General features: G+C 40.2%; 7 protein-coding genes across 9 annotated transcripts; 4 read left to right on the top strand and 3 right to left on the bottom strand.

The window, feature by feature from the left end:
- Window positions 1-177: 177 nt before the first annotated feature.
- cyth2 (cytohesin 2) lies at window positions 178-12,428 on the top strand. The gene is made up of 12 exons (XM_038711294.1): window positions 178-361; window positions 2,474-2,624; window positions 4,074-4,140; window positions 4,226-4,344; window positions 4,431-4,511; window positions 4,748-4,860; window positions 5,326-5,474; window positions 5,588-5,699; window positions 6,659-6,735; window positions 9,043-9,114; window positions 9,217-9,371; window positions 9,555-12,428. Exons 1-12 carry the CDS (start codon window positions 295-297, stop codon window positions 9,640-9,642), a joined length of 1,251 nt encoding a protein of 416 aa, XP_038567222.1. The 5' UTR covers window positions 178-294; the 3' UTR covers window positions 9,643-12,428.
- Window positions 12,429-14,471: 2,043 nt separating this feature from the next.
- On the bottom strand, window positions 14,472-19,950 carry LOC119897528 (neuronal pentraxin-1). The gene is made up of 5 exons (XM_038711292.1): window positions 19,018-19,950; window positions 17,558-18,032; window positions 16,677-16,930; window positions 15,432-15,611; window positions 14,472-14,996 (listed from the first exon to the last, which is right to left on the bottom strand). Exons 1-5 carry the CDS (start codon window positions 19,702-19,704, stop codon window positions 14,787-14,789), a joined length of 1,806 nt encoding a protein of 601 aa, XP_038567220.1. The 5' UTR covers window positions 19,705-19,950; the 3' UTR covers window positions 14,472-14,786.
- Window positions 19,951-26,967: 7,017 nt separating this feature from the next.
- Window positions 26,968-41,129, top strand: zgc:158689 (uncharacterized protein LOC791177 homolog). Its single transcript, XM_038711291.1, has 15 exons — window positions 26,968-27,547; window positions 29,625-29,769; window positions 29,896-29,971; window positions 30,094-30,180; window positions 31,390-31,451; window positions 31,710-31,781; window positions 32,081-32,218; window positions 32,753-32,905; window positions 34,053-34,229; window positions 34,949-35,591; window positions 36,232-36,433; window positions 36,891-36,953; window positions 37,360-37,528; window positions 37,660-37,700; window positions 38,513-41,129. Exons 2-15 carry the CDS (start codon window positions 29,722-29,724, stop codon window positions 38,583-38,585), a joined length of 2,004 nt encoding a protein of 667 aa, XP_038567219.1. The 5' UTR covers window positions 26,968-27,547; window positions 29,625-29,721; the 3' UTR covers window positions 38,586-41,129.
- A 779-nt stretch (window positions 41,130-41,908) lies between these two features.
- On the bottom strand, window positions 41,909-43,616 carry ndufa3 (NADH:ubiquinone oxidoreductase subunit A3). Its single transcript, XM_038711290.1, has 4 exons — window positions 43,492-43,616; window positions 43,149-43,223; window positions 42,258-42,335; window positions 41,909-42,108 (listed from the first exon to the last, which is right to left on the bottom strand). The coding sequence occupies exons 1-4, from the start codon at window positions 43,532-43,534 to the stop codon at window positions 42,017-42,019; spliced, it is 288 nt and encodes a 95-aa protein (XP_038567218.1). The 5' UTR covers window positions 43,535-43,616; the 3' UTR covers window positions 41,909-42,016.
- Window positions 43,617-43,618: 2 nt separating this feature from the next.
- Window positions 43,619-47,123, top strand: tfpt (TCF3 (E2A) fusion partner). The gene is made up of 7 exons (XM_038711289.1): window positions 43,619-43,838; window positions 44,159-44,260; window positions 44,622-44,744; window positions 45,203-45,273; window positions 45,346-45,415; window positions 45,955-46,113; window positions 46,352-47,123. Exons 2-7 carry the CDS (start codon window positions 44,159-44,161, stop codon window positions 46,424-46,426), a joined length of 600 nt encoding a protein of 199 aa, XP_038567217.1. The 5' UTR covers window positions 43,619-43,838; the 3' UTR covers window positions 46,427-47,123.
- A 220-nt stretch (window positions 47,124-47,343) lies between these two features.
- cnot3a (CCR4-NOT transcription complex, subunit 3a) lies at window positions 47,344-57,451 on the top strand. 3 transcript variants are annotated; one of them, XM_038711287.1, is made up of 18 exons: window positions 47,344-47,496; window positions 48,129-48,199; window positions 48,381-48,448; window positions 48,545-48,619; window positions 48,739-48,828; window positions 48,939-49,067; window positions 49,338-49,433; window positions 49,616-49,835; window positions 49,942-50,075; window positions 50,755-50,811; window positions 51,108-52,044; window positions 52,153-52,258; window positions 52,371-52,512; window positions 53,379-53,478; window positions 54,000-54,198; window positions 56,102-56,234; window positions 56,365-56,490; window positions 56,600-57,451. In XM_038711287.1, the coding sequence occupies exons 2-18, from the start codon at window positions 48,175-48,177 to the stop codon at window positions 56,696-56,698; spliced, it is 2,736 nt and encodes a 911-aa protein (XP_038567215.1). In that variant the 5' UTR covers window positions 47,344-47,496; window positions 48,129-48,174; the 3' UTR covers window positions 56,699-57,451. The 3 variants fall into 3 exon arrangements, with proteins under 3 accessions (XP_038567215.1, XP_038567212.1, XP_038567213.1); XM_038711284.1 differs by having other exon boundaries at window positions 53,379-53,487; XM_038711285.1 differs by lacking the exon at window positions 50,755-50,811 and having other exon boundaries at window positions 53,379-53,487.
- Window positions 57,452-58,566: 1,115 nt separating this feature from the next.
- On the bottom strand, window positions 58,567-63,676 carry prpf31 (PRP31 pre-mRNA processing factor 31 homolog (yeast)). The gene is made up of 14 exons (XM_038711288.1): window positions 63,520-63,676; window positions 62,359-62,574; window positions 62,216-62,276; window positions 62,036-62,119; window positions 61,818-61,915; window positions 61,268-61,374; window positions 60,956-61,125; window positions 60,678-60,835; window positions 60,484-60,573; window positions 60,105-60,232; window positions 59,911-59,983; window positions 59,106-59,234; window positions 58,914-59,012; window positions 58,567-58,815 (listed from the first exon to the last, which is right to left on the bottom strand). The coding sequence occupies exons 2-14, from the start codon at window positions 62,572-62,574 to the stop codon at window positions 58,702-58,704; spliced, it is 1,527 nt and encodes a 508-aa protein (XP_038567216.1). The 5' UTR covers window positions 63,520-63,676; the 3' UTR covers window positions 58,567-58,701.
- Between the last annotated feature and the right edge of the window lie 5,602 nt (window positions 63,677-69,278).

Raw genomic sequence — 69,278 nt, 5'->3', positions numbered from 1 at the left:
AAAATAGGGTATAGTGAATATGAAATAAATAAATTCATAAACACTAACCTATCTGTAGCCTCACTGTAGCCTGATTTGGCATTTATTTCAAACTTCATCTTTGCATCACAAAATAGAAGTGGTTTTATTTTGAAAAACAAGTGACCGGAAGTAGATATCCCGAAAGTCTGACACCGCTTCCGGTATCGCCACCTTCTTTGTCTCCGGCCCAACATTTCGACACCGGGAGTTGTCTATTTTCCTTTAAGTTTATAGGATATATTTACACATATATCCCTAGTTTTCTGATATTGAATGACAGTCGACTCTGAAATATTTATGCCTAAAAATAAAGCGCCAAAAATGGATGACCTGGACTACAGTAAGTGGGCTTAATAATTAGCTGTTTGCATAGGCTAACTGTGGCTAGTCGTAGCTAGTGGCTCAGTTTATTTGCTCAGGTGTGACTGATCATTCCGCTGAACAGCTAATATAAATGATTGACCAAGGTATATGGTCTCTCGCTTTGCAGTCGTGTCGGAAACGTATACTTGTAAACCAGCTGTTGGTTAAAATACGCCACAAAGATGCATAACATGAGCCTGACGCCAACTAAATATTGATTAACGTTTCAGCTAAACGTCGGTGGGCATTTAACACCCTGACCAGCCTCCATGCTACACAACGGCTTGTTAAAACTAGGCATTGCTTATACTGTTAAAACCGTCCTCCACCTCCTGTTAGCAGTACTCTGGCTGCTGTTGTATGAATCAAACCATACAGTTAATCCAAACTGTGGGCGTGGTTGGTGGTGTTTTAAACCAGCTGTTTGTTTTGCAGAGTAAACACACTGTTCTGGGAGGAACAGCCAACCTGCTTATCACAAGATGATACTTCGAGCTCTAGAACTGGGTAGTTTGAACAAAATAAATCAAAACTATATTCAGTGCACAATGCATATGAAAATGTGACTATTATATCATGGAGCTTCCAGACAAAACACCCAGTAGGCAGTTTAATAGGTTATGTTATACTTATATAAAATTAATCCAGTCTAGTACAACAGCCCTGCACCACACCCCACCTTGATGAAAGCATATTTTTGTTGCAGCTGTTGATGATGATGGTTGTGGTTTGGAGACTATAGCCTGTATTGCATTATTTTGTTTCTAATATTTAGTCTACCCTGGCTGACAGTGACAACATATCAAAAACTCCTCAACATAATACAATGTGCAGCACCACCACAAAGTCACCAAAGTGACAATGAAGTTGAGACAAAAAGTGAATATTATAACGTTTACTACGGTAGGATTTAGTGCATTGCTGGTGTATTAGACTGCTTAGTTTTAGATAGGTGTAAACTTGCAACTGGGTGTACAAGTCCATCTAAGTTTATTTATGCTGTCAAAACATATTTACACACCAGCAGTTCTTTAGAAATGTAATTTGAGATGTGACCATACAGGTAGAGTCATGTTTTGGCAAATAACTCACTGTAGCACAGCCTTCAAAACCATAAAGAACATGTATGATGTACAATAGCTGAAATTCCTGAGAAGATGGCCGTTTACTGTGACGTTGATATATCACCCAGCCCTCCACTGTAATGCCATCCTTAGCTACATCCCTTAAAACTGTGTTGATAGAATAGCTTTTATCAAGGCTTTCATGCTGTGGAAATTGCTTAAATTATACTTTGTCCTTATGCCAACATCAACTAAATAAACATAAATAAACTACAGATAAGCAAGAAAATATTTTTGTGATGATGTTTTCAAATTGTAAACAAAAGTGTTTTACAGTGTTTTAAAGTGAAGGGCTGGAATAGGCTGTTAGGACCAAACTGTAGATATTTCTCAGTCTTAGTAGTGTATTTTCTCTAAAACCTAAATATGGCTGACTCTTGAGTTTTACAGTATCCGTGTGCCTCTCTTTGTTGGTGTCTGTTGAGGTTGTGAAGTGTTTGTCTGCTCTGTTGTTGAAGTTTATCACAACTCATCAGCAGACATTTCTAATGCTGTCATACATTACATTGACAAATCATGAGCTAGTCAGTATTTCAGTATTTTTTTCACATTGTACCAAAAAAGTGTGCAGTAAGGACACTTTAGTGAGTAGGGAAAGGGTAGGAGGTACAAGAAAAGAAGAGATAAGGGCAAACTGTTTAAAAGTGTGGAATAACTTTGATTGAAGATCTTATCTTCATAAAGGTAAAACAAAACACTCAAGCGTCCTCACCCAGTTCTTTTACATTTCATGTTTTATATTCATATGCTAACTTCAGCTACTGCTGTTACTATCCCACTCCTTTCCATTGTAAGATATTGATAGAAGGAATTAGTCACAACCAATTTTAGTAACAATACAGTTCTCAAAATAGTTGTAGTGGGTTTTTAGGTTTCTGATAAGTCTTAGGGTGTTAGGGCACAGTTACCATTTGTTATATCTGCAGCAGCAGTAATGGAGTCATTCTTCTTCTCTTCCCTTATAGTCCCAGTAGACCTGAGCCCAGAGGAGCGCTCTGAGCTGGAGGACATCCGCAGGAGGAAGGGCGTCCTGCTGCAGGAGATCCAGCGGCTGAGAGAGGAATTAAGAGAGGCAATTATGGAGGTGGAAGGACTGGAGACCAGCACTGAGGGCAGGTAGGAAGAAAGTGCACGGTAACATTGGTACTAATCTCTAAATAATATCGTATTTAGTGTTTTTACACAGGCAAGAGGAAAGTGTGCTTTGTGCACAGATTCATTCACCATTCCCCCATATATCATCAAGTGCAGTTAGTCAACTTTGTCACTTGTGATTTGTTGCATTTTTTATGTGTTATGGACCACATTTTTCTGGTTGACACAGTCTTGTGGGCATATCCAAACCAACATATCACTCAGCACTCTAAGGCTACGTTTAGACTGCAGGCCAATGTGACCCAAATTCGATTTTCTTTGCCCAGATGTGATCTGATCTTTTTATGACAGTGTAAACAGGCCAAGTCACAAGGAATCTGATCTTTTCCAGTTCGGAATTGGGCCACATCCATATGTGGTTTAAATACGATCGGATCTTTTTAAATGCGACCTGAGTCTGGATACTCAGGCCCCATCCACACTACTCTCTTTTAGTTTACAAACGGAGAATTAAAACAAATACGATCTCCGTCCACACCAGCGTTTCCGCTGCGTTTTGGAGTTGACCCCCGTCTACATTAAAACGACTGAAAACGCACAGCTAGGACCCGTTCAGGTGCACTGGGCATGCGCGGGCAGACTGGGAGTTGTTGCAAAGTAAACGGCGACATGCACAGTACAAGTGTAGGCCGATGAGTGTTATTTGCACGGCACAGAATATTACGATGTCAAAAAGCCGGTCAGCAGCATTGTGTTTCTGCTTTGCAAGACCCAGTCAGAGAGCCGAGCGTGAGCGGCTGCGTCATCGTTTCTAAAGTCCTCAGTTTTGGCCCTTCTTTACTAAAACGCCCTCCGGATTTTTGACCGCAAAACGGGGTCGGCAGGGTTTCGAAACTTCTCCGTTTTCGTCGTTGTAGTCTGGACGGGAGGTGCAAACGTAGCGAAAGGGTTTAATTCGAAAACGCAGTAGTGTGGATGGGGACGTCACTCTAGAGCAGCTGTTCTGCTGTAGACGGAGCCGCGGTGAACTGAAAAACTCCACAAAGAGCCATTATTAAACATGTGGCTCTCTTCCTTCTCTACCTCGATATCATCTGCTCACAAATTCTTACACCTGAAATCCGCCGGACCGGAGCTCTCTTCTGAGTTACGTGCATGCTTCCTGTCCGAGCAGACACAGTGGGGAGAGAGAGGGAGGGAGTCTTTTTATATACAGTCTATGGAGTGAGTGCGTTGTCCAGCGCCAGAAACCGTAATGAAACTAACAAAAAGTTGTGAGCACTTGTCATAATTCGGGAGAAATGTGACCCGTGAGAGGACAATGAAAAACGTGAGTCTAGTCTAAACTGTGAGCTAGCCGGAGCTAACTTCTGTTGCTCCTTGTTTACTTCTGTAGCCTGCAACAGCGTGCTGCGTGTGAATAATGCAAAAGCCATTCTTTCTTTAATTTTACATTTTTGCTCTCTGTAGTAAAACACTACAGAAAAGTAGGCATGTGGCAATGGGAAGGAAGAAATTCAACATGGACCCCAAAAAGGTAAAACACTTAAATATTTGTATTGTCTACTCTGTCTTCACTCTGTCTTAGCTGTGTGGTGACAGACTCTTCCTCCTCTCCGCAGGGCATTGTGTTTCTGGTGGAGAATGAGCTGCTCAGACACACTTCAGAAGACATTGCTCAGTTCCTATACAAAGGAGAGGGCCTCAACAAGACTGCTATAGGAGATTACCTTGGAGAAAGGTGCTTTGTCTCAAAATATCTTACGTCCTTTTTCTCCTTTTGTGTCTGCCATTTGTAACTGTGATTTTTCTGTTGCTGTTCTGCAGGGACGACTTTAACATCAAAGTTCTTCAGGCCTTCGTTGACCTCCATGAGTTCACTGATCTCAACCTCGTACAGGCCCTCAGGTAAACTGTGTCTGTGTTTGGCTTGTTTGTTTTTTTGAACTAAGGATAAAATCTCTTGATCTCTTGTCTTGGCATTCTCTGGTAAACAAATGTCCCAACAATGGAACATCCCTCTCTCATTGTCAGTTATAATGCCAGGGAGGGAAACCATTATGCAAGAGAGCAGTAGTGACTGTATAACTCTTGCAGAATCTGTTTTCTCTAACTTGACCTAAACCTCGACCTGTTTTTTGCAGACAGTTCCTGTGGAGTTTCCGTTTGCCTGGTGAAGCCCAGAAGATCGACAGAATGATGGAGGCCTTTGCTCAGAGATACTGCCACTGCAACCCCGGCGTCTTCCAAAGCACTGGTAAACACATACGCTCACAATTACACTGTATTTAATGTAGGGTAGGCAATGTAACCTTCCTTGTGTACTTACAATATAGGAATTGTTGCTATGTGTGTGACTTGAGAGATTTCCTCTTTGAGCAAGTTTAATATTCCTCTGATGGATCACAGGAAGGAAGGTGTGCACTCACACAAACAATGAGCCCCTTACCAGAAATGACCTGATATGTAAATCCAAAGAGTCTGCCAATTTGTAAACATTGCTTTTCAGTAAAACCATTGTTTGTGTTTTATTATGTACTCGAGATGAGGTATTTTCAGCATTACCAGACTTGCTTTCAGAAAAAGTGACAGTAAAGAGTAATAGGTTTGTTTCAAATAGTCAAAAACTATAGTTTTTTTTGTTTGTTTGGTTTTTTTTAGCCTTTGTGCAGAGCAAAACTCACCACTGCTGTATTCTCTTTCATGCCTCTCCTGCGTGCAGACACATGTTACGTGCTGTCATTTGCCATCATTATGCTGAACACAAGCCTCCATAACCCAAATGTGAGGGACAAACCTGGAGTGGACCGTTTCATCTCGATGAACCGGGGCATCAACGAGGGGGGCGACCTGCCGGAGGACCTGCTCAGAGTACGATGAGCTCTTTGAAATATTTTTCTATGCAGATGGCTAACTGACAATTAAAATGAACCTACTAAAAAGATTTTAGTGAGCTTATTTTACAATATTATCTTTTATTCCAGAATCTCTACGACAGCATTAAAAATGAGCCCTTCAAGATCCCAGAGGACGACGGGAATGACCTGACGCACACCTTCTTCAACCCGGACAGAGAGGGCTGGCTTCTTAAACTTGGTGAGATGATCCCAGTGAGGCCTTTCTGCTTTGTTGCAGAGTACTTCTACACTACATATTGGCTTTAACACTGATCTTGTACAATTAAACAAATTCAGTATGTCAGTGTCACAGATTTCAGGATATGTATTGAATCAAATGAATGTCTTTATTGTCACTGCATTTTGCATACAATGAAATTTGTTTCTTTTATGAGAGATGAAATTTCCATTCACCCTGCTCAGACACACACTTGTATGCTCACACAGAATTTTTTTTGACCATTAATTTAATAAATAAGATAAAATATGATAAGTTAGGTGCTGTTATGTGCATTAGTCCATGGTACTGTAGTTAAATAGTTTTGGGGGTGGAGGGAGGAAGCGGGATTGGGGGGTGAGAGTTCAGTAAGTTTTCACTGAGAAAAGAAAGTGATATGTTCTGTATGCTATTGATCTGTTTTAAGGCTTTGCGCTATGATGAACCTGCCCTCTTGTCTCTGAGGGTTGCTGACTCTTTGTCTCCACTTGAATTATCAGCTCACATTGTTGTGGCATTTGAACGCTGCCATAGCATGATGGTGAACAAGACTCACTTTCTCACGTCATGGCAGTCTAAAAATCTGATTGTTTTCTTTTGCATGGCGGGGCCTGTGATCTCTGTGTCACTAATATAATCTCTTTCTCTTCCTATCTCCTCTTTTTGTCCCCTCTCTTTCTTTAAATCCTCTGGTCCCTTTTTGTTTCTGCTTCTTCCCTGCGATTTCCACCCTCTACTGCCGCTGCTTGTTTTCTCAGGAGGTATGTACTGACAGTTGTTGTAGTTAAAAAAGTTGTAGAAAACATTTGCCTCATAGTTAGTTGTAAAAATTTTAGTTGTAAAGAGATTTTAGAGTACTATCCATTCAACTTTGACCCCACCCCCCCAGGACACAGATTTTTTTCCTCTTATTAATTGCCATGGATGTTCTTGTGTTTCAGGGGGACGAGTGAAAACCTGGAAACGGCGATGGTTCATTCTCACAGACAACTGCCTTTATTACTTTGAATATACCACAGTAAGTCTTTTTATTCCACATGCAGTGAAATTGACATTGCTACTCTTTTCAATTTTTGCAGATTCATCTGGTGTATTAAACTGTCCTAACAGGATGCTGTTACTGTTATTTGCATTGTTTTTTATTGAGCAAATAGCAATAAAAATTTGTGGGGTTGTTGTGTTATCTTGCAATGAAATGCGGTAATGTGTAGGAATTGCAAGGTTGTTGGAAAACATTGGCAATAATGTACTGTGTCTGCTAGGAAGTTGGGTTACTGAACTTGAGGATTAGATGCATAACTTTATTAATCCCCTGAACAAAAACTGGTTTGGCTGCCCATGCACAATAAGAACCAAAGAGACGACATATCAAAGACTACCATTATGATACAAACACAAGCACACAAAACTGACACACATTCCAAGAGGACATTAGTGTAGCTCAAGACTGAATCTGACCAGTAAGTTATGGTGCTTTCAGACCAAAAGCGAAGTGAGCTTTGGGGGCAGTGCGTTTACATACAAAGTCAATGGGAGATTGAAAATCTGCTGGCCGGCGGAGAGCTGCTAAATTTGGGGGAGAGGAGCAGGAAGCAGCGCTTTTATTTGTTTTGGACAAATAAACACCCGTAGTCAGTCTGGATTATGCTCTGACAACTATGCCGTTTGATCGCAGGAGGAGCTCGGAGTAAACTGCTTTTATTAAATTAAGTTTTTACTTTAGTTTTTGGGATTACAACGTTGATTTATCTTCACTCAAGCTTCTCAGCAGCTAGTTCTGTGCACATCCAGTTCCAGTGTTGTTGTTAGCGTTGTGAGCTCTGTTGGACTACTTCATATTTATGTAAAAACAGGACAAAAATGGACATTGCTGGGAGAAAAGAAAACGAGGAAGTTGAAGTACGTGGTGAGTTGAGAAAACGTGTCTGTAGCTATCGTACTTTACTGTGAACAAGTTAGCATAGCGTAGCCCTGATTGACCTGAACTCCATTCAGAAAACAAACAGCAACTTTTAGAAGTTGTTGTCTTGCTGACTGACCTGATAAAGCATGAATTCATATGTTTAACAAAGCTGCATCATATTGTAGTTAGCTTGGCATCAGTTTGGTCCGTTTATTGCTATTTAATCACAGCGGATCACAGACTGTCTCTCAGACATATCTGCATGGATTACCACCTTCAACTAAGCCTCTGTAAGACTGAACTCTTGGTCATTCCAGCCAAGCAATCTATCCACCATAACATCAAACTACAAATTGAATCCTCAACTGTCACTCCAACCAGGGTGGTGAGAAACGTGGGTGTCATGATTGATGACCAGTTGTCCTTTTCAGACCATGTTACTGCTGTTTCTTGGTGGTGCCGCTTTGCTGTATACAACATAAAAAAAAAACAGGCCCTACCTCACTCAATATGCTACCCAGCTTCTGGTACAGGCCATGGTTATCTCTCGCCTCGACTGCTGCAATGCCCTCCTAGCGGGTCTTCCAGCTTGTGTGGTGAAACCCTTACAAATGATTCAGAACGCAGCAGCACGTCTGGTTTTTGATCAGCCCAAAAGGACTCATGTCACTCCATTACTGTCTGACATCCACTGGCTCCCCAGTCTCTAATGCTTGGATACAGAGTGACTACTGGATCTGCACCTATCTACCTAAGCTCCATAATACAAGTTTACGTTCCTTCTCGGCCACTACGCTCTTCCAACGAACGCCGCCTGGCTCTGCTATCCCTTCACACAAAGCAATCTCAGTCCCGGTTGTTCTCATCTGTGACACCACGATGATGGAACGAGTTACCACACACCATCAGAGTCGGGGTGTCCCTCAAACTTCCAAGAACCTCTTGAAAACTCATCTCTTCCGAGAACACTTCCTCTTATAACACCTCTAACTCCTAACCTCTAACATGCACTTCTTGTGCTCTTCCTCTTCTATCCCCTTACAATTATCTTGTATTGATTGCAGTTTTTGGTTAACTCTTACTTCTTTCCCAAGGTATTTACCCCATTGATGCGATGTGTGCTATTAACTCTTACTAGTATTTATTGCTCTTACAAGTATGTATTGTCAGTTGTAGATCTCGTGCTGTATTTTATGCTTTGTTGATGCTTGTATGTTGTTTCTCAAATGTAAGTCGCTTTGGATAAGTGTCTGCCAAATGAGTAAATGTAATGTAAATGACAGATTAATTTCATCTGTAACCTGACTTGTCATTTGAATGAATGATGAATTTCTGTTCATTCTTGCCCTCATAAATTCCAATTGGGATTAATTAAACAACACAAAATAAAAGCCTGTTGTTGATTGTGTGTTTCGCTAACAGGATAAGGAGCCTCGAGGAATCATTCCTTTGGAAAATCTTAGCATCCGTGAGGTAGAAGACCCACGGAAACCTGTAAGTTTGCAGTTTTGCGCACAGTGTACGCAGAAGTGATTATCATGTAATTTTCATAGCTTAGTTTGTCTTTGTTTGTCATATGTCCTTTTCTCCCAACAGAACTGCTTTGAGCTGTACATCCCCAACAACCGTGGTCAGCTGATTAAGGCGTGTAAGACGGAGGCTGATGGGAGAGTAGTGGAAGGAAACCACATGGTGTACCGTATCTCTGCCCCCACACCTGAGGAGAAGGACGAATGGATTCACAGCATCAAGTATGTAAATTGAAAATTGAGGGTTGTGTCACAGGGAAAAAATAGGGGTAGTGGTAGACCAGTGAGAAATGTTGACCAACGCTAGATATCTAGTTTAAGGTCTGTCTGGATGGTACATGTACCTTTTTTATTATACTTTCATGAGCAACCCCACTCAATAGTGTTTCTTTGTCACCTATACAGGTCTGCTGTCAGCGTTGATCCCTTCTACGAAATGCTTGCTGCCAGGAAGAAACGTATATCACTTAAGAAGAAGGAGGAACAACCGTAGATGATTCCCTTTCTTCTCTCCCTGTCTTCCTTTGTTTTTCTCACCTCTCCTTCCAACACTGGGCACATTTTTTCATCGCTGCTCCTTACTACCTGTTCATAAGTTTTATTACCACCCATCCTCCATCCCCAAACACATCCTCTCCCCAACATGAAGACCCCTTGCTATCCTGTCCACCAGACTCTTGAAAGCCACATTCAGAGTGAAGAGCTCACCCGCTGTGGCTGCCTCTTATTATCTTACACTACCGCTGTTATATACAGACTGACACACTACAGCCAGAGCACACCATCTATCGCGTCTTCTCACCACATTCCTCTCACGTTCAGCATTTAAGAGAACAGGTCTGCTGACTAGCGTGACTTAGACCATATTCCTACTAATGTTGGTGATCTCAAAAAAATCCACACTTAGCTAGCTTTTCAAGCTTGCTTGACAAATGTTCAAACACATGGAAAATGGAGGATTCAAAAACACTACAATTGTAGTTATCCTGAGCATCTTAATTCTTTTGCAAGAATCTTCCTTTTTTCTTCCTACTTCCATCTTCAGAGTTGCTCAGTAAACCAAAAACGGCAGTTATTTGGCAGATGTACTCAAGCCTGCTGGCTGAAGCAGCGTGTGCATGTTTGATAGGAGACATTTTTTATTCCTCTATTTTTCTGGTTTTTCAATATGTACGGCTTTTAGACAACTGGGTAAAAATGTTAGTGTGGAAATATTTTTGATATCCATCTGCATTAGTGTGAACATGGTCTTATTCAGGGTAGCAAGCAGCTCCAGTACTCGTTAAGTCACATTTATTGATGCAGATTAAAAGAGAAATTGCCTTTTTTTTTTTTTTTTTTGATTGTGCTTACCCCAGACAAAATGTGAATTCACTACTCAAACACTAACACAATGTTTATCAGAATCAGTTTAAGTCAAAGATGCAAGCAAAGCAAACGATTTCAGGTTACTGAGATGCACCCATTGCTTCCTGTAGTACTCTTAATGGCTTAGAGGCACATTACTACACTTAGATACCATGATATAAGGAAAATGTCACTGTTTGTTACTGTTTACATTTACACAAGATTTAAATCACCAAGTTACTGTTGATCTTCGACTATGGCCAGATTTCTCTCCTTCCAGATAGCTGCTTGTTTCAGCTCACTGAGACAACTTAAATGTTTTTCAGCATGTTTTTTAACATGTTTGAGCAATAGCAGAGAAAACCGTAGATCCAGTCTAACACTAAGGGTCATTGCGTCCTCTCAGATGGAATGTTCTAGCATGCCACAAGTCATTTACTTCTTACTCAGCATCAGCATCTCTCTCACAAGTAATAACTCTGTCAGACATTTAACTAGTCTGTCCTCTATAGTGGGTTTCAAGAAATCACAAAGGCAGCTCATTACAATGTATACCCTTTTTTTGTAAATAGATGTTAGCATATTTGTTTGATACACATAGAAATGATTTAATTTATTCTTTCTTTTGTTAAAATCTGATTTTTGTACGAGCTACTGTAGGATTGCATGTCAATCAGTCGTAGGTACTGATGCATCGCTGATCATGCTATAGTGCACTGATTTGAAAAGTTAGTGTTCCCTGTTGACTTTGAAAAATTGCATTTAATATGGAAATAGATATATGCATAAAGTAAATGGTCTTGATCATAGTGTTTATGGAAAATCAAGATATTTAGGAAATGTTTAGTATCTGTTGACCACCATGGTGGAAAAATAGATTCTGTAAAGCACAAGTTGTAATCAGTCTCACACATGTTTTTGTTTCATTGGCTACTCAGAATCAATTTGAAGTGTGAGGAAGATATCCATAAGCTGAAATTGGAAATTTTTTATCATATGCCACAGTGGTGCAAGATGAAGAGCATTGAAAACATGGAACACTAACAAAGCTTTGATTCATTATATAATAGTAAAATTATTCAGATGTAATGAATCATTAACAAGTTTAGATTTGTGTCCAGTGATAGATTTGCTTGACATCCAATTCATAAACTTATTTCTAGTAGTTTATTGGATTGGCATTTTTAGATGGTAGTGAAAATAATTGTCTACTGCACTTTATCAATTTTAGCATTTTGGAGAAAATGCTGTTACTATGACTGACAACTCTTTAGCACCCTCTATTGGTGATCTCACACACTGCAACATGCTGAAGGATGAACCATGAACTACTAGTAGAAATACTGTATAACGCCACCTCCTGGTCACGGCCAGCTATAGCAGTAACAGTTTCAGACTAACATGTACTGCATTTGTTGAGCTTCATTTGTTCACCTTATAAATATCATGTTGTTTGAAGCTGAATTGGGTCTCCTCTCTGATTAGAACATGCAGAACTTGTTTTAAAGACACAGCAAGTGATGGGTCCTTCAAATCCAGATCTACGATTGCCTTTTACTCCTACTTCATCATACTGATAAAGGGCCTCACTTTAGATCTCCATGTTAGTGCTTCTAGATGTAACATGGACTGTATGTAGGCCTTTCCTTTCTGGGTATTCTTGAAGTGCAAAGTTGCCAAAAACATGGTTGCGACAACAAATATATCCATTAGAACAAAAGAATTAACATTGAAGTGATCAGACTGAAACTGGGCCTCTGATTCCTGTGACCCCAGAGCAACCTCTTTCAGAAAATGTGTTTATTTTGTAATTATTTATTTTTTATTTACTGTGAGGTGAAGATGGATAGATCATCTGTAAATGTAGCAAAAGGAAAACCACAAAACATTGGTGCCAGTAAACTACTGTGTAACAATAAAAGGTAAACAGATGATGGATTGTGTATTTGTCTTATATTTAGCTGTTAAGTTATTTTCAGGATAAATTGTAGATCAACTTTGGTGATATAAAACTTTCCATATAGTGCCATCGTTGGGACCAAAAGCTAATATTCCCATTAGCCTTAGATGTACTTTGTTCTGTGCTAACTGGCAAACGTTAGCATGCTAAAATGCTAACGAAAATGGTTTACTAACTACTGAGCCCGGTGGTTCATGTTCACACAAGCGAGGTGAATGTCTGCGTCTTTATTCGCGCGAATTTGATCGTTTATTATAATAATAATCCTTATTTGTAGAGCACTTTTCAAAAACAAGTTACAAAGTGCTTTATTCGCCCGAGTAGCCGAAGTACCAGCTGTATTAATGTTCGTTGTAGGTAAAGGTTCGTTGCTAACTGAAGTCAGAACTCACCGGAAAATCCGTTTGTTTCTGGTTTTCTCTTCAGTCTCTCATGTTTCCTTTCGTTTCTGTGCGTTTAAAGCAGATTCATAAAACCTCAGGATAGGTGTGAAATTTTTGCTCAAGTTGAGCATGGCACGTTCAGTTCCCTATAATTATAATTACAATTTTTGTAGTTAAGTAATATCTGTAGCCTATGCTTAAGTAGTTCATTAGGCTTGTAAAGATTGGTAATTTTGGTGTGCAACTGCCATGGTGGTTTGTGATTTAAAGTAGGCCAGTTAGTCATGAAAGCTCTTATGAATGTGTGTTTCACTTGGGTTAAAGTTATTAATGATAATTACTAAACAGCCCAACGGAGATGTAGATTGTTAATAATAACCATCATGTATTCAGTCAAGTTAGACCTTTGAAAATGTATTGAAGGAAACCTGGGGAAGCCAGTTTGAATGGGCCTGATGTAGTTGATAAAATTAGAGCTTTCAAGTTTTATCTATAATTTACAGGCACTTGGCTTAAGTTTGTCAGTAGAGGAGATGCTGGATCATCCGCCAGTACAAGCACAGTTGACCCACATCCAGCATCAGCCAGTACTAGCAGACCCAGTACAGACTTTTTTAGCAATTCACACAGACTTAGGTGAAGTACAGGTAGCCTCAGCCAGTACGAGTAGAGCCAGCTCCAGATACAAGCAGCTCAGACACTAATGGAACAGTTGCTGCTCCACCAAATGACCCAGGAAGTTGGCCACCACTCTAAACAGACTTCATTATTTTTCTTATCCTGAAGACAAGTCTAGAAGAGGTTTCCATGCATGCTTATAACAGAGGCAGAAAGGAGGATTGTAGTGACAGCACTGCCGTATCAGGTGACAAAGACATCGACTGCGGTATCAAAGACATGTCTTTTTCACGCTTTTATTTACATTGTAATAACATTTGGAAAAAAACAACTTGCATAGAAGGTCAAACATCTAACCTGGCCTAAATTCAGTGTTTTATATACTGTACAATAACAAATATACAGTCAAGGCCAGAACATTTCAGAAAGTAAAAAGCCACAGTGCAATGACTTGACTACAAAACTACAAATACATCACTCAGACTTAAAAAATATTTAAATTTATTGGAAACCAAAGTGGTAAATGTCAGCAATTTGTTCAGTGAATAAACAGATTGTAGAGTTTATAAAAGTTTTTGAAAAACACGTACAATAAACTTTTACTATTAGTTTAAAGCAGTGCTGGATCACAATATCATGCCAAGAGTCCATGTAATAATTGTAAAACCAGTACAGGCTGTAAAATACAAAATTCTGTCTGACATGCTTTCAGTATTTTTCCCAAAGTAAAACATCACTTTATCTATAACAAATAGATCATTAAAAAGTATAACACAAATCAATTCTACATTTTCTTTGGTAAATTAGCTGTATTTCCTGTGGACACCTTTTTATAAAAATAAAAAAAAGATTATCCAGATTACAAATTTATTTCTCAGCACATTTCTATGAGTATTGTTCAAACTAACAACATACAGATTGTCACTTCACCACAACAGAACCTTTGTACAGTCTGCAAGTTTAATCACAGACCCTACAGTATTAAGTCTTATTAACAATATGACAATATGTCACATACAGCACTTGTCTGTCTGTTTAAAATAAAACACTATCTCATGATTACAGTAGAGGCCAAAACCTAAGGCCCAAGACCACTAAGTACCCTACATAGTATCTGTAAACACAGATTAGACTTTTTGTTATTTTTCTTTTTTAAGAGAGTCACTGACTGAGTTTAAAGAAAGGCATTTATGCTCAGTTGGTGCCACTGACTGATCATCCTGAACATTAACTGAAAGTCAAAGGGACTTTTGTGTTATTCCTGCATCTTTGATATGTGATAATGTTCTCAGTATGTTATCTCCAGGTTTTCCATTGGCGTGCAGCCTTTCAGTGACAGGGGTCAAAGGGGTATTTCGAGACACCTCCACGAAGCTCCACCTCTGTCTCGGACCAAGCAATGACATCTCCCCTGAGGTGGCTGCCGCAAGAGGCCAGGCTGTAGATGTCACTAGCTGACAGGACATGTGACCACATGTGCAGCTCTGACATCTCACCCACAAATGACTGAGTGGCATCAAAACGGCCTCCCAGTGTGTCCTGAAGAAGAGGGGGAAAAAACAGTCTGTTATCATTGCTTAATTTTGAAGATTATGTGAAATATGTGATAATATATAGAGTAGAATATAAAGCAATCTGTGATCAGGTCAAATGTTATGTTAAATATGGAGGTTTGATTAAATTTGTGTCAAGAAACCCATTGTAGAAAAATGTGAATGCATAAAGAAGGATAAGGACTTCCCAAATGAGAGTTGAATATGCTCAGTATGTGCACAAATAGCCAAAGACGGCCTGGACTGTAACATGATTTGCATAAGGTTCTCGGAGCTTCGTCTGGTATTTGTGCAAATATTGAAAGTATTCATGGCTCCCTTCCTTTTGTGAGAAAAATAGAGCTCACTCACACGTATCTTCTTAGACTGTAAAGTTTGTCTGCATCTGCAATCTACAAAGAATGAATGTCATTGTCTGTACCTGTTCCTGTCCCAGGATGAAGACCCCTCCAGGTTTGATAGGGTGCCAGGGGGAAAGATTTATCCCGGACCCCCGCTGCACTCCGTCCTGGTAGGCTTCCCACTGTCCGTCCCGTGTCGACCAAGTCACACAGACGTGGTGCCACTTCCCATCACCCAGCGACAGGGGGAGCGTCACAGCCTGGGGATGGGATAGTGAAGATGGTGTGACACTAGTATAAATACATCCTGGTATAATACAGTTAAGTACAGAAGCGAGAATATAGTTTATTAAACAGCACAAATATCTACTGCCTATTCAACCCATTAACTGAAAGGTATAAGCCAGAATTAACCTCTAAAACACACTTAAATTCTGAATCTCACAAGGAAAGACTGGACACTGAACAGCCTAAAGATGCAACCATATAAGTGAAATAAATGTTGTCTTGCTCAAGGACACTTGAGGCCCTGCCATACTGCAGCATCCTCTCAGTTATACCTTTTAAGATGCAACAAGATGTTTTGAAGCTGTTTAGACAGCAGGTATGTGTCTCTTTAAAGCCCCTGACAACTTGTCTTCAAATTTTAAGCATTTCTCTACAACATTAAATATTCATGATTAAATAGGTAATAATTAATGTTGATAAATCATTCTTAAATATATTCTTTAAACGAGGTTAACATGACTCAGCTATTAAGATTCTGATTCAAATGTTGTTAAATCCTAAAGTGTTCAGAACCTTTAACACTGTAACCACAAGCTAAGCTTAAAGGTTCATTGTTCATATTTATTGACAGAAATGCAATATAATATCCATACCTATGTTTTCAGTGGCGTATAAAGACCTTACATAATGAACCATTATGTTTTTATTACCTTAGAATGAGGCATTTCTAGCTACATACACCACGGGTCCCGTTCATGGAAGTCGTCATGTTGTGCCGCCATGTTTCTACAGTAGCCCAAACAAACAAACTACTTTACAGAGTGTGTTTCAATTCTTTGTTGAATACGGACGAAGAAAAAATAGTAGTAGTAGTCTGGTTTGTAAGAAGAGAAGAGAAATTTGGACAAAAAGAGGACCGCATCTTTTATTTAGTGCAATAGTTGGACGCCGTAGCTTCTACTACGCAAAGGGAGAGGTGAGCAGCGAGTGAGCAGATGGTTGCAATTTGCAACCCTCACCACTAGATGCCACTAAAACCTCCATACTGAACCTTTAACTCACAGAGCCGCAAGGTGTTTATTTCTTTTCTCCCTCACCTTGTCATCGATCAGCAGCTCCATAGGGTTGTTCCCCCACTCGATGAGCACAAGTTCATTGGCCTGTCCGGGTGCTGAGTAAGAAAACGGTGTCCCCAGGCCAGGCCCCATTCCCGCCTTGATCCAAAGACACAAAGTCAGAGCGAAGATTTCCTGCAGCAGAGTCCTCTTCACCCGCCCGTGCATGTAGTTGGTTCTCATGGGGAAGCTGATCTGGAAGGCGTCAGGACTCTGGGATTTCTTCCTGCTGGAACCTGTTTTTGGAAGAAAAATAACATCATCACCACTTTTGCTCATGTCATTAAGGTCCATTTAGTAGCTGTTCTGGTATGGAGCTTTCGATATCATATGCACTTCCTCAGCAGAATGATTTTGCCCGGTTGTCATAAAATTGTATTGTAGATGTTAAAATTTTCACTTAAGTAATTTAAGTAAATCACATCCACGTCCACATCTTAATTCAGAGTTTATTCTTGGCCTTGGAAACAGCCACTGACAAAACAATCATAATCATGTTTTCAAATGTCCATTTAGTAGCTGTTCTGGAGCTTTTGATCTGCTATTTCCACAGTCATGAATGAACTTTGAAACACAATGTCACTCCTGTTTTGAATAAAAATCTTAGAATATAATGATTGGTTGCAAAAATTGATCATCCAAAATAGATTTTTTGTTTTTTCCCCAAAAAGTACCTAAATAATGTCCCACATGCTGCAATTCTTACTTACTCTTATGGGAATCTATGCAGCTGCAGAATACACTGCTTACACAACTTACACTTAACCAAATGCTGCTTGATTGAATCACATAACGTTCATTCATCACATAACTCATTGGCTGATATAAATGCATGTTATGAAGTTGCCACCGTGGTTGTGTACCTGCAAGGTGCAGCTGGCTGAGCATCGTTTCCAGTTTGTTTGAGTGGAAACCATCCCGTGGTCCTGGTGCTCTGTATCCTGTGTGTGGAAGGTAAGTGTGACTGTCTGCTTCATTGCTGTGGTGGTCATTATCATCATCATCACCATCGTGGTGGCCGTCATCGTGGTTGTCATGGTCTGCGTCTGCATCATGATGGTCATCACTGTGGCTGTCATCGTGATGGTTGCCGTGGTTCTCACTGACGCTGTGACCGCCATCGTTGTGGTTGTTTTTGTGGTCATTTAGTTGTCCGTTGTTGTGGTGACCATCATTATCATGATGGTCTCCGTCGTCTCTGTGGCTGCTGTCATTGTCGTGGTGGTCCTGGCCGCTGAGGGCGGCGGTGCGATGGTGCAGCTGCTCCTCCAGAGCGCTGATCTTCCTCTGAAGCAGCTCCTTCAAAGAGCTGGAGTAGGCGATGGATGTGTTCCTCTTCTGCTGAGGGAGGAGAAAAACACACAGGTGAAGTCTTGAAAACAACGAGCATTCCCTGACACACATTCCCTGTGTTTCCTATTCACAACAGAGAGGATAAAGGAGTCAGTGGTGCTTTGTGTAGACACAAACTGGCCTCAAGGAATCATGTCAGCAGCTTCACTTCTGTGTCTTTTACACTTCTTTTATTCACTCATAATCTCATAATGTCAGGTATACTTTTGGTCTGCCCCCTCACTTTCATTATGTCTTTCTGTGTCTGCCTCCGCTTCTGTCTCTCTCAGGTAATCCAGGCTTTGCCCTATTGCGTGCCCTGATTACTGGTCTGTCAGGGGAGATCACGATAATTACTGCTGATGTTAGACCCCACACACACACACACACAGACACACATACACTCCACAGGTCCTGACATCTGTTTGTGATCACGATCCAAGGAGGATAGTAAGCAGAAAGATGATAGATATGTGTACCAAGAGGGAAAAAAACTAGGAACTAAAGTGAAAAACTGACCATAAGATGTGAATTTCAACCAAAACTTAAGGGTGACTTGTCAGTCCACTGTAACCTTTTTTGAGTATCTCACATAAGTGACGTCCACCTCTGAGCCTGTAGCTGCTCTGAGGCACCCACTGAGGGACATCAGAGTGACTCTCTTGCCAATGTAGAGTGGCTTTATGAGATTAAGTAATTCATTGTTCCTTTGTCTGAAGTACTTAGGGGACATGGTGCATTGGGACTGACAAACAATCCGGTGACGACAGCATTAATGTGTCCAAACAAGGAAACGCCTTATATGGGCATGCTGTGCATCATACGCCTCCCTCAACATCCAACTCGTTTTTTAAATTTAGCTGTATCATTTACTTTTAATTCACGTTTTAATTTTTATCCTTTTATCCTTCCTCTCTGTAGTTTTGTTCTATAGTTTATCTTTATTTCCAAGTACATATATGGAAAGAATTTCATCCTCCTTGCTGCTCACCTGCAGGTTGTCCAGCCTCTCCTTCAGCGCCTGCAGCATCCTCTCCATCTGCTCTGGTGATGATGTGATGTCCCCTGGTGACACATGTTTATCTTTCCCCTGGTTGTTGCTGCTGTGCCCTCCATCAGATAGATGCCCCCCCACAGAGGGGTAGTGCGGCGAGTCCGGCATGAGGTTGCTGTTTCCATGGTGGTTGCTATAGTGTCCGTTGTCAGAGTATGTGTGGTGGCTGTCCACCCCTGCGTGATGGGAGTGCGAGGCTGTGCCGTGGTGCTCGTCGTGAGGAGTCCCCCCCCGCCCAAGGCCCTCGCACAGCGTGAGCTTGGCCGTCAGCTCTCTAATGGTCTCCCTCAGGTCCAGGATGGTCTCTTTCTGCTGGACAAGGCTCTCCCTGAGGTGGAGGATGGTGGCTTTGGCTTCATCGCTCGCCCCCCACCAACCAGCAGGAGGTGCACTTTGATGGCCTGGTCCGTTGGGCCCTGTTGCTCCTATGCGTGGACCTGTTGCAGGGAAGCAGGCAGGGTCTGCATCCACAGGAATAGGGGTGCAAACAAAGCGTGGGTGGGCTCCGTAGTCATAGTCAGACCCTGAACTGGCACTTGCAGGGCAGAGGAGGAGTGAAAGTAAAGAAAACAAAAAGGGAACAAGCGACAGGTGTAGAGACTGAGAGTTCCTCATGATCTCCATCCACAGGTCAGCCAGTAAGACTAAGGAGCTTGGCTTCACTTCAAAATATGCGATACCAGCTGAAGTAAAGGTTATGTCGATTTCATTGTTGTTGCAAAGGAGGCATTAGGGAGCACGATAACAGAGAGATATCCACTCATCTGGGAGGAACAAATAGAAATCACATTTTTGTCTTCAAATTTGTATCTTCTTTGTTACAGGGAAGAATAAATTGTGTAAATTGATGTCGCCTTGTCTCTTTCTCTCTGTCACTGAAGACTGGAATAAACCTGTAAAACAAAATCAGATTTTAGATAAAGATCACACAGCAGGTGGACTCAATAATATAATCACCTGTACAATTCAGTACTTGATTGTACTTGAGTGTTGATTCAGATCTATCTTATATTAATATTAAAAATTGTATGCTTTTAACTGTTCTTGGTCAGTTGTTGAGTTTCCTTGAACACAAAGGACAGTCAGAAGAGGACACATTTAGACCCGTCTAACAAATACAAAGGTCTTCAGTACTCAGCAGTATGTCGTGGAGGATGAACACCTCAGCATGATGTCTCTGGCCCCAGTTAGCTGCAGTCTGTCTGACCAGTAACCTTACACGACATAGGCTGAAACAACCAGAGTCTGTCCAGACAAGGATTAGTCCAAATCAGAGGTGTGACATCCTTACTGGACCAGCCAACCAGACTTTCTAGTATGAGTTACTTTGATGGTTTTGACTTCCTGGAAGGCTACAGTGTCGTGCAATAAACAGACCCATTCTGTCTTTTAGAGTTGAATTTGGTGGTTATTTAAGTCTTTGACCAGGAGGATGATAATAAAACACGAAAAGATAGGGGACTAGTAGTGAAGAAGAGCACCGACACATTTCTATTTATGGAAAAATATTCTTTAAAATCGAAGTCCACGTGGTTTCATTTTATATCCCTATGTCTATCATACGGCTTGATGACCTCTCTGTGCACTGTAACATGTCCTTCATTATACAGGGTCGACATTTTGAAATGGCACACACGTGATGTGGCAGCTAAACCTCACTGACCACCTGTTGCTCGCTGTGATCGGCCTCTACTGTGTGTGTGTGTGTGTGTGTTGATAGTTCATACATGATTTACTGTATGTATTTTATCAATAATGAGTGGAAGTGGAGAGTGGAAAAAACACATTGAATATATCTGCCTTCATAGAAATATCACCTAAAGCCAATGCAGAGATTATTTAGCAAGCTACAGAAACTGGAGAAGAATAATTCATTGTTTTTTAATTGAGATCTTTGTAATAATCTTCTTATCATTATGACGGGGAAACAACCTTTGAGCTAAAACATGTTCTGTATGTGCTGTTGTGACTTGCGAGGCTTAGAGGATAGACAGATGGCTGAGGTGCAGAACCGTGTCACGCCCAGTCACCGCAGTTTAGCCCTAAGTTTATTACCACCCACAGGTCAATCAATTAACCTAATTGCTAGCAGTTGTTGTGCTGCCTTAGCCAGAGATAAGTGGGCTTGCATGCTTGTGTGTGTGTGGTAATCCATAGTGAACACTGGGGTCGTGCACCAACCCTACACCATATGGTCATGGTGGATATTTAAGTAGGGCGATTAGTCCCAAATTAAAAACTGACAACTGCAGATAGACCTGTGATTTAAAAAACGGTTGACTCTGACAAAATAAAGCACCCCTCTGTTTGTAAACAAACAAATTCTTATTAGACAGAGAGTGGATTGTGTTAAAACTATAATCATCCCGGTGCATTACAAGATCATTGTCAACATAATTTTTTCTGGCAGGATGTTCTACAAGAATTGGCTAAGACACAGCATTTAAGAATAGTTTTCTTCAGTGTAAATCACGCGGAGTTGTATTATCAATTCACATGGCTGGTGCTTCATAAACTTATGCATGTTATCTCTCTCATGTCCAGTGTTTAATGATATGCTGCCTTTTTGCTAAAACCCATGTGATGCCAAAAAAACGACTTGTTATCTTAACAATCCAGATTCTGTTTTCATCACTGCTATATTATATAGTATATTACATGTTGCTGTTTCTGTTAATAATAGATTATATATATATATATATATATATATATATATATTATATATATATATATATAATATAATCAATCTAGTTGGTACACCCCCAACAATAAAACAAGTCAAGATGGCATTAATTATCAGGAAAAAGTTTTAAATGCTATTTATTTATTATCTAATTGAACATTAGTTGTCACATGTCCAGTTCAGATAAAAGTAGAGACTTTTTTATTGTTTACAATGAATTCTCTTAAGAAACATAGTGAGACTGTTGTTTCATCCACCCACACTTAATTAGTACATACATTACGTTTTATTGCCATTTAGTTGGAATCTAACAAACTCTGCAGCCTGTTTCTTAAACATCTATTAAACAAAATATGTTTTATTGTAAAGTCTTTCAACCATTTACCCCTCTGTTAAACTAAACTTAAAAGGTTGCCTAGTTTTCCCTGGAAACTAAAAAACACATTTTGAAAAAAACATAATCATATAAATCTAACTCTAGTGTCCCTCTGTACTGGGGTTGAGATTAATTTTCATGCACGCATCCCATCATCCCTACCTGCATCTTTTAGGAAAGGGTTTGGTGAATGCAATTCAGTCAGATATGACAGACAAACATGTCACTGCAGATCCGTCAACTGCATTGAGTTACTGCAAAGTTATATGCAGCCAAAACGATAAAAAAGAAAGACTAACTAGGTAACATCAACAATCCCCAAAACATGTTACTAGCTTTCTTTTGCAAATTGATGCAGGTTAAGCTTTTTTAAACACAAAGCCTAAGTCTAATCATCATTTATTATTTTCATGTATGTGTGTGTGTATGTGTGTGTATGTATGTATGTGTGTGTGTGTGTGTGTGTGTGTGTGTGTATGTATATATATATACATTAGACCTACATAGCCAACATATGTTTATAATATTTTGTATGTATAATGTTAGTTACCCTTACTGACTTGAAATAAATGGTAAAAGGTGAACTTCTGTTTGTTAAATTAACATTGGAAAAACATCCTTACCTTGGAGTCTCTGAGAGCAGCTTGTGTATCCACACTGTGATCTTGCAGTGAGTTAGTCACACACTGATCAGATTGAGAGAGATTTACTCCAGTGGAGATCTCACCGCTTTCTATCCCTCCTTCATTGTCTCTATCTCTCTTTTCTCTCCTCCTCCCTTCCTTCAGCTTTGTTGTGTTTTTCTTGGAAAACCACACCTCTTTTCCTGTCGTTTGACTCATTTGGCATCTTACTTGCCTCTCCACCATCTTTATTTTTATTCTGGAAATGTGGTTACTTATTTTATAGTTTGGTCATTGATATTACCCTGCTCTGAAAACCTCAGTTTGACCTCTGATTTCCAATTATCTTCTCTAACAGGCAAAAGGACACAGTCCAGTACGTCGTCACACAGCTCACCTAGATCTCAGCACGGGAGTAATTGTCCTGATTAATTCCTCGTCTCTTCCAGTCTGACTGACAGCCATGGAGGCAGTGGCCCGACAGCAGATGGCTCCTTTTAAGGTCAAAGAAAATCAGAAAGGTAACACAAACACGCAAACAATGAAGCCAGCATGTTGATTACAGGATCAGACACTTATGCTTACATTAAGATCAGATAACAGGTTCAGACACACTGAAATATATCAGGCACCACCACTGTACCTTGTCAGGCCTCTGGGTATCTGATTACAACCTCATTAATATGTCATTTAATCTCCTGGCTGTACAAAGTAATTGGAAGCCCAATTCAAGGCATGGTCCCTTTTAAAAGATACTGGGTTAATAATGAGTAATATAGTCATTTTAATATCTTGGAGTAACTTTTTTTCTATTTCTTATCTCAAAATTGCTTGAAATGTTTTAGTAAATCTTAAATGCTGTCATTAGAGAAAAAAACGAGTAAGTCAGCTTCTGCCAGCTGACTTTATCCTGACACAATTTTTAGCCTTTAATCCAGCTAACAGAGCAGTTGAACAACACTTGAATTAAACTGGCCTGATTGCAAGAAACGTCCTAGCAGTTCATTAGACATGCATTGAGTATCAAGGATTAAATAGTAGTGAATAAGGTGACGAGTCAAAGTCCTTGCCATGGCTCTGTCACTTGTACTCTGTCTTCCTTTTAAAGTGTTATTACATCTTAACTGCCAGAGCCAATTCTCCTAGAAGTGTCTGCACATGATGTAACTGTTGTGGACAAATACACAATCAGCCATAACATTATGACAGCTGACAGGTGAAGTGAATAACACTGATTATCTTGTTACCATGGCACTTGTCAGTGGGCGGGATATATTAGGCAGTAAGTGAACATTTTGTCCTCAAAGTTGATGTGTTAGAAGCAGGAAAAATGGGCAAGGGGTAAGGACTTTGACAGTGGCCAAGGGAACACATAGCACCAGGATGCACTAAGGGAAGAAGGCAAGCCGTTGGAGGCAGGGTGATGCTTTGGAAAATTTGCTGCTGGGAAACCTTGGGTCCTGCCATTCGTGTGGATATTACTTTGACATGTACCACCTACCTAAGCATTGTTGCAGACCATGTACACCCTTTCATGGAAATGGTATTCACTGATGGCAATGGCCTCTTTCAGCAGGATAGGATAGGATGGGGTGGTGATGGAGCAGTGGAGACATGCCTTTGGTGTGAGAGACCCGGTCTCAATTCCCAATGTGACACAACCACCAATGTGTCCCTATGCAAGACACTTAACCCCTAGTTTCTCCAGAGGTGTGCGACCTCTGACATATATATATATATATATATATATAACAATTGTAAGTCGCTTAAAAGTGTCAGCTAAATGAATAAATGTAATGTAAATGTGGATAATGCGCACACACACACTGTGGCCATAGTATCATGTTATTGTCTTTTCTCATCAGATTAAGAATGTGAAAACAATAATTTTATCTACACACATTATAGCCCTCTCCATATAGCTCACCATGAACTCTATCAGTCTCGCATTCAATGAATAGTTAATGCCCTCGGTGTTAAGAAACTGGGCCTGTGTTGCATTTCAATCCTAATTTCTCTTTTCCCTCATTTTCTCATCTCACTACTTCTACTATCAAATAAAAGCCTAATAAATGCCAAAAATAATTATTTAAAAAGCTCTACACTCATTGTGTTTTGATACACTGTGCTTAATACACACATAAAAGTACAAAACATTGAATTTCATAGGAGGTGAAATTATCTTTTTTTATGCCACATTAATAAGATAAAATAATACTGCATGATATTTCACTTAATGTTCATCTCAGTTTTCTAAAATGACAAAGTCTCTCTTTAACTAACCTTAACCTTAATCTTCTCATTTGTCACTTTGGTTTAATCAGGGAAATCAATAAGAGACAATGGCTTAAATGGATTTACTTCACCAGCGCGCTCGCAGAAGATTGCAAAATAATTTGTACTTTCAGAATTTACATATTTTTCAGGTATGTATTGGACTGATTTGACTGTTTCCTTAATTGTGGCTGCACTGATGTGAGCTTTGACACCCGTCTTTGTCTCCTGGGCAGGACATTCATCTGAGACACTGTTTGTCTGTGACACAGTTGGACACAGCCCAAAGGAAACCTGGAAGTAAAGATCAGCTGAGTGATCTTTAATCAGGCAACGCATGACCTGTTTCAGAGACACGTCTGCTTTCCCGGCATGTCCGATGAAACGCATAACATGAAGGTGTAGGTGCATAGATGGGAGAGCTGTTTATGAGTTGTCTTTATTGTTTAATAGGTCAGTGTGAGCCGGGTTCTCCTGTCTGTCAATCTCCTTAGCGTGTGTGAATTAGGCCCAGAGGAAGCAAGCTGACACAAACAGCTTTACGGCTCAGGTCCAAGGACATGAGACCACAGACGCTCCAATGTTCCCCTCAACACTGAACCAAGTGACCCAGAACCCCACCGAACACACTCGCCTACCATGGCTGGCAATCTGGCGGCTGCTCTGGTGACAGACAGAGATGACGTCTGGGACAGCCTGAGACTGAGCAAAGACACTTTGATGTGTTTTGGGATGTGGGTTTGACCTGTTCTGATTGTGTCCAGTAATGGCAATAGTTTGGAGAGGCAATGTGCAACAGTGATGAGGTAAAGTCTGGACAATGAAGACTTTAAAATTGAAGATGCTTTACATGGTAACTGTGATGAATGTTTCATTACTTACATTCAAAATTGAGTGAAATGATCAGTATTATAAATGGCTTGTGTTAATAAAAACCAGTGTGTTTAATGTTGTGTAGCACTGTAGTTTGCCCGGTTAGTAGTGTCATACAGGTGAAGTGATGTCGCACTATCGCCACCCGCTGGGAAGAACCTGTAACTGCAACTCAAGACAGCTTCAGACACCTGCATTTCCTGCAGTAATGTGATGTCATCTTTTTAATTATTTTTTTATCAATCTGAAGGTGCAAAGCAACTGTCAGACAATTATAGTGCAATAATTCTCATTAAATTGTTTTAGAGAGTCTGTTATTATTATTTTTACATTGTATTATTTATTTATTCGGTAAATTTGCTGGTTTTAGCAATTTGGGTGGAATTTAAATGGTGGGGCTTGTGCTGGGGGCACTCATGATCTCGGTACTGCTAAAATCTTTGTTACAGTCCTGGTGAAGTACATCCAAATTATACCTGAGACCAGTATTTGAGTAAATGCACCACTGTGTCAAAGAACATATAACCACTGGTGGATGAAGTATTTCGATCTTTCACGTAAAAGTGGTAATAAAGCAGTGTAAAAAAATACTCTTTTTATTATGCAGAGCGGCCCATTTCAGCATAATAATCCATAAATATTACTGGATTATAATTATTGATTCATTACTGCTAGTAAAGGTGGAGCTAATTTGACTTACTTTAGGCCTATATACTGCCTGGCAGCTTGACCTGTAATAATATAGTCATTTATTAGTTGAAAAAAACAAAAAACAAACTGAATCTGCAAAGTAACTAGGCTAACAGAAGCTGTCAGATAAATGTAGCTGAGTAAAAAGTACAATGTAGGCCTACCTCTAAAATTGTACAGTACCTGAGTTACTTTCTGGCTACAACAAAACTCCTTGTGGCATTTTCCCACCACTTTAAACTTTCCTCTCCCGCAACTTTATTTCTTTCTTCTCAGCACTTTATTGCAGTGAATGAAGGGTCTGAGTCCACGCAGGGGCCTCCTCCTCCTCCTCCCCTTCCTCCTCGCCTGACCCCCCTCTGAGAAGGAGCATGAATATAGTGATGGTGTATGTAGGCCAGTGATAGGCCTGCCTGTGCTGTGGCTTAAAAAGTTCAAGGCATTATTCTCCTCCTGCTTCTATTCAGACGGGGTCCCGTTGGCTCATTGTTATTCTGCCCGAGCGACAGAGAGAGAGGCAGACACAGAATGGGAGGCTGACTGTGGTTTCCAACGGCAGGGAGCTGGTTGTACTGGGCGAGGGTTTGTCGGTGGTGTTTCTGGCCGTTTTTTTTTTTGCGGGCGTGAAGGCATGTCGATAATCGGCTCAGTAATGAGGAGAGGTACTGAACGGCACCAAATATCTGACCCCGATTCCTGGGAGTAAACGACAGGCAGAGAGAGGAGAGGGAGGGGAGAAAAGGGGGGGTGGGGGGTGGCGAAGGCCATGTGAAAAAGGGGTGGAGGGGAGTTGAGATTTAGTGCGCTGCTGGATGAAACAACCCCCCACTAACTAACGGAGAGGGAAAGTAGCCTAATAGGAAGAAAAGAGGGGGTGTTGTACTGTTCATTTAACACTCAAAGACGCGCAGGAAGTCTTTATCGTTTCCCACAATGAGATCTGAAGAGGTATGTAAGTTTTTTCTTTCTTTTTTTATTATTACATGTGTTACTGTTTTACAAATGGAAGTAGAGCTGAGAGTTTGAGACCAACAGGTAGCTGTTACTGAGCTGCACTGTGCAGGCAAATGGCTAGGGTCAATTTTATTACCTCAGGAAAAACATCCTCTGTTTAAAAAACAATTTCTTCATATCTGATTTTACAAGCACAATTGGTTTATTTTAGTTGTATCTTTTTGGGGGGTTACTTTGCATTTGTCTCTGTAATTCAAAAGATGGTCATGCAGTTGTTAAAATGAGATGAAATGGTGTAGAAGAAAAGGCTCATTTAGCTGCAATGTTACACCTTTGGAGGAATGCAAGAAGTAAATGCATGCATGTGTCTGTGTTTTGGTTATTCATTCCATGACAATGTTGTAGTGTCTTGCTGCAACAATAAAATGCCAGAGAATACTGAAAAATGTCCACAATTGTTTGGTTTGTCCGGCCATCAGTGCAAAACCCAAAGATGTTCAGTTTGCTATCATATAAAACAGAAAAAAACAGCAAATCAATTATTTGAACCAGGTAATTTTTGGCATTTTTGCTTGAGAAATGATTCAAATGAATAATTGTTCACCAAAATAGTTGCAGATTATTTTTCTGCTGATTGACTGATCACTAAATTGACTACTCATTGCAGCTGCTTCCAAACCATTTGAAGGCACATGAATGCACCTTCTGTATCAGTGTCCCAACCACCTGCAGACCGTTCCTGTTGCATTCTGAAACAAACAACACTATATTTCTTTGAATTAAACCACACTAAACTGAGAATATGCACACATTCAATATTTCACTTCACCATTTTAAAGAATGTGCACACTGACAAAGCCCAAAGACAAATTTAGGACAAAGCTCCCACTTTTCTGTCTGCAGGACAACAGACTATTACAGCTCTTCTCACAAATTACAGGCTTCACCAGGGTGGCCTTAATGAGCAAGAGTCTGGAAATGTTTTCTTTGTGACATATACCATTAGATGATCTGGGTCAACGTTTTCTCTGTAATCTCGCTGTGATAACAAAGGAGGGGTGCACAGGGAAAACTGAGAGAGCATTTTGCCATTAAATCCAGACTGGAAATCCTTTGACCCCAGTGCGGTCCCTCCTTGATCGTCCTCTTTGCTGAGGAAACACTGTTGTCGCATGTTTATTCAGTTCTCTGACACCTGTGACTCAGACTGGAGAAGCCCATTGTTCTTATCTGAAATGGTATAGCTCGTCTGGCACTGGAGTCTAGGAGAAATATTTGGGTTGCCGTAATGTTGCAAAGTGATAACGTAGAAACTGACAGCTGAGACACAGAGGAGATCCATGTGAAAGTAACATCAGACAAAACCCAAGACGCTTTGACATCCTCATCACTTGTTGTGATGGTTTGATGGCCTTAAAAGTCCTCTAGCTGATTTAAATCTCACACTTTTAGTCAGTCTTGGAGAGAGTGATAGCCCTGAATGGTCATATACAGATTCCTGTTTAGTTAATGTGAAGATTTAAAAGGATTTGTGCAGTGAAATCTTAAAAGCGAGGGAGAAGGGAGGTTCTCTGTACACGTGGACCAATACAAATGCCAGACACTTATCACAGTGTATAGTTTTTATGATTGATAGGTTCATTGTTTCGTTTATAAGTACCAGAACAGTGAAAACACCCATTATAACTTCCTAGAGCCTGAGGTGGCACGTTCAAATTCCTTGTTTTATCTAACAATCTGTCAAATCCCAAATATGTTCCATTTATTATAATTTATGACAAAGAAAATTCTGACACATGAGAAATTAGAAACAGTGAACATCAGGCAATATCTATCTAAATAGGTGACAATTTATTTCCTGTGGATCGACTAATCTAATAATCAATTAATCGTTTCAGCTCGAATGCAGATAAATACAAATAAGTGCTTTTGACATTTCCTTTCCTCTGTGGAAGTGAAGGTAAAAACACTTTGGTTTGGGCTTCGGGCTCAAGTTTTGGGGTACATTTTAAGAGTCCCTGCGATCAATCATCCCTAATTGCAATGTGTTTTTTTTCCTGTTCTCTTTTAGGGGATTGCTGTCTGCTGTAAAGCTTAGGGCCCCGACCAACAGGAGAAAAAGACAATACAAACGGATATAGTTGCAGGACATAACTGAGGGAAGGAAAATGTCTCGAACAGAAGAGGTCAACAAGATGACAGAAAATGTCTACAAGGTATGACTACTGTCTGTGAAGTAGAGTGAAGCTCATAAATATATGATCTGGCTCTGGTGTTGTTTCTCACATACACAATCATTCACAGTACAATGTGTAGTGACATGCTGTGATCGTTGCCAATAGGGGATTCTGGACCAGTTCAACCCCAGTCTGAAGAACTTTGTGACCATGGGGAAACACTATGAGAAAGCCCTGACAGGTTAGTCGAACACAGGCCTTTAAATGTGTCCTCTCAGCTGAGTTGCGTGTAGTAATCCGTTACTGAATCACTGAATAGGATGTTTTTCCATTTTCCCTAAAATGCACTCTTGTCTTCTTCAGGAGTAACTGTGGCTGCCAAAGGGTACTTCGATGCTTTGGTGAAACTCGGAGAACTGGCGAGCGACAGCCAAGGCTCCAAAGAGCTGGGTGAGTGGGCGGCTGGTGGAGAAGGGCCGGGTTGAGGAGAAAATAAGACTAAACTGGGGATGGCACCTAATAAAGTGAAGAGAGTTGACGTGACAGCTGGAGAGAAGTATGGAGAATATTGTCTGCTGCATGTGTTGTGTGAGGGAGGCGATGAAGACAAGAGGGAATGAGGAAATGTAGCGAGAGGGAGAGACAACAGAGGGAAAGGGAGAGAGTAGGGTCATTGTTGAGAGATTAACAACACCACATGATCTCATTGTAATGCTGAAAACTGCGGGGGAGGCAGGCAGGAGAGTCGGAGGGCGAGATGCCAGCCACCACATACTACAGCGCTGTGTGACCGAGGGAGGGACTCACAGCTGACCGACACTTTGTACATTTGTGTTCAAGCAGCAAGTTTTGAGACATTTTGACTGTTGTGTCTTCTGTGTGTATGTTAATGGGGAAGGAAGTATTCAGATCCTTGACTTAAGTAAAAGTACTTACACTGTCACACTGTAAAAATACTCTATTACAAGTATTAACTCAAGTATTTACTCAATTACAAGTAAGTATTACCCCCGCGACCCTGTACGCAGGATAAGCGGTTGACGATGGATGGATGGATGGATGGAAGTAGTATTACTACATGTAATGGAGTATGCATTACAAGTCCTGCATTGAAAATGTTACTTAAATAAAAATATGTAGTATGCTTACTAATATGCTGTAGTAAGTGTTATCAGGAAAATATACTTAAAAGTATTCAGAAAAATGGTTCCTTCTGAACCCTAAAAAATAATTTAAAATAATTCAAAGGAAAAGCAGCAAATACTCACGTTTGAGAAGCTGGAGCCATGAAAGATTTATCAATGATCAAAATACTTTAATACTAATTAATTAATCGATTTTCAGCAAGTAATTTGTAAATAATTGTAGTGGAATGAAAAGTACAATATTTCCCTTTGAAATGTAGTGAAGTAGAATTATAAAGTGGCATGACAAGAAAATACTCAAGTTAAGTACAAGTATCTCAAATTTGTACTTAAGTGGGCCTATAGTACTTGAAAATATGTATTTATTTACATTCCCCCACTGGTTGATGTTGATAGTGTTGTGAACGGCCATTATTAGAGCACAGATTTACGATAAACACAGTGCGGTAGTTTCTGCATACTCTAAATATCACATATAAGACTGATCGCCTTTACTGTTCTCTGCTCCTCACAGGAGACACACTGTTTCAGATGGCCGAGGTCCACAGACAGATTCAGGTGCAGCTGGAAGATGTGGTAAGACGGAGCGCAGCTGTTCTGGACTAATAATTTCATGTTATTGATCAGATATTAACATTGTGATCATGTGGCTGAATGTTGAATTATTTAAATTGCATGGTCATTATGGGGACAGATTTTTAGCCATCATTTTAAAATATTGTATGATTTTTGAAATTTTAAAATGACCAGAAATAGTTTAGAAGTTAACATTTTGAATCGTGGATGGTGTATACTTTTGTTTTAAATGCTGCACATGGATCATTTCATCAACAGTTGAAGCTGTTTCACTCTGAGCTGCTCGCCCAGTTGGAGCAGAAGCTGGAACTGGACATTAAATACCTCACAGTAAGTTAATAATAATAAAACTTTCTGCACTCACTATATCTTCCATTCACTTTTGATCAATTGTGAGAAAAGCAGAATTTCTGCTTAATTTAAAATGTTACGTTTCATTTAGCAAGTCCATTTGTAAAATAAAAAAAAAAGAAGAAGAATTTATGGAAAAATACATAAGAATGACAGATTGACCTTGATAAATAAAAGTGTTTGGACAACTACTCTTAAATCTTAAATATGAGCTCTATCAAACCATATTTCATCAGACACTTCTAAATTCTAAATAAATCTTCTGACTTTCCTCTCAGGCCACCCTAAAGAAGTATCAGAGTGAACGGAGGTCTAAATCTGAGTCTATCGAGCGCTGCCAGTCGCAGCTGAAGAAACTCCGCAGGAAGAGCCAGGGTAGTCGTCACCCACACAAATATGGAGACAGAGAGATGCAGGTAAGCGAAGACCAAAGTGAAATGCACAAACATGTGAGCTGAAGTTAGTGACACGGTGATCACTTTCATTTGGGAAACAAAAACCCTTCAAATTCAAGGATCCTGAACATCTCCCCAAGCATTACAGCAGATTGAAAAGCAGAGTTGTGTGAGCATTTGTGTGAGAAGTAGGCCAGTGTGAATAAGATTAAAGAACAATCCGCTTCAGCTGATTTTTCAGGAAACAAGTACAAGCTGTTAGTGGTAGAAATATGAATGATATAAGAGGGTGAAAGAATTTGGCCACTTGAAATCAAATGGGTGGGGGAGAGTTATGTTGGGAAAAAAAGGTCACCCAAGGCGCAAAGGAAGCAATGATTTGGATTTTGTTATTGTTGTGCAACAGGCAGGATATGATGTTGCATAATGCTCCAGGTCTCTCTCTCCTTACAATGTGCAGCAAAGGTCACTCTGTCTTTAAGTACTCCGTATGTGATGTGAGTGCATGTGTAAGGATGTTGAGGTTTGCAGTGAGATCTCTCTGACTTTCTTCAGTTTGTGGAGTTGATGAGTCGTCGCCAAGGCGAGCTGGACGCACTGGTTGCCACCGGTTACAAGTCTGCGCTCACCGAGGAAAGGAGACGATATTGCTTCCTGGTGGACAGACAGTGTTGTGTTACCAAACTGCTCATCAACTACCACTCCAAGGTGATCTGTTCACATTTTTTTATCATTACACACATTTGCACCTAAATTTATTTAGCTAGTAACATTTCAGCTTTCTTACATTGAGATATTGAAATTCAGACGAACTGAGTGGTTGGTCTCACTGTTCAGTTTAAAGGATCCTGTCTTCAAGTCCCAAGAAAAAAAAAACTAAAATCAACAATTAAGTATATCTAATCAAATTCTGATTTAGCATATTAATCTGTGCCATGGACCTTCATCGTATTCCAAAAATTACTAAAAACATATTAAAGAGACAGACTTTTGCACTGGGTGATTTGTTCCTTTATTACAATGAACATGGGCAGTTGTTCATTTTGCGTCGACCCCACATGTGCCGTCCTGATCTGAGTGGGAACTATACAATGGCAATAGATAGCTAGCTACTTACATTGACCTACAGCATTTCCATTGGCTTGTGGGACACACACGAGCATGAACTTTAATGAGGATGAGAGCTACTGCAGTGATGGGAGTGAGGCAGGCAGGACTAACGTCGCGGTTAAGAAATGGTAGGGTCCACTTTAGGGGTGTCTGAAACCATATTACAAGATAGATTCTTTCTTGCATGATGTGGGAAATATAATGTAATATTTACGATAAGGCAAGAAGGAAATATAAATATTTAAATCCCCCAAACCTGTTGAATTTTCCTCTTTTTGGGGGATCCAAGTCTTAATTAGGACCAGATGCCCCCAATCGCTGTAATTCGAACCCTGGTCCTGTTGCTGTAAATATTCACTACTTCCCAGAATGTGTATTAATCTGTACCTGAAAAAAGTCCTCAACAAATGCACTTTATTCTCCTGTTTGAATCAAGCTTGCTGAAACTACAGTGTCCAGTTGATTTAGGAATTACTGAACCTTTTTTTTTATTTTATTTTTTATAAAAAATTAAAATAAATATTTGTGACCCATTTTGAAACATTTACATCTTTGGTAGTAATTACTGGGTTGACAGCCACAGACAAGGTAGGGAAGTTGGACAGCATTGAGAGTTGGACATGCAGTATATGGTTTTTGGTTTGTTCAGGGATTAGTTGACAATAGCAAAGAAAATAGAATAACTCCAGTGTAAACCTTTAACAGTGTTCTGATTTTCTCTATTTGTGCTTTTGAATGTAATCAGGTGAGAGAACTTCTGTCGCAGAAACTGTCATCTTGGCAGCAGTCATGTTCTCAGCCCACAAAACTCCCAGAACGCGCTCTGAACCTGCTGCGTCACACTGCACCTCAAAGCTCAGGGGCTGCTGGGATAGCCGAGGTCCTCCGCAATACTAAGCTGGGCTCTGCTCATCCGGAACAGGTCAGATCATTTTTATTTATTCTGTGTCTGATGCTTAATGTGTGCTTTGGAGTTTCAGGTGCACTGTAGTTGGTTTCCACAGAAGGATTACTTGGTGGGTTGAAATTTTTAAAACCCTTTCAAAACCTCACAGGATAAACTCAAACATGTATGGTGGTGGTCAAGAACAAAAACAAGTCTATTATTAGCTCTTTCTGGCAGAGGTGGGGCAAAGTCATTGTTTTGAAGGTCCCATGTACCTCTCAAATGTTGGCAAAGTGGTAACAGTCAAGTCTCAAATAAAGTCACAGGAACAAGTTTTTTTATTTGAGTCCTAATTGAGTCATTATAGAATTCAGAACAGGGGGAAGCTAACTTTACCGCTGTCCACCCATTAATGACAGATAAGTAGTTTACTGATTTTAAAAGACAACATTTAGGCTAATAAAGTCTTGGATTCATAGGCTGTAAGTCCTTATGAGATCTGAGATATCAACTGTCAAGTCAAAAGGCGAAGTCCGAGTGAAGTCACAAGTTATTGCTGTTAAAGTAAAATTTGAAGAGACAAAGTGCTTTTTCATTTTGCCTAGTCAAGTCTAAAGTCACCATATTCATGATTCAAGTACTCACCTCTTGTACCTGGAAATTCAACAACTTAGAAACTTTATTAAACATTATTTTATTATTATTGCTAGAGAGTCATTTCTGGTAGTTAACAGTATCTGTCCTTGTTTTTTCAGAGGCTCTCTGTTCAAGAAGTCCCTCCTCTCTTGAATGGAGACTCCAGTCGTTCCCAGCAGCAACGCTCACTCCACTCCTCCTTCCAGAGTGATACCTGTCCCCCTCAAGGCTCCCCCCAGACTTTCTGCTCTGTCTCCACTGGAGGAGCTGCTGGAGGTTCATCATGCGGAGCTTCTCCTCAGCATGCCAGCACACCCCTCAGTACATCAGCCAGCCCCCTCCCCGACAGCAGTGCCAGCAGCAGTGCCAGCCCTGCTGCGTCCACTCCCACCACTACTGGCAGCTCGGCCCAGCAAAGCTCTCTCCTCCTGGCCACCAACACATCCAACCTCTCCCCATGCCTCATCCCCTCCACGGTGATGTCGCTCAGCCAGATCTCCCCAAGCAGCGGCTCCTTGCAGGGCATGACACTCCCTATCTCCCACAGTGCTCCTCACAGTCCTCCACTGCCCCACAGTGCTCCTTTATCCAGGGCCATGACTCCTGTGCAGTTAGTGCACCAACAGGTGGGAACAGGAGGGAGCAATACTTCATCAACATCGCACAATGCCTGGCTGCTGAAGACCGCTGAGATGTGTGCAACAGCAACTCTTCCATTGCCGAGGAGACCTGTCAGTGAAATGAGGCTGGGCGGTTTTCAGGGTAAGATGTGATTAGTCTCCTCTGTAAGTGTGTCCATTCCCATTAATCCGCATCAAAAGATTTTAGTCCTTTTTTGATTTAGCCACACACAGGGTTATTGGCCTGAGCAAATACTCACAAGCAGCTACTTTGTCTGAAATACAACATAAGAGAAACTGGTTTATCTGTTTATAGTGCAGCCAGACAAACTCATGCTGTTTTCATTAAGAATTCCGTCAAAAATAAATGTGTCTGACTTCATGCAGGGCACTTCACAAGTAGTCTTCAGCAACAACAGCAGAGCACAGTTAAAGGAGTTTGTTACTATGCTGAGTAGTTGTTGATGTGCAGCATGTCGCCTGCAGCTCACCATCTAAGAGCTCACTCTGGCTGCTTATTCTTGCTTCATTACTCCCTGAAATGTTTACAACTGAGCTGCTGATGAAAAATAAATTTAACATGAAGCAGCAGCAGGAAATTATGTGTTTGCATACACAGTAACTGAATAAAGCTCTGTCTGTCAGGCTGATGAGTCAGTGAGATAAAATTACACTAATGCTGGATTACATGCATGGCTGCAGTTTTGTGTTATAAATACATTGAAGGGCTTGATTTCATGAAACTCGTAAAGAGTTTTGTTTTCTCTTTCTCCTCTACCTAGGCTCCAGTCTCCCCAGGACGCTGCCTTTATCTGGACCTACATGTGTTGAAGCCATGTTCCCTCACACTCCTGGAGCGTCGGAGGATGTCGGCATGGGGAGTGGAGCTTGCTTACTGCACTTCCAGCCTGGTGACAACATCACCCTGCTCATCTCTGAGCCCAGAGACGGCTGGCACTACGGCCAGAATGAACGAACTGGACGGTAAGTTTTAGAAATCACACACTGACGTAGAATTTTCTGAAATGCACAGCAAAAGAGAGAAACCCCTTGAATGGTCTCGCTGTGTAACGTGAAAGGGCCTTGTAATGTGTAGGATTGTTATAATGCGTACGATTAGAAGACTCTAGAATACTTCATTGCCATAAGATAAGGCTGAATGAAGTTGGTTCTGGCTGGAATTTCAAGATTATGTTCATGATAACCAGAACAAGTAAGGGACACCACTTCCCCTTAACCGTGTGCTCCTTTCTGGCCTACTGTAAGTAGAACAGTGTTTTCTGTCTTCCTTCAGAAGACTTAATATATATTGTCATATAAATATATTCATATAAGACGTGATAAGAGAGTTTTCATCATCACACACACTCCTGTCTTGGCGCTCGATGCTCTCATTTTATTATTCAGCAGTGGTCACATATAGTAAAATTTTCCTTTACAGGAAAGGCTGGTTCCCTTTCTCCTACACTCAGCCACACCACAGTAAGATGGATCACCTCGAGAGGTAAGTCAAAGAAGAGGTTGATGAACTTTGACAGTGTTAATAACAGGCATGCTTCCTTACCTTCCCCTTAGCTGTTTTATAACTCAGTGTATCAGCAATACTTTGAAAAGTAGGAAGTTATATCGTTGGCTGATTTCCTTTTAAAACTTAATGGGTTTCATGTTGAAATTTTTCCCTTTTCCATCTGTATTCTTATAAATCAAAACATCTTTCATGCCAGACGCACAGAAAAACGCACAGGATAAACTGCAGAATGAGTCTTTCCACCGCCCTTTCCCAACACACTCACTTTGCTCTCCAACACCAACAGCACTGTTGATGAATTTACACAAAACCAACATCTCTCAACCCTGATCAAGTTTCCTTGTATATTCTTTCCTATCTCTGTCATTGACCTTTCCTTTAGTTCCCTCTTCTTATCTAAGGCTAACAGCACAAGTACGGGCCAGCTCGACAAGCTGGTGTCTCCAGGTTTCCCAGCCCTCACCACAGAATCAGAGGAGGAACGCTCACTTCCTCCCCAGAGGGTCAGCACCTTCCGCCCGCGCCCGTACAGCATGGCCGACAGCAACAAGGTCAGAAAGATGAGACCTTTGGGAGGAGGTCAAGAGTAAAGAGTGCTCCAAACGGACCTTCACAGTTAATGGAAAAGAAACAGATGTAAATGTAAAATCCTCATTAATATTATCATATCTTTATGTTACAGATCACGTCAGAATTGGTCTCTCAACCACCCTCCCCAAACAGGTAACTTTTAGCAGGTGCTCTGTGTGTCGTTAAAGGGGCATTCCACCAATTTCATATGTCAAAGTTAAATAACTAGTCACATTACTCTGATAAGTGGCTGATTGCTTAGGTAATCTTGGGTTGAGCTTGAGGACCACACATTTTTATCACAAAACCTGTATTACAAACTAGGAGCTTGGAGTGTTTACCTGGCAAGGAGTGTCTAACCAAAGAAGCTTTCAAGCAGTTTATTGGAAGCATTGTTTTTTGGCACTTGGCCATCAATTTTGACATTTCTTTTTTAGCAAGCTAGCGGTGCAGCGCTAGGTATGGTAATATCGGTCTGCTACCACTTTATCTCAGCAACTACTGGATGGGTCACCATGACATTTTGTATAGGCATTAGTGCTCCGAGGATGTATCCTAATTACTTTGGTGATCTTATGACTTAAAATCTAGATGAAAAATCATCAATTGAATTGAATCAGCATCACCAAATACCTGTAACATAAATGACATTCATCAGTCCCAGCTGTTCTCCTTTTTCTTTTGCTAATTAACTAACCTCAGCATGCTAACATGCTAAACTAATATTGTAAAGATAATAAACATTATACCTGCTAAACATCAGCATATCAGCATGCTGATATTAGCATTTAGCACAAGCACCGCTGTGCCTAAATACAACCTCAAAGAGCTACTAGAGACTACTATTCGTGTTTCTTGCAGGTCCAACCACTGTACAATCCTAACTTGCAGGATCACCCCTTTAATTAATGTTTATATAATGTGCAATTATCATATCTTTTATTTTTAATGTTTCTTCCTTTCAGGCTCAACCCATTTGCCCACGTCCGACTCAGAAGAACTGTCACCAATGATCGCTCAGCTCCCATCATTGAGTAAAAGTTTTATTCCCACAGCAGCAGCAATCCTGTTCTCTTTTGTTTGTCAGTCCACCAGACCTCAGGTTGAATCCTGGAAACAGCCCATTGGTTCATGTTGATTCGTTTCAATTTACTTTGGATGTTCTTTTCTGCAAATTAATCAAATACACATTGTGTTTTGTGTGCAGGAATACAACATTTGTGAATCAAAATGTAAATGGTTCATGTGTAAAGGCTGATCTGTTATAAATATGATTACAGGCCACTCAGTTTTGAAGTAGTTGAAAAAGTAGAAACAAGACCACAATAATATCTGAGTGAAACAAAGTGGGCATTAAAGTAAAATCTAGGCTAGTTTTTATGAAACAAGCGTAAGGTGTTTGGCTGTACCTAGATTAGTGTTTCAGATCAACATACTGTATCTTATGTAATAACTAATATTTTTAGGTTTTGCCTGGCCTATGAAAGATGCCTCTTATTACTCTTACTGTTTCACAGTGCAATTATTTCTCAATGTAACCCTTTAATATCTACAGTTTTGTTATTTTTGTGCCATATTCAGAAGAGTGTCCTTTGTTAGGCTGATCTAGGGACTGGCTCCTAATTGCAGGTTGTGAACTTTCACTTCCACTGTAATGAAGTGTTACAGAAAGAGGACAGGCTCCTACTCTAAAAGTGCTATGATATTATATTTCTAGAAAACCTGCAGGATTGTTGCATTTCTTGGTTTCAATGAAAGTGAACTTTTAAATTTATTCAAAGTGTCTTCTATTTTAAAACATGGTTGTTTGGTTGAGAGAAACTTTGCACAGTGTCATTTTTACCTTAAAATTACTGAACATGGGCAATGCTGTTGGAGTGTTAAATCAGTTATATCTTTTCTGCCAGTTAACACAACATATTCTGCTGCTGTAAAAGTTATGTATTGGTGTTTTATGAATGTAGATTTTTGGATTAGTTTAACTCTACCTGGACTCAAAATACATTGTAAAAACAAATTCTACCTTAAATTTGATTATTCTAATGGCTGATCAATGAGGCTTGTTAGTTTCTCAGTGGAATACATATTTAATACAGAGCAAGTCCTAGAAAACAAAACAAAAAACAGAAAAGCTTCACAGACACAAACTGTGACAGTTAATAGTTAAATATTTGGATGGTGTTATTGACAGAAGTGTTTGTTTGTCTTTTAGAAAGTAGCACAATGTGGAGGGCTGAACGTTTTAAGAATGATACATTTGCATGCTTAGTCTTTGGATTTGATGTCTTCTTGATTCCTTTTCAGTCCCAAATCTAAAGCTAGATAAGATCTAGGCTCGTTGATTGTAGTTGTACGTTTACCAATCAGACTGAGCAGAATCTTCAAGAGAGATGTGAAAGCCAAGACAGACGACAGGATTAAGAATAAAAGTGGGAGGATTAAGTTTTAATAGGGGAAAAGTATCTATGAAAGTGATGGAGAAAGCAGAAGGGAAGTTGACCAATGTCTGAGCAAGTGTTAATGGTAAACTAGAGATATCCAAAGTAATATTCTGTAGCTCTGTAATCACCTCCAGAAAACTGCAGTTTAAAGGTGAAACTTTCTATCTGTGCAAACTGATATGGTTTATGTTCCAGTTGTAATTGAGCGTGATCTTTTAGCACCTTGAAGATTGAAAATATCGCCTCTAATGCTTGTAGTAACTCATTTCTAACAGCATATATATACTTTGAGTCGTATGGCTTCATTAATAAAGGTGACAGTAAAATGATAGAGCTAATACATATTCATGCTCGTAAATAGTGTTTGAAACGTGTGATTGTGTGACTTTTATTTGACTTCTTTTTATGATGATATTTCACTTTGGTAGAACATTTTGACTTTGTAGAACCTGCAGATGCAGTGAACCTCCCGTACTGGAAAACCTGCTTATATGTCTATCCTGGTATTCAAAGTTTTCTCTCTTTTGTGCATTAATAAAAAGTGTGCAAACATTTGATTGTATAAAATGATTGATACAGAGAAATAATGTAGTATATGTACAACATGGAAATATATCTGAAGTATGAAATATGTTAAATGGGAAGAGATACATGGGAAGTTTATTAAAAGTATAAATCGTATAAATATGTAACAAGAAATGTATGGCAAATCAATATTTACAGTTAGTCTACAGGATATTGTACATGTGTACAGAAAGTATATGTGTGGATGTCTAAAAGATACTTTTTCACCTGTCCTCTTATCACGGCTGCAGATGGAGGCACAGAAAGCTAACATGCTAAAATGTGTCTGTTGCAGTAACACTGCCGCTAAAAACGGGAACTTCTCCAAAGTCCAAAACTTTTCTTCCATACTGAAATATTGTTAGAACATTGCACACCTATTTTAGTTTACAGTTCCTTGGTTCTGTAAAAGATCATGAAGCAGCATAAACAGACCATCCGTCTGTTCTCTGAGTTGCATCGACATGAAATCCTGGTGACTACAGATTATTTTATAAGGATGAATACTGCTGAGGAAGACATTCTTTATCTGAAACACTGAATATTGTGTTGTGAAATAAAAGTTCTATAAAGGAAATCTTTGTCCACTGTTACTCTGTATCAATAACTTCTATATCAAACTGAGGTTTTGTATACATTAAAATGTGCATTTATATTACTGCAAAATAAGTGACACCGGCATTACACCATCTTATTGAATAATCCTCAGATCCATATTTTAACTGTTGCCACTAGGTTTCATGCAGCACTGCGTTACATATTGATTTGCTATCTTTCTCATTCAAGTAGAATAATGCAGGTATTACACAAGTAATACGTTTTTACACAGCTTTGTCAAGTTAAGCCTCTTGTGAAGGATCAGGGTTGTGCTGAAGCTTAGTTTCAAAACTGTTATGATCTGCTCTGCAAAATCAAAGTCTTAACACAGTGAGATGTTGGTCTACCAATCCAGCATTTGTTATGTAGTGGAAAGTCAAAAAATGTCATGGATGTCTTTAAAACTGATGTTTAGGTTATCTTAAGGTTTTCTGTATTATAATAATAATAATAATAATAATAATAATAATAATATAGACTTCATGTTCAAATTTCAATAGCTTAGATTTATAAATTGTAGTGATGTTACAATTTTGATCAACTCTGCAATAACTTTTTATGAAAAGATGTAAGTAAACCGCTGACATTTTTCATGTCCAAATAACAAAACACTGTTAGACTAGATTTTCTAATGTTAAAACTTGTTCAACTAAGGCAATTACAACATGACATTTTATTAAATGTTCATGTAATTTTATAATGTACAACAACATGCATTCAATCCAAATGTAATCCAAATCAAACAATGTGGCACAAAAGTAGAATTAAATAGATAATCTTTATTGTGGGACATTAATGAGGGGAGCAGATATGTAGACACACATGAACAAGAGGAAAAGCAGAAGTGTTGACTGTGACAATGTGAAATTACATCTTTTTAAGCCAGTCCAAGTTATTTCCTTTTGGTTCACATGGATGGGCAGGGACATCAGCCATGTTCCCATCATCTCGCACGGGGACTGTATTGAATCAGGAAGCAAAGGAAGCTTTAATATTTGATTAAACTTGTATTGAAATAAATGGCTAAAATACCCAGAGCTGTTTCACTTGTGTCAACATTGCGTAGTATCTGACACTCAACCACAACCTGATCAGCAGCAATGCTTACCTGGGTAGTTGTACGGCACAGCCGAATTGATCATTCCTGTATACTTTGTGATGGGGCTGATGAATGGCAGAACAACACCTGAGGAAAAACAAGTTTTACTAACTTTACATAAAATATATTAATTACACTTTATAGTGTACATTGTGTCTACAAAAATCCACCGGTTATGGTCCCCACAACAACTCTTATAGATAAAAAAACAGAGAGGGAGAGAGAGAAACATTACTCCCATTATGAAGTACACTGCTTTATGTTTAAGAATCAATTTACCAGCACTTAAACATTTGCATAAGTTCTTAGCAAACCCTTGACATACCCTGGTGCTGACCACTTCTACACATAAAAAGGCTAGAAATAAAAAGTATTGAGAGGCATCATTTCATCATTGAAGGTCTGACCCTTGGAACAGCCAACCAGAGGACCGATGAGACTCTGAGTATATTAAGACATCTCAGAACATTCACTTTTGAGGTGCTTTTGGTCATCTTCTTGGTTTTAGTAGCTCTGGGGTAGATATGATCTCATGCTGTAGCTTTTGGCTACATTTAACTTAAAAGTACTTTGGAGATGAGATCTAATAACCACATTATCTTGAAATGAAAATTTTAATAAACGGTGGTTTTGAAAGGCCCATTTGTTATTTAATGTTATATATTCAATTAAACTATCATCAAACTTGTCAAACTAAAGACAGTTGAGGTAAAGTCAATATATACCAGTGGAATCTTATGGTCCCAACATTTGGGATACCACTAATTCTCTCTTATTGACATAATCGAGTACAGTCAAAGGAGTTATATCAAAGGCAAGTTGTACAATGTTGTGCTCTCTTTCTATCTCACACACACACACACACACACACACACACACACACACACACTGGTTACTGACCTACAACTCCAATTGCACATGAGGTCAGGATAACAGGCTCCTTGTTCCATGCATTCTTCAGGAACGCTCCGATTCCTGCAGTCAAAAAAAAAAAACAGGGCACATTAAATTCCTCCATAACTGACAGTCCCCCAACGGTGAGCTAACGTTAGCCACAGTTAGCAGCACAGCCAAGGTCACGTTTTTCGTTTTATTTCGAATTGATATCGTTGTGTAAAACTCAGACTAAGGTACAGTTAGCGTAATTGTGAATGTTTAAAGCATTTATTTACGTTATCTGGTGGTCTTATTAAAGCTAATTTCACCGGGTGGATGTACAATAGATGAGAAGATATTCACATACCCGCCATGTTGTCTTGTGTAGTTTCAAACGAGCGGGTGCTCATGGGAAATGTATTAAATACTGACCGACGTATAACTTCTGCGCCCGTCGCATAAAAACATTAGCTTATCGAGAAGAATGTGAAAGAGAAGCTGTCCTTGCTTAGCTTAACGTTTGACTTCAGCCAAGTGAATTTATAGTTAGTATACAGTATGTGTTAGTAAACGCTCTTAGCTAACCTGACTGTGTAGACTACAATAATACACAGAGAAGACTGACTTTATGAAACAGTTTGCAGTGGAGCAGGGCAAACACACACAGCTGCTGCTGAGCAGACGCCGGAGTTTCTGGACGTTTCATTCATAAATGTAAGTACTGGGTAGATTAAAAGTATGTTGCCTACTGCGACATCCCGTCATTGATTATACCAGGGCTTTATTTAACGATTATAGTCAGTACTACTCTTAATTTACTCAATAAAACGGCGCTTATATTTAACAAATGTTACCACGGTAGAAATGAATGTTGCCAGCAGGCAAATGCATTTATTTTTGTTTGTTTGATAAATTCCTTAAAATGGAAATTGGTAGAATTTTTAGATTGAACGACACAGCTATAGTGAATTTGTGGCTACACATACTGTCTTTGTAATAATGTTTTTCATGAAAACACTTCTCTTACTGTCCAGATGATGGAGGATTTCTCCGGTTTGGCTCTTCCTCCTCTGTTTGGAGGACACATCCTGGAGGCAGAGCTGGAGCCTGGTGGCGTGGAGCTGGGACCAGGAGAGGTAACGTTAATGATCTTGGTAAAGGTAATAGTAGTGTTGATGTGAGTGGAAACATCTAGCTAGTGCCCCATTGTACATGTAGCTCAGTGGGTGGAGAAATGGTCTGCTGAGGTCATTTCTGATTTGTATGTATGAAAAGGTATTTAAAAGTAACAGTAGATAGGCAATGCCATTATTATCATCCAATATAGATATCTGTAACAGTAATGTCTTTAAGCAGCACTGATATTGTTACAATGAAAAGCCACACAACTTTATTATAATAGATTCAGCAACAGAAATGTTCTTTTTGTGACAATATTTCCATTTGAAACACTGACACAGGCGGTCAAACAAATAGAAACAAGGTTTTCCTCTACAGGTGGAGCTGGGCCCGGGAGGCGACGAGTTGCTGGAGAGTACAGCACAAGAGGACGAAGATAGAAGGGCTCTTGATAAGAGGAAATATCTGGCTCTGAGCAGGAGATGTAAAGAAATTGAACAGGTGTGTGCATATGGTAAATGGACTGTGCATGTATAGCGCCTTTCTAGTCTTCCGACCACTCAAAGCTTGCTTAATGTGTGTTGTTTTGAACACACTTCTTACTTCATGTTTGGGTTATTTAGTTACTTAATTCCCAAATTATTTAGAGGTATTTTTTCAATCCAACTATAGTTTCTGATATATTTTCATACATATCAGCTGATGTTAGTTTAGGACTGCAAATGCAGGTGCGCAGCACTCTTTTTAGAAATGCCAATATGATTATTTTTAAAACAATGATATTTTCAGATTGTGTTGCTTTTCTTCAAAGTGACACATGTCTAGAAAGAAATCCCTATAATTGTAATTCACCAATCAAATATTGGACTAGTACTGATACTACTTGTTAAAGCTCATATCAGTCAAGTACGATTGCGTACTCCCCATCCTGTGATCACTTCCAGATGTGTATTTTTCAGGTGAATCAAAAGATTCTTGGTCGCCTTCACCAAGTACAAAGAATCACACGGCGCTTGAAGAAAGAAAGGCGGTACAGTAAAGCAATTTTCTTTTCATTTTCTGAGATGCTTTCCTTCATCTAAAGATCATGTTAATTTCACAGGTTTCTCATGAAGACTTTAGATACTCATGGAGATGACTACAGAAATGCCCAGCTCACTATACTTCTAGAGGTGAGAATTAAATGGACAGGTGACTGACACATTTAATAGAAGAAAAAAATGCACTTATCAGCCTGTTTACATAATAGCTTAAATAATTCTTTCATAGTATTTCATACCATGATATTAGTAGTGGGATGGAAGAAAATTTGTCCTGTAAAGATGATGTGGGTCATTTCTGATGTCATTTAGATCTGCATATCTACCTGTCAACTGCACCAATCCATATTTTGAAATCAGTACCCGTCTGCACTGGCATAAACCAATCATATGTCATATTTTCAGTCAGCTATGCTAATATTAGTGTTAGCTCTTTATGTCAATGGCTCTAATTGGCCGAGTGCAAAATTACGACCTACTGAAGAAACCTGAAGGACCCATGGAGTATGGATAAATTTCTCTAAATCCAGACCTGATAAAAATATACTAATTAATTATACTTTTTTACTATAGCATTTCACAATGTGAGGATTAACCTGTTATGGTTTATGCCCAAGCTTGTTTTTAATCCCTTTTTATATTTTCATTTTTTTAACCTGTTCATGTTTCAGGATGAGCCTGGAGCCCATTTAGATCCTGCTGCTGGAGTGGAGGATGACCGGCTTAACGGTGTGTCTGGTTCCTCTTCATCTGCAGCGTTGCATCACACTGCTGGACCAAAGAAGAGGAGGCACCGAATTCCACGGCAAGACAAGGATAAAGACCAACAGGTAGTTGAAAATCATTGCTTGACTGCAGTTAATAATTAATTAATACTTTGATCCATCTTTTTACATATGCTCTATGTCTTGTTGTGTGTTTATGTGTGAGTTGGATGAACATGTAGTTGTGGAATGCATTAATGGGTGGTTTTGAATGCAGATAGGTCTCATTAATGTAAGCAATCAGGCATCTAACAGTGCAGGATAATTGATTTACTGTTGACTGAGTTTCTGCTTCTTTTCCCAGACTGAACCAGACATGTCAGTATTGGCAGAGACACAGTTTGGAGAAATGCCCAGCCCGACATCTCTGTCTCACTGATCATTGCACTGCCCTGGATATAGGAGCACCCAGTTTATTTTACTGTTCAGTAGATATGCTGCCTCTGTTCAGCCAGCTTTTGCACTGTTTGTAGTTTTACTTGAACATCATGAACAGATTGGAGTCATGTAAGGTAAAATGAGATGCTATCCACCTGGTACATGTATACATTTGTTTTTTATATATTATTTTCTGTTTGTCATATTTTGTACTAAGACAAATAATTATGACCAGTTGCAAACTAGTAGTAGAAAACTTTTGTTATTAATGGCTTTCAAAATACATTCCTGGAGACTATCAATGATTTTATGATTTTATCTCAGTAAGCAGTAAGAGTCATGATCAGTATTAAAGTATTACAGACTGCTATTTGGTTAGGCTGTATTATTTTTATTTTATTTTAAAGTTTTTAAATTAATGTTTTTAACTTTTAAAAGTTTTAGAGTGCTTAGAAAGGGCTAGTGTGTGCATTTTATCATGTTTACTGACTACTTTTATTAGTGTTCACACGCATCAACGATTTAAGCTTTGATTTATCATGTTTTTATACAATAGCTAAAACCGTTTCAGGCCGAACTAAAAATAATTTGTTTAATTTGCCAAAAAATTTTCTGAAATGTCTGTCTTCCTCAAAGGATGGAATTTGCTCTTGTCATGGATGAATGAGAAAATCAATAAAGTAAAACATCTATGAAAATATCTATGCAAAGAAGTTAGTTGTTAAAGATAAATGTTTTAAAAATGTTCCAGAAAAACAAACATTTTGAATGTCTGATTTTAGTTTTGGGCTTGTGTCGATCATAATTCATCAGACGGCTGAGCCAATGGGTGGGCCCCATTCCAGCGGATGTCTCTCGGTGACAGGCCTGAATTATGTCCAATCAGATCTTGTAGATTCGATTTAGGGCGGGTCCCAAACGCGGAGGTGGGATTTTAGCTACCGTCCATCTTCAGCTACATTACAGTGAGCGAGCTTGTCGAAAAGAAAACACAATTTGGAAGTAAAGAAGACTTTTTGGAATTAGTTCTGGCTGTATTTGAAAAAAGACAAACGAAAGCCCATACCCTAGGTAAATGTCGTAAACAAGTATAAATCTAGATGGTGGGGTTGACCCAGTTTCCCTTTTTCCTAAATTTGGCTAGCAGGCTATCTAAGCTGCTAGCTAGCATTTATGCATTAGCTAGCCAGACAGTTAGCCATATTAGCTTGCAGGTTAACGATTAGAACGGATTCTGATACCTTGTGCCTTTCACAACGTAAAACCACCATATAAAAGCTATACCGGACCCCAAAATAATGATGCATGAATATGACATATGTCCATCAACATGCTCCGTGGTACTTGTTTTGAAACCGGCCAGTTGGTGACCGAGCGAGGTAGACGAGCTAAGGTACTGGGTAGTATTAACGTTAGCTGGCTAAGTGGCTAATTTTAGCTGACAACCATGTCAATCATATTGGTAAGATCAAGATCAGCTAAGTTCACGAATAGATAACGATAGACAGATGGTCAGATCAAAGGTTTGGTTCAAAGCGTCCTTAAATTCTGAAGCGATAACATTTGTGCTGCAAACGTTAAGTTAACTGGTGAGCTAGCTGAAGGTAACGTCAGTTCCACTCAGGATGTTCTGATTGCTCTGTTGTAGGGATTGTGTTTTGTTTGAACGATGTGTAGATCCACGTTTTGTTTTCTGTGCATAGCTAACTTTGTGACAGACGGAATGTGGACATTGTCGTAGTCAGAGCCATGGCTGACAAGAGAAAACTACAAGGTAAGAAAGACTACTGGTGAAACTGATGTTGCACAGGATCCATCACGCCGTCAAGCATGGAATTTTGTACAGAGACTGATTCCATCTAGCAATATTTTCTTCTTCAGTAAGTTGCGAAGAACTTTTGGTGTTGCACGGATATACATACAACAGTGTTGTACCACATCTTTTATTTCTGCAGGTGAGATCGATAGATGTTTGAAAAAAGTAGCTGAGGGTGTAGAACAGTTTGAAGACATCTGGCAAAAGGTAAGAGATCTTTGCATCCTGCATGTGTTTGATACTCTATTTCAAAAACTGATGCTGTTAAACTGGAAATATCTTGTTTATTTGTCTACATTTTAGCTCCACAATGCAGCCAATGCAAACCAGAAGGAAAAGTATGAGGCTGACCTCAAGAAAGAGATTAAAAAACTACAGGTATGACAGGTTAACAAACACATGTCTTTTCACGTTGTCCCTTTATCTGCGCGCTTGATCAACAGTGCCTATATTTGAAATTAATGTTTCAATATTTTTATTATCATTATTCTTCCCAGCGATTGAGAGATCAAATAAAAACATGGGTGGCCTCAAACGAGATCAAAGACAAAAGGCAGCTAGTCGAGAATCGCAAGCTTATAGAGACGGTATGGTTGTGCATAATTTCCTATTCTAGCTTATTATTGTCTTCGTAAAGTATCATCAGCTCATCAAAACAGTTAACTAAACTAGGCCTATGTGATTTTTCTTTCCTCAGCAAATGGAGCGGTTCAAGGTGGTGGAACGGGAAACAAAAACAAAAGCTTACTCTAAAGAAGGCTTGGGGCTCGCTCAGAAAGTGGATCCAGCTCAGAGGGAAAAGGAGGAAACGGGACAGTGGCTAACAGTAATACATCCACTATTACCTGTAGCTGTTGTACATTCTGGTTGCCCAAATATTTCTTGATAAACTTTTCTGCCTTCTGCCAAAAATTTAAAACTTAAGAATGAAAACAGAACATGTGAAATCTTTTGAAGGAATTGGTCAAAAACTAACAAGAACCTATTAAGTAAAGCTTAGAAAGTAAGGGAGTTTGACAGAAATCTGTTTTTTTAGGAAGACATTTAGATTAAATCCATTAACACTCCTTTTTTCTGACCTCTTCCTCACATGCAGAATACAATAGACACTCTAAATATGCAGGTGGATCAGTTTGAAAGTGAGGTGGAGTCTCTTTCAGTTCAGACGAGAAAGAAGAAGGGTGATAAAGACGTAAGTCCTCCCATCTCATTCTTTTCAAGGACATTTATTTGTATACACTCCGTAAAAATGTTGGAATTCCCCTGTATATATCTGGTGCAGTGTAGTCCAACATAGTCTGGTAAAGGTTTGGTAAAAAATGTTATAGTGTATAGTGTCATAATCAACATGCTTGTCTTCTGCCTGTCATTTAGAAGCAAGATCGTATTGAAGAGCTCAAGCGGTTGATTGAAAGGCATAGATTCCACATTCGTATGTTGGAGACCATTTTACGAATGCTTGACAATGACTCAATACCAGTGGATTCAATCCAGAAGATCAAGGATGATGTTGAATACTACATTGATTCCTCCCAAGACCCGGACTTTGAGGAGAACGAGTTCCTGTATGACGACTTAGACCTGGAAGACATCCGTGAGTAGAACACTGTGGCGTGTTAGGACAATGTTAATCTTCAGTTAGAAAGCAGACGTTAGAGAGGTTATAATGACGACATATCTGTCCTGTCTTTCTCTTGCAGCTACAGCATTAGTTGCGACTTCTCCGTCAGGTCAGGGCAATGTGGAAGATGAGATGTATCTCCACTCCAGCAGCACTCCAACTTCCACCACCTCCTCTTCACCCATTCCTCCATCCCCGGCCACTTGCACTGCTGTAAGTTTTTTGTATCATTATAAATTGGGTCAAGGTGTTAAAAGATGCTGGGTTAAAAAAAAAAAGTACATTCTGGCACAATTTTGCATATACCGTAAAACTTCAGTTAAAAGCCTAGTCCCAATTAGACACCTGTCCCGTTTACAGGTCTGGAGGTTTTGACAAATAAATGCAAGTCTCAATTAAAAGCCTGGTCTGGTCTGCCAATCAAAAGAATAACAACATTTTAAAAAAATTATAAAATTCAAGTTGACATAACTACAGTAATTTCTTTCTCTCTCCCTCTCTCTGTACATGAGGTTAACCTCGATGTGCTCGCTCTCAGAGCAAGATCAAATTAATTATTCATCATTGATATGTTATAGCATGATTTTGATAAGTAATATTCATACTGGTTTAAATACACAATTTGATAGCAGTCTATTTCCCATTTTTGCAGAGCAAGAGTTTTGTGGGATAGGAATTAAAGGCCTGCCCCATATAGACACCTGTCCCAAATATAGGCAGAGTGAGTGAGATAGTAATTAAAGATATTAAGTGAAGTTTTACGGTATTTCTCTTTTGACATTTGAATTGAGTTAACCCTTCTACAATACCCATTGTGTTATAATCCACTGACTCATTTGCTGAATCAACATTTCAAAAGTGGATTGTCATATCAAGGTATCTCCTCCTATAGGAGAACTCAGAGGACGATAAGAAAAGGGGACGGTCGACAGACAGTGAAGTTAGTCAGGTGAGAGGCTCTCATCTGTGCTGTGCCAGTAGATGAACAGTTTAGTGCTGCTCTCTTCACCCTTGGTCCTGGAGAGTCCCTGTGGCTGAAGGGTTTTGGCCTCTCAGGCACTGAAAAAGAATGAGCTCTTTCTCTGTGGGACCATGGTTGGAGACTTCTGATTTAGTTTGTACCATCTCCTGCAAATTTGGGTCTCCATAGCTCCCAGTAAACTTTGCTCCTCATGCATGTACAGCTAGTACAGCCTGGACAGTTGTGTCTGAAATGCCTTTTTTCTGGTGCTTTTTCATTTTCAGTCACCTGTGAAGAACGGCACCCCATCCTTGCTATCTTCCTTCTCTTCCTCCTCCACCACCTCTGGGTCCTCGTCGTCGTCCTCCCTTGTGTCCATGGCGAGCGTAGTCGGAGGTATTTCTGCGATTCCCACAAGCAGCAGTCTTATAGGGAGCTTCAGCAGTGCAGTGCAGCAACATCAGCATCAACCTGCGCAGCAGCAACAACCTCAGCCAGCCAACCAACCGCAGCAGCAGCAGCAGCAGCAGCAGCAGCCGCCACCTCAGACAAAACCCTCAGTCCCCTCAAACACCCCCAGCCCGCCCAGCAACCCTCTACTCCCAGCCTCAACTGCCCCCCCTCTCCCCACACCCAGCACACCCATTTCATCAGCTTCCAACTCTCAGCCCACATCTGGGCCCTCCCCAGCATCCAGTTTAGGACTCGGGCTGGGGCTGGGATTGAGCAAAATTGGCATGACGGGGACCAGCAGTGCCAATCAACAAATGCCTGGTTTAGGCCTGGGGGGTCACCCCTCTCCTTTAAACACAATGGCAGGGCTCATTTCAGGCTCAACACCTGCCCCTTACGCTCAGGCAGCAGCATCAGGAGCCTTGGGTTTGAGCAGCACCACCCAGTCCAGTATTTCAGTGGAGAGCAGCACTTCCATCCCCACCTCTGGCTCCAGTGGAGTCACCACCAACGGGGCGGGGACAGGGCTCGGTTTGCTGGGTTCCAGCCCGGCCCACAACTCTTTGAGCGGGAGCATTTTGAGTCTAGTTCCTGGGCAAAATGTAGCCCCCAGTGCCTCTCAGGTGCCCCCAAGTTCTGTCAGCACTACTCCTGGAGTAGTTGGCCTGATGGGAGGCAATGGAGGGAATGTCAGCGTGGTTGGAGGAGTAGGGGTGAATGCGGCTCCTGCTAGACCACCCAGCGGACTTAAGCAAAATGGAAGCACAAGTATGTTAACTTGTTATGCTTGGCATTTGTGTGACTCGACACATAATCTTCTATTTGTGTTGTTTTTTTTCCTAACTTTTCCCTCACTTTTCCCTCGCCCGCCCTCAGGTTACAGTGCTGTAGTGGCAGAGAGCTCCACAGAATCAGCTCTAAGCACACCGAGCCAGTCACAAAGCAGCCAGCCTTCATCTCTCAGTTCTTCAACCAGTCAGCCGTGAGTTATTTGTTGTTCACTCGACCCGAGTCTTCAGTCTCTGCACACTTCTTATTTGTCACATCATGGCTATTAACCCGTCTCTCTGTTGTTCCCACTCTACCTGGTATAGGATGGACAATGGTCCCAGTTTAATCAGCTCCATCACCCTGCCTCCCAGCTCTCCGTCCCCCTCATTCTCAGACAGCACACCCGGAGGAGGCAGTCTTCTCAACGGGCCCCACTCCTACACACAGGCCTCTGAGGCCCTCAAGGTGAGGTACCATAGCAGTGTTTCAACTGAGAGATTGCCACAGTCTTCTGTCAGAGCCCCGCATTGCTCTAATTGAGTAGCCTCTATCGCTTACTGTGTGGAGAGATATGGCAGACAAGTTCAGCTGGTTAAGATGGTGAAATGTCAGACTGTGGAATAAAAAAGCTTTCTAGCCTAATTATTACAGGGTATTTGCCCTCATATTGCAAAAAAGGGAGACTTCTCGTCATTTGTTTCCTGATCAGATTTGCCAGTCCTTGAAGAGTGTGAATATTAGACCATTCATCTTCCCTTACTGTCATGATTCACAACGACACTTAAGATCTAATAATGACCCATGCAACCCAATCCATTTAAATCACCAAATGACTATGTTGGTAGTTTTTTTTTTTTTTTAGGTACACCTGTTTAGTGCATTGCTGGAGAGCGTTGATGGGCTCAGCTGTAAATAGCATTATTAAAATATCCATTGCTACCCACGAGCCTCTGTCCAACACAGAAGCCCAATGATCATGTGAAACATGAGAAATCATGTCATGCCAAGATATAGTTGGACTTTCTTAAGCAAATGCCCAATTCTCATTTTCTTCACCACAAACACACTATGAAGAATCCAGTGTTGGATATATTAGTGTAGAATGTAGGGCAATCTGTTAGCTGTGCCAGAAAACATCTTTATTTAGACGAGTTGCCGAGGTTTGTCTCTTTGAATACATTGCTCAGTGTATGGACTAATACAAGTCATTGTAGCAGCTGTAAGAGTAGTTGGTTTTTACAATTTATTAGGCTTTCCTCTCTCTCCCCGGCTTAATTGGACTTAATGACCCACCCTGTTCTCATGTTGTCTCCATCTCATTCCCACCTCAGGCCCCTGAGCCACTCAGTTCTCTGAAGGCGATGGCTGAGAGAGCAGCGCTGGGATCAGGCCTGGATGGAGAAATTCCCAACCTGCACCTAACAGACAGAGGTCGGAACGGTCAGACATTTTTTCTACAACGACTTACTGATGAATAATAAGCTCACAGTTTTACACTGCAAAACCTACTGAAGAGGAAGGGGCTTACAGTGACATTATGTTTGGAATACATGTGACGTTTTTACTTGACAACTGCAGTAGTAAGTCGTAGTAATGGTAAGTAGAGTTACAGTTCAGAATGTCCATAAATTAGTGAAAGTACAATTATCAATTAAATGTTTGTCAGTTATTAAGTAAACACTTTTTTACTTAGAGTTATTTATCAGTCAGTCAAACAAAATGTCCAAGGTGTCTATAATAAAAATTATAGTTAGTTAAGGCTGTACACTCACAGAATGTAACAAATATTAGTTTTTTGCCAGAAATAAAACTGGGACGTGCTCCGTAAAGAAGTGAAAGTTTGTAAAAAAGAAAAGATTTCCCTCAGCAAGAAAAGAAAAAAGAAAAAAAGGAGAGGAGAGTTTTCTTGAACTAAAGAGTTCATGTCTACAATCCTTCCCTTTTTCCTGTAGATATCTTCTCTGGATCATCTGCAGCGCCCGGCACACCCGCCGCCCCTCAGCCGTCCGTGTCGGAAGTCAGCATTCCCCCTTCGCTCGGGGTCTGTCCACTTGGCCCCACCCCTCTCCCCAAAGACCAGCTCTACCAGCAGGCCATGCAGGAGTCCGCGTGGACACACATGCCACACCCCTCCGACTCTGAGAGGATCAGGTGAGGGGCACTGCGTGTTTCACAACCAGTGATAGGAAGTGCAAAAACACAGTGCTGGGCTTTAAATCTGTTTTACAGTCATTTAATTAAACAAATGTACATTGATCAAGACTTTGAGTCAACAATACGGCTTTTTCCTCTGTGCCATAGAGCTTCATTTTGAACTATTGAAAACGCATAAATGGGCCACTTCACTGCACCGGGTGACATGTTCCTTCATTATGTCCAGTAGGGATGAGGAGACACCTTTATCAGTTTAACCAACGAAATGATCTGTATGTGTTTCCAGATGGGCGGGGCTTATATAACTCTTGTGTAGGAAGTTGAGATAAGTCTGAAATCAAAATCGGCATCAGCTTAATTGCCAAGAAGGTTTACACATATAAGGAGGGATACAAAAAGGGATACATGACAGACTTTAAATGATTTATCTGTACCGGATAGTTGTTTACTCCAGCCATGAGCCTGTTCACATAAAGAGGCCAGTGTTTTCAGGATATTACCATGGATCAACATGGACAAGACTGCTGGCAAACGCAGAGCAAACTATAATATTAGACCAATATGAAGAACTCATAACCGCATAATCCAGGTTAAAAGCAACGCATCTGTCACATGCAGGAAAGACATCTGGCAAAAAAAAACAATCACTGAATGTAAGTTAATAGGCTTATAATATCACTGCCCCATCATTAGGGCACGAGTCAATCTGACTATAATTACAGTTGTATGTTCCATAAACCAAATGTGTTGCTTAGGTGTATATTTCTGGTGTGTAAGACAATATTAGCCTTATTCTTTCAGCTGCAGCAGCTGTATCGCTGTTTAGACATCAAAAGTCACAGGCACTGAGTAAGTTCGTTCCAACTAACTTTCAAGAACTTACTGTCAGACAAAAATCTGATTAATTTAACACAAATGTTCTAAGCATTGTTCTAAAATGATGAAACTAAAATCCATGTATGCCATTAAAAGTGCTCGATGTTGGTCGAAAAGACTCTCCACCACGGCCCAAAATTTAGTGAAAACTCACCTACATTGTACCAGTCTCTGTAATTAAAGAAAGAAATGCAAATCCTAAACTTATTAACAAATTCATATTAAACTTTATTTGAATACCAAAATATGCTCGTAATATTTTGCCTCACATAAAAAGTAGTAGTTAAACTAGTAGTTACACTATTTATTTTAACAGCTGCAACGGGATGAAATAGACTTGGGAGCAAATAAAAAAATATATAAAAACATTTCAAAGCAGTAAGTTACTTTCTTACCCTGCAAGTACAAGGCTTTAGTCTTTCAGTCAGTCTTTGTTGTAGGATGATATCGGTATACAAAAGCATCTCTGTATTACCCACAGTATAAAAGTAGCCTATAAAGCAGATCTACGAATGGTGAAGCCATTTTCCAAGAGAACTGATGGTCATTGGGCGGTAGGTTTAAAGCATTGATCTCTTGTTTCGAACAGAACCTGCTCCGGAGAAGGTCAGCCGTTCAGCATAAGTTACCATGGCAATGTAAGAAGTGAAACACCAACGTAGGACTGAACTTACCTCGCCAACGTCAAATCCTGCTTTGTAGTACAGACTCCTGATGTCTCGCTGTTTTAGGAGATAATTTATCCTTTTTATAAATCAAAACATCTTTATTTTTTGGGCTCAGAGCCTGATTGCTGAGAGCCTGAGAATAACAAAAATATAGAGTATTGCCAGGCTTGTCCCTTTAAAGAAATTATTCGTAAATAGCAAAAGAATAACTTTCAGTCAGTATTTTAACTATGACATGGATGCGTATATGGATCTGGTTGGTTTGGATAGTGTAAGTTTAGTTGTAACATGTAAAGGCTTGATCAATCATTTTTGTTCTGGATTTTTAATTCTTTGTTTCTGACTCTGTCCTAAAGGCAATACCTGATGAGGAATCCGTGTCCCACCTTGCCCTTCCATCATCAGATACCGCCGCACCACTCGGACTCCATAGAGTTCTACCAGAGACTGTCCACAGAAACACTCTTTTTCATTTTCTACTACCTGGAGGTAAATATCACGCACACACCCACTCCATTTTTACACCCCTTCAACCTCCCAGTGATGTATTACAAGCTTGCTTGTCAGATTAATGGTGTATTTGGCCTCCCCCTCTCCTCTCTCTCTGTCACACTCTCAGGGCACCAAGGCTCAGTATCTGTCTGCCAAGGCTTTGAAGAAACAGTCGTGGAGGTTTCACACCAAGTACATGATGTGGTTCCAGAGGCACGAAGAGCCCAAGACTATCACTGACGAGTTTGAACAGGTGCAGAATCCACCACAGTTCATTTCCAGATCACGTTTTCTCTCCGAGTTAGAAACTAGAATGTGGATGCATGTATTGATTGTTCTCTCTTCTCTGCTGGTTTCTGCAGGGCACTTACATTTACTTTGACTATGAGAAATGGGGCCAGAGGAAGAAGGAGGGGTTCACCTTCGAGTACAGGTACCTCGAAGACAGAGACCTGCAGTGACGGACAGAGGGACATGAAAAAGGACAGAGACACAAAACGTGCTGCTGTTGACATTCCGAGACTGAACTTCAAACTGTGGATAGAGATTGTGATGTGTAGTAGAAATCCTCTCCTAAAATGGAGACTGGTGTCTGTATAGGCTGCATCTCAACGTGAAGCCCTTGCTTCTCGTGTAGCACTTTGCTTTTGACAAAAATGCCCCATGGGCCTGATCAAATGCGTCGCGCTGCACGAGCTGGGAGGGTTCTCACTAGGGATCTGCGTTTGTGCCTGTCTGTGTGCACACTCAGTATGTGGCATTAGGAAAGCCTACCCCATGCATGTTTCTCATGTTTTGTTTTCTTTTTCCGTTTCAACAAAATTCTCTGTACCACCTACCCAACATGAGCCTGGAAGACTTTGACTTGACACAAAACAAACCTTGGATTTGATTGTCGAGTAAAACTGCCCATCTTGTATTTACTGTAATTTGGTGGTTTCGAATGGGGAGGTACAGTGGACATTTAGTCATGGTGTGTAGGACTGGCTTCTTTTAAGACCCTACGATGCCTGTTGAATATGGTCACTATTAGAGATAGTGAGCGGTTATCAATAGTTTTATTGATATTGTCTTGGTCGATAAAAACGCTGATTGAGAGTGACCACAGGGCCTCTCCCTGTGACAGGGAAAGAGTCCTTATTGGACATGGATTAAATTGCTATGCAATTGAACTGGTCTCTGACTCCCTCTTTACAAATAAAATGTTTTTAAGTTAACTTGTCAAAGAAAATGCATTATGGCGCATTCATGTTTTGTGACAAATAAACTTGTAAAATAAATCTTAAAATAGGGTTCGAGACATTAATCGACTTGATGTTTGATTTGAGTCATCATTGCAAAAGACCACGCTAAGCGCAGTGAATGTACCTGTACCCAAATCGCCTCTTAATTACTCAATACAGTGTTAGATAATGAATCTGAGTTTGGTTTGAGCCAATGTCCCACCTTTAGTTCTTCTATTCTGTTGTTACTTCATCCTAAAATCCACTGTGTTCAATATACCACCTGACATTTTGAGTGAAAACCCTATACAGTGAATGTGCACTGATAAAACTGTTTACATGTAGAGTGAAAACAAATCCTACAATTCTGGTGGTAGATTAAACTCGTGGATCCAGTAAGAAATGTCTCATCTGCCGTGGTGGTTTATGTGCTACCCTGAAGAACAAAAAGATTTAATCTGGTGTGGGGCAGATCCCACCTTTTCTTGGCCGTTTGAATGGGGAGCGTTAAACTGAATCAGATTTTTCCATTTAAGCAACCATGAAAACTTGAGATCTGTACCACAGTTACAGTTTTATGTTGTGTGTGACTCGTTTTCAGGTTGGTTTTTTTGGGGGGGAGGGGGGGGGGGATACAGCAAAGTTATGAGAGATTTGCCTTTTATAGATTCTATTTTTGGGGCTTTTAAGGTTTTCAGAAAGGGAAGGTCAGTTAAGAAATTGCTAAAATGTGAATTTCAAGACATATTTACAATTTTTTCTCATCACAGTTCTGCATGGGAGATGTCATAAAACAGGGTTATAACAGGATTGTAAAATTTCAATAAATACTTTTAAGAAATTACAAGTCAGTGTGTGGTGTAAAGTCCTGTCATTCCTATATGGAATATGGATCCACTTATTTTCCAAAAATTTCAAATGCGCTTCAATTGGTTTGGTAAATTGATGTTTTAATTTTATTAAATAAAAAAAACCCCCACAGATTATAATAAAGATTTGATGCATGTATTTGTGAAGTTTGGCCATTAAGAACATAAGTTATATGGCTAAAGCAAACGTACCAACTCAACATTTTTACCTTCTCTAAGGGAAGACAGGACGCTTCGTGAAGTCTTCACGTTTTATTGAAATGGAAAAAGTAAAAATACAGGACAACACAAATGTCAGATGAATCTGAAAATATACTATCACTTAGCAGTGTCGAGTGCAACTGTCTGTGTGCGGGACGATTGTGTGTGTGTTCACATCTTAGCTTCCTTCTTGACTTTGAGGAACTCTGCCATGTTTGAGAAGTATTTCTGGTTAGCCTCAGCCACCTTCTTCTCTGCAGCCTGTGGGTTCACGATCTCCAGCCCCTACAGACAAGACAAGAGAAGAACGGTTGTTAGCTACATTAAACCTTCACTGTGCTCAGGGGATATATTCAAAAAAGAGGATGTTTACTGATATTTACCTGTAGAGGAGTGAACGCCACACTGGAGCTGGTTCCTGAGGAGCGGTCTCTGACTGTGGACTTTCCTCCATACGTCATGCTCTGCTTCTGCAACGTTCTCTGTTGTGTACAACAAACAGCAGAGACTTAGATGCTGAAAAGTTAACAAATTAGACAATGGTGGAGTAAAAAATGAGCCGTGAATTAACTTACCTGGAGGGATTTGGAGATTCTGGCCTTGGTGGCCTCGTTGACCTGAGCCTGTCTGACGCGCCCGCTGCCGCTCTTCCCCAGCTGACCAAGACTGAAGCCCAGATCCTCCTGATATGCATCGTCTTCAATCTGCAGCATCACACCAGAAATTAAGTTTACAGTCTCAGTGCTTAGGCTTCTCAAACAATATAAAATAGTATATTTTTGCATCAAGTTCTGCAGCGTCTTTCCTGAGAGGAAAGCAGTCACTGTGATGAACATACTGTTATAAAACAGCTGGCAAGAGCACAGTGAAGAGAGACTAGTTTACTTAAGTGTTTGTCCCTTAAGTGTTGTGAACAGCCCAGAAATACTGGTGCGATTGTAAGTGAGCTTTCTAGTAGATCTTTCTGACGTTGGATGTTTTCGGTCATAGACTAGAAAAGAACATACATCCCTGTACTGGAGGTAAATTAGACCACTAACTACGGTTTCCATTCTCCTGCTAAAAACACAGGGTCCTTATTCAGAAGCTGAAGCAAGAGTTTTTGGTGGGGATGAAATAAAAAATAAATAAAACACATGAAACCTCATCTCGCTACAGTGGCTTTGCCCTAAACTGTTTAAATTGCGTTTCTGCCTCTAGGCTGAAATATTAGAGCAATCCATGTCTCTGAGGTCTTGGTGCTGTATCTGTTGTAAATCGAAGAAGAGAGAAGCTACTTTTAGCCATCATCCTCTAAGGAGTAAGAAAAGCCAACCAGAGGAACCAAAGTGAGCAACTCTATCCTCAGTATAAGAGGCATGACAGAAAATATCGTCTGACCTCTGCGAAGGTCATCCTGTTGGCGTGTTTCCTGATCTCAGTCAGGCCGAGACGCTCCTTCATCTTTCGATACCTTCAGAAAAGACAGAGATAGGATGTGAAAGGCTTCATAAAAGCAATAAATCTGTATTCTAAACATCTGCATATTGCATTCCGCTTGTCTCTAAATCGATGTGTGATGACTGGTCCTTTACCTCCTTCCTCCTCTCTTCTTCCTCTGTCCGTCCAGCGGGGCTGGCAGCGGTTTGACCTGCTTCACAGGCGGGGGCTCCTGCCATTTATCAAACTTCCTCTCAATTTCTTCTTTTAGATCGTAGCCAACCTGCAAATAATGATACAAATGTTAATGCCAGAGGAGCCCAGAATTAATAAAATTATTCTTTACTATTGCTGCGTGCAAAAACTAATTGTTAAAAATGTTTGTAAACATTGTGTGTCAGACCGGTAATTACAACAAATGGAAAATGGCTGACGTTGTTTTGGTCCTCATTTAAGTAAATGTGGTTAAGAAAAATATTACAAAGTATAACTGAGTCTATACAGGATTTATTTGTGTAGCATGTGTATTTGGACCTTGCCATCTGAACTCTCATGGAAACTGTCCACTCGGGATGCCAAAGTGCATTTTGCAGAAACTAGACGAGCCGCCTTCCTCCGGAGGTCCTGAAAACAAAAAATTAAGACGAGTATCAACTACAACGTCCTGCGTGCCAAGTTAAATGCACAAAAACACTGCAATGTGTGTTTATGTTATTATATTTACTGACAGGTGGTAGTGACTGCACAACATCACAGTGGTAGATATAGCCAGTGTGGGGAAGCAGAGAGGTGCTGCTGAAGCCGGACAGGGTTCTTCGCTGAGCTCCCAACAACATCAGGTTACAGGCGGGCATCTTGGAGAGGTTAGTGAGGCCGCCAGCAATACCTGCAGCCAGAGAGGGGAAAAGAGTGATAACAAAAATGATTTGGGATAAGACAGAAAGGACAATCTAAATATATTGACATTACAAATGTAAACCAAAACTCCTCTTTTTGCATCTCTCACCCATGATCTTGGCAGCTGTGGACGCCCCAACAATGATGGACAGATTTGGAGCGATGAACGACATTCTGGACTCTACATATTCATATATCCTGTGTTTAGACTGGTTCAGCTCCAGAGCCATGTCACATGCCTCCTCCAGTTGCTTCAGTTCCTCCTCACTAAGCTGTGTCCTAAAACCATGAAAATACAGTCACAAATTAAGTTATTGATAAGCATTTAAAATGGTCACTGCCACCCTCAGCAGTGACAATGAGGATGCCATCCTGTGGAGTGGAGAGATACTCAGTAAACCACAGTTGTCTGTCTACTCACCCCTGTGTGGTCGAGGCTGTGACACTGACAACCATAATAGTGGCGTTGGTGAGAATTTGCTGCAGAGTTTCATTGGTTTTGCACTTCTCCAGATTGTTTCCCAATTCCTGAGCAGGAAACAAATCAATGAGAATATGATGCTCAAAAGATTAATAAAATAATTGATATATAATAAAAAGGCAGACGGACTAATCTTAAATGATAATTTCTGGGTGTGTAGCAATTCATATGTTAAACATTTATTATAACATCGACCCATTGGGTCAGTCAGTGCAATTTCTTTAACATGAGTGATAACACAAATAGTTTTGCTTTCCTGTAACATCTGTGGTTATAATTTGGAGCCACAGACTTAACTTTTGTGTATAGAACTCAATTTTATGTAAACTAATGGCCTTCTGCAGATGTCTTGCCATCAATAACTAAAAATTGTCTTGTCCAACTAAAGATAAATATAATCAATAGTGCAGCAAAGGTAGCAACCCAGGGCTCCTTACTCTCATTTTGAAACTCGGTATAAAAGCTAAATAAACATTTCAACTCATCTCACCTTGACTGTGCGGATATAATCTAGAGAATCTGGCACCAGAGACTCGAGCTCTGGGAACCTCTTGGAGTACTTGTCCCGGGTAAACTTGTGAATGATATCTGAAACCCAGGCAGAAAAAAAAAAAATAAATACACCACACACACACACAGAGTTATACAGGGAAATACTACATTAAACCGTTAACATTGAGTTTTTATTAACCAGAACAGACTACTTACTGAGCTCATTGTCGATCTCTACTGTGAGATTATTGGCTGCTACAATCAGTCTGTATTCTGGGTCAGCCTCGACTGGACCTGAGACTAAAGGGAAACAAAAATCAAATCAGAAATGTACCAAATGAAATTGAATTCTTGGTTAACATTCAACTGGAATATTTAAATACAAATGGGACTCACCCTCTGAGTTCTTGCGCTGCTTTCCAACATACAACGAAATTTTGTCCATAATCTCTGAAAACTATAGATAAAATCTAATGTTATACAGGAATGACCAGAACATTAATACTAATATCCGCTTGCGCTCATATGATACAACTCACCTGTTTGCTATTGCGTAGCTTGGCAATGGACGCAACACTCTCAGCTTTACTGTAGTCCACCTCCATCTCCTCAGGGATATCCTCCAGCCCTCCCTCTGTCCTTCCCTGAGTCGCCTCTCCGTCACTCTCCCCCTCCTCTCCCTCTGGATACAACTCGTCCTCCCCCTCATCTCCAGCCTCCTCCAGGTCTGCCAGGAGCTCGTCCGCCAGGGACATCTGCAATCAACAGCAGAAAGTTTGAAGACATTAGAAGTAACTGGCTTGATAACCTTAAGCTAGGGTTAGGAGTGTAACTGATTCTACCACGGCATTAGCACTGTGCAACAGTTTTAATGTTTATAGTATAATATCTACAACAACAATGTATGGAGCCTAACATTTTAAACATAGCACAGCAATAAAATCCATATGCTTTCTTTCTGGTCTGTTAGTAATATTTTATTTTCCTAAAATTACAGCGAAGTGAAATAAAAAGTCAATGGCCTATTCAATTACTTATTTGTTGTAAGCGACCATGATCATCCACCCATAGCTTAGACGAATGTATAAAAGCATTAAGGCAGATGCTTAAATAAATCTTGTGTATCACAAGATGGTTAGAGGGAGAATGATTAAAGGAGGGAGGTGTGATTAAAGGACTATGGAAGAGTAACATTTCTCATCTAAAGGACAACATCTCATTTAAAGGAGTCACAAATCAAAAGTATTGGTTGCTTCACACCACTGCTACTTTTTCTCTGCTTAATTTGTGCTCTTGCTATTTGTGAAAGATGTTACTTTCGACATTTAATAACAAACATGCATCAGTTAACAAGCAAATACCAATCATTAATGTGAATAATCCTAATTATGTCATGTGAAACGTCTGAAAATCTTCAATGGAATTAACGTTACTTGGGACCAAAACATGAGCACACAAAATTGTTTTGGTTGTTTGTTTGTTTAATAGTTGGACAACAATAAACGTAAACACGGGATAAATTATCGGGCAGACGAAACCTGAACATGCAGCTGTTTGAGAAAGATGTTTGCACACAAGTCAAATACAGTGTTTGTATCGTTGATATCTCGTTAAATTTATGTTGGCTAGCTAGCGTTAGCAAACGTTGGTTACACGCAGCCGGTCATGCTACTAAACGCTTTTAAGTAACATAAACTTACCTTTAGTTCAAACTCCGGTCGCCTAAATTAAAAAACTAAACAAATTTGCCTTAAGGAGGCTTCAAGTTCTACTGTATCTTCTAATAAAACGACTCGTTATACGATGTTTTCCCTGCTCTGAACTGTTGTAGCCTTTGTCGCAGCCTAAATACGTAGCAACACGCGCACGGCTTTCTGGGAAATGGCGTCACTGCGATGCACAAACAGTAGCGCGTTGTACTGGAGATCTTCTTCTTCTTCTTCTTTAGAGTTTATCGGCAGCTTGCATCCATTATCGTTGCACTACCGCCATCTTCCGGCTTTATTTCCTGTCATGTCCAGTTACATCATATTCTTCTCATCATACCTATTCTTGATAAAAATAAGAAAATATTTCCTCTGCTTTGTTCATTCTCCCCACTTTCCAGTATTTCCTTCATTCCTGTCCCTATTGTTCCAACTATTCCTAACTCTTCCATCATATTTTTCCTCTGTTCTTCATATTGTCTGCAACTCAAAAACACATGCTCTATAGTTTCTGCAACCTGACCACAATCACAAAAACCAGTTGGGTGCTTCCCTATAATGTGTAATGTGCTATTCAAATTACTGTGACCTATCCTTAATCTGGTCATAACTATTTCTTCTTTTCTATTCCCTCCCCTATTCTTCACCGCCCCAACTTTACTTTGTATAGCATATAAATGTCTCCCTTTAGTTTCCATATCCCACTGATGTTGCCATTCTCTAATGGCTTCTTTCCATATTATACTCTTTCCTTCAGACTTAATATTTTCTTCAATACTCTCTTTTTTAACAGCTTGTTTGGCTAACCTGTCCACTCTCTCATTGAGCAGGAATCCAAGTCAATTGAATCTCATAGCATTTTTCCCTTATTCTTGTGTATATTATCAATATTGAATACAGTAAATCCTGATGACTATTAGATATACCAGTCATGAGACTGTATAAAGCTGACACTGAATCACTTCCAATTAAAGCTTTTTTGATTTTGTTTTCCTCAATCCATTCTAGTGCCATCTTAATAGCATATAATTCAACTGCATACACACTCAGATCATTTGTGGTTCGTCTGCTTATCTCACCTCTTTGGTTGAAAATGTAAACTGCAGATCCAGTCTTTCCTGTTTCTGGATCCTTTGATCCGTCTGTATAAATCTGAATATACTCTTTATATTTAAAATCTATACGTCTATAAAATTCCGCTACCAGATCTGTACTATTACTTACTATTTTAACTCGAAGTAATTTAAAATCAACTTCCATGGTTTCTAGCTTCCATACCGGTGTATCAGGCCATATTATAGTTGGGCAGAATTCCTTTTCATACACTCCCAATTCTCTAGCCGCCTCATCTCCGACCCACCCAAAACTGAACTTTTGTGCTCTCTCCCTTTCCCAATTATCTTGTAATATTATTTTAGTTGGATGACTATCTCCATGCCCTTTTAGATTTACCCAATAATTTACAAGCAATTGTTTACGTCGGATGTTCAATGGCATTTCTCCCGCTTCCACCTGTAGAGCACACACTGGTGATGTTTTAACTGCCCCTAGACATAATCTCAGTGCTTTAGCCTGTATTACATCAAGCCTCCTAAGTACAGATTTGGCTGCTGATCCATATGCCACACTTCCATAATCCATCCTTGATCTTATTAGACTTACATATATATTTCAGTGATTTATAATCTGTTCCCCATTCTAGTCCTGTTAAACATCTCATTAAATTTATTACTTTTTTACATTTGTCTTCTACATTTCTAATATGTTCTACCCATGTTAACCTTGTGTCAAAGTATACTCCTAAAAAACGGAATGCTTATGGTCAGGCACCATCTTATCTTAAAGAGCTCATAGTACCTTACTACCCCACCAGAGCACTGTGCTCCCAGAATGCAGGGTTACTTGTGATTCCTAGATTCTCCAAAAGTAGACTTGGAGCCAGAGCGTTCAGCTATCAAGCTCCTCTCCTGTGGAACCAGGTTCCAGTTTGGGGCAGGAGGCAGACACCATCTCCACATTTAAGAGTAGGCTTAAGACTTTCCTCTTTGATAAAGCTTATAGTTAGGGCTGGCTCAGGTGAGTCCTGAACCATCCCTTAGTTATGCTGCTATAGGCCTAGACTGCTGGGGGATTTCCTATGATGCACTGAGCTCCTCTCTCCTCTACTTTCTCTCCCTCTGTATGCAACCTTATCCCATTATTGCATGTTACTAACACAACTTCTCCCCTTTCTGGTAGTCTTGTGCTTTCTCGTCCCTCTCCTCTCTCCTCCTATCACTTCCTGCAGGTTTTCTGGCTCTGGAGCTGTGGAGTCTGGATCTGTGGCTGCAGGTCACCTGCTGCCCCCGTGTTCCTGCTCGACACCCTCTGCTGCAACGACTATTGTTACTAGTCCTATTGTTATTATAATCATTAACATTATGACTGTTACCATTAACACTACTATAAATATCTGTACCATTTTTCATTTAGTCTATAGCAACATCACCTTTACTGTCTGTACCTCTCTGTGTGTATATTGTGTAGGTTGCCTCCTCTCTCTCTCTCTCTCTCTCACCCCAACCAGTCGAGGCAGATGGCCGCCCACCCTGAGCCATGGTTCTGCTCGAGGTTTCTGCCTCTTAAAAGGAAGTTATTTGCTAACATTTCAGCCTTTTCCTTATTTGTCACTGCAATTTCATTTCCACTACTCAAAACTGGATAACTCCATTCTCTCCTTTCACCACCCATCTTTTTAATCATTGTCCACACCTCTCCAATCTGAGTTGTATTCCCAATTGAGCTACAATAGTTCCTCCAATATGTTCTTTTTGCCTGCCTAATTGTTTTCCTTACTATTGCCTGAGCATATTTATATTGAATCATGTGCCTGAAGTTATGAGTTCTTTTCATTATTTTAAATGCTTTGTTCCTATTTCTGACTGCTTCTTTACATTCCTCATCCCACCATGGTACGATTTTCCTCTTTACCTTACCTTTACTTTTGGAATAGACTCCATTGCCGCTGTTATTATACCTTTCTTTATTTTATTTTCCAGTGTCTCTATATCATCATTATACTCAATCTGGCTCAAACATCTATCACTTTCTCTCTGAAAATGTTCCCAATTAGCCTTCTCAAATACCCATCTTCCTCCTCTTTCTTCTATACTTTGAGATAATGAAATATTAATTTTACATAATACTGGATAATGATCACTTCCTATTGTCCCATCCTTATATACACTCCAATTACATATCGCTGCCATACTACTCGACACCAGTGTAAGGTCAAGTACAGATTCCTTCCCCGTACTAACCTCTATCCTTGTTTTACTTCCATCATTTAAACATACTAAGTTTTCCTCATCCAATAACTCTTCAATTACTTGTCCATTACTATCCATCTTCTCACTACCCCACAATGCATTATGCGCATTGAAATCCCCACACCATACAATATTATTATTGTCTTGCCCCTCTATTTCCTCAAGATTATTTATATCTAATTTTCTACACGGATTGTAATAATTTATAACTACAATTCTTTTCCTTTCACCCCATGTTTCTACCACTACATATTCTTGCTCCTTTCCTATACCTAACACCCTATGCGGAATCCTTTGTTTTATAAATGTTATACATCCCCCTCCACCACCATTTTCCCTATCTTGTCTAACTGATACATATCCATATATTATAAAGTCCAAATTAGGCTTTAACCAGGATTCCTGAATGCATATAACATCTGGCTTTTCTCTTCTACTCCTTATAAATTGCTTGAAATTCTGCCCATTTGCAATCAAGCTTCTTGCATTCCATTGAAGGATTAGCATTACAAAAATTATTAACCGATACATGTTGTCTCTTGACTCGACTGTACACTGAGTTCATCCCTCACTTCTTCCCACTTTAATCCTGCCATATCTAAGTGGTGTATTGCTGCTTTAACAATAACCTGGATTCTTTCAGTTTTAGACCTGACTTCAGCTGTAGCATTTATCACCCCTGCTATGAATGTCACTATTTAATTAATATATAATTCACCTCCAGTGGCCTACAAGTACATCAACAGGCCTACCGTGAACACCAAAAATCATACTGCAAAGCACTCACCACAGCCAGGTCTCAATATTTCTCTCAAAAAATCTCAGAGTGCTCTGGAAATTCAAAAAAGCTGTTTGCGTCAATAAACTCTCTTCTCAAACCTCCCACATATGCACATTTTGACACCAGTACAGACCAGTGCAATAGGTTCATGGACTTTTTCACCAACAAGGTAGCTTCAATCCGATCCAACCTTTCTGCCACAGTTTCACCCTCCTCCAAAATTAGTCCCACAAACCCATTAAAGACATTTTCTCTCTTCTCAGGCATTTCTCAGACAGAGGTGGAGAGGATCATAAGGTGCATGAAATCCTCCACATGCTCACTGGACCCTCTCCCCACATCATTATTAAAATCCAATATTACAGCCATCAGTCCATTGATCACAGCAATCCTCAACCAGTCACTCAAATCCGGTCAGGTCCCTCCAGTTCTCAAAACTGCAGTTATCCGCCCCCATCTGAAAAAGCCGTCACTTGACCCCGACATCCTGGCTCATTACAGACCCATTTCAAACCTGCCGTTTTTGTCCAAAGTCCTGGAAAAAGTTGTTGCAGCCCAACTCCACAATCACCTTCACATCCATAACATATATGAAAAATTTCAGTCCGGTTTTCGAGCAGCACACAGCACGGAGACAGCCCTGGTCCGCGTCACAAATGACCTACTTATGACTGCAGACCAGGGCTTACCATCTCTCCTCCTCCTACTGGACCTGTCGGCCGCCTTTGACACTGTGGATCACAACATCCTGCTTCACCGTCTCCAGTTTATGGTAGGACTTTCTGGGACTACACTAGGCTGGTTCCAGTCTTATCTCACAGCCAGGACGGAGTATGTGGCTCTAGGACAGTCCCAATCATCACCCCACACAGTCAGCTGTGGAGTGCCACAAGGGTCTGTCCTTGGTCCAACCCTTTTTACCATCTACTTACTACCCCTCGGTCACATCATCCATAAACACAAAGTTTCATTCCATTGTTACGCAGATGATACACAACTATACATAAAAATGGACTCTACACTCCCCTCAGCTCTGCCATCTGCACTTCAGGTTTGCCTGGAGGAGATAAGGGCATGGATGGCTGACAACTTTCTTCAACTAAATAGCAGCAAAACCGAAGCCATCCTGATCGGTACTCCACATCAAACCCAGTCCTCCTCCCTCAGCAGTATATCCATTTTTGGTCATCACATTCCCCTGTCTACTTCTGTTACAAACCTTGGAGTCAGACTTGACTCAAATCTCACATTCGACACTCACATCCGTCACCTCTGTAAGGTCTCCTTCCTCCACCTCAAAAACATCGCCAAACTCCGCCCCTCCCTCTCACAACTAGATGCTGAGAAGTTGATCCATGCCTTTATCTCCTCCAGGCTGGACTACTGTAATGCCCTCCTCGTCGGGATCCCTGGCAGGAGACTGCAAAAGCTCCAGCATATTCAGAACTGCGCTGCCCGGGTCCTGACGAGGAGGCGCAAATATGACCATATCACTCCAGTCCTGAAATCCCTCCACTGGCTGCCCATTCAATACAGAATTCAATATAAAATCTGTCTCCTTACCCACCAGTGCATACATGGAACTGCCCCTGCCTACCTCAGTGAACTCCTCACCCCACTCACCACCTTAAGAAACCTCCGCTCCTCCACCTCTACCCACTGCC

The sequence above is a fragment of the Micropterus salmoides genome, unplaced genomic scaffold (assembly GCF_014851395.1).
Source record: "Micropterus salmoides isolate LMB-PRFRI ecotype aquatic unplaced genomic scaffold, ASM1485139v1 Ms_hic_scaffold_11, whole genome shotgun sequence".
Taxonomy (NCBI): Eukaryota; Metazoa; Chordata; class Actinopteri; order Centrarchiformes; family Centrarchidae; genus Micropterus; species Micropterus salmoides.
This window is presented reverse-complemented; position numbering and strand designations above follow the sequence as displayed.

Excerpts from the sequence above, each read along its gene's own strand:
- cyth2 (XM_038711294.1), top strand. The coding sequence starts at position 295 with ATGACAGTCGACTCTGAAATATTTATGCCTAAAAATAAAGCGCCAAAA. Across the intron at positions 2,625-4,073 it reads GAGACCAGCACTGAGGGCAG|TAAAACACTACAGAAAAGTA; the intron begins GTAGGAAGAAAG and ends TGCTCTCTGTAG. Across the intron at positions 4,512-4,747 it reads AACCTCGTACAGGCCCTCAG|ACAGTTCCTGTGGAGTTTCC; the intron begins GTAAACTGTGTC and ends TGTTTTTTGCAG.
- LOC119897528 (XM_038711292.1), bottom strand. The coding sequence starts at position 19,704 with ATGGAGATCATGAGGAACTCTCAGTCTCTACACCTGTCGCTTGTTCCC. Across the intron at positions 15,612-16,676 it reads AGCTGCTGATCGATGACAAG|GCTGTGACGCTCCCCCTGTC; the intron begins GTGAGGGAGAAA and ends TCCCATCCCCAG. Across the intron at positions 14,997-15,431 it reads TCATCCTGGGACAGGAACAG|GACACACTGGGAGGCCGTTT; the intron begins GTACAGACAATG and ends CCTCTTCTTCAG.
- zgc:158689 (XM_038711291.1), top strand. The coding sequence starts at position 29,722 with ATGTCTCGAACAGAAGAGGTCAACAAGATGACAGAAAATGTCTACAAG. Across the intron at positions 29,770-29,895 it reads TGACAGAAAATGTCTACAAG|GGGATTCTGGACCAGTTCAA; the intron begins GTATGACTACTG and ends CGTTGCCAATAG. Across the intron at positions 30,181-31,389 it reads CCAAGGCTCCAAAGAGCTGG|GAGACACACTGTTTCAGATG; the intron begins GTGAGTGGGCGG and ends TGCTCCTCACAG.
- ndufa3 (XM_038711290.1), bottom strand. The coding sequence starts at position 43,534 with ATGAGCACCCGCTCGTTTGAAACTACACAAGACAACATGGCGG. Across the intron at positions 43,224-43,491 it reads TACACAAGACAACATGGCGG|GAATCGGAGCGTTCCTGAAG; the intron begins GTATGTGAATAT and ends TTTTGACTGCAG. Across the intron at positions 42,109-42,257 it reads TGTGCCGTACAACTACCCAG|TCCCCGTGCGAGATGATGGG; the intron begins GTAAGCATTGCT and ends GATTCAATACAG.
- tfpt (XM_038711289.1), top strand. The coding sequence starts at position 44,159 with ATGATGGAGGATTTCTCCGGTTTGGCTCTTCCTCCTCTGTTTGGAGGA. Across the intron at positions 44,261-44,621 it reads TGGAGCTGGGACCAGGAGAG|GTGGAGCTGGGCCCGGGAGG; the intron begins GTAACGTTAATG and ends TTTCCTCTACAG. Across the intron at positions 46,114-46,351 it reads ACAAGGATAAAGACCAACAG|ACTGAACCAGACATGTCAGT; the intron begins GTAGTTGAAAAT and ends TTCTTTTCCCAG.
- cnot3a (XM_038711284.1), top strand. The coding sequence starts at position 48,175 with ATGGCTGACAAGAGAAAACTACAAG. Across the intron at positions 49,836-49,941 it reads CTTAGACCTGGAAGACATCC|CTACAGCATTAGTTGCGACT; the intron begins GTGAGTAGAACA and ends TTTCTCTTGCAG. Across the intron at positions 56,235-56,364 it reads TCATTTTCTACTACCTGGAG|GGCACCAAGGCTCAGTATCT; the intron begins GTAAATATCACG and ends TCACACTCTCAG.
- prpf31 (XM_038711288.1), bottom strand. The coding sequence starts at position 62,574 with ATGTCCCTGGCGGACGAGCTCCTGGCAGACCTGGAGGAGGCTGGAGAT. Across the intron at positions 62,277-62,358 it reads AGCTACGCAATAGCAAACAG|TTTTCAGAGATTATGGACAA; the intron begins GTGAGTTGTATC and ends TTTTATCTATAG. Across the intron at positions 62,120-62,215 it reads GCAGCGCAAGAACTCAGAGG|TCTCAGGTCCAGTCGAGGCT; the intron begins GTGAGTCCCATT and ends GTTTCCCTTTAG.